Raw genomic sequence first — 72,089 nt, forward strand, 5'->3', positions numbered from 1 at the left:
TGATACATATGAGCTGTGTGACCTGTGTGCTCCTGCTCAAGTCCTCTTAAGAAAGCAGATTGAATCTTATATGAAAGTTAAAGTCTGAGTGAGTTTCCTGTGGCACTGAAAAATAAAATGACAGAAAGACTTACTCAATGTTGTGTGTGTGTAGATGTAAAAAGATATGTATAAACAGGGACTTTAGAAATATTTTATCAAGATTAAAAAATACTTTGTGAAGAGGATCAAGTATATGGTTGCTATGGATTATCTCTCCTCTATTCACCTGTGTAGGTAAGCTAATTACCTTGTTCTTATGAAATATCATATAGCCATGTGGGAGTAAGGTGATGGAAGAGCATTGATGTTTTAGTTAAGTCATTAAAAAAGAAATGTAGCCATGCCAAGAATAGAAAAAAAAATCTGGCATGTTTATTTTTATGAATTATAGAGTTGCTGAAGGTAGCTTTCCAGCTTCCTCTCACTCTCTGAAGTTCTGTAAAAACAATTTGAAACTAGAAGCTATATTGTTTGTCTAAGTTGAAGAGAGAAGAAAAAGTAATAAAAATAGGATTGATACCTGTAAGCAGAATAATATTTGGTCAGCTACTCTGGTGATGAATGGACAAGAAAGTAAATATTTAGCCCTTTGTGCCTATGAAATACAAAGGTTTTTCTTTTCCTTTCCTTTCTTTCCTTGTCCTTTACTTCTTTGTTTTTTTTTTTTTTCTTAATCTCTCCCTTCCTCTCTTCTTCTTTCCTTCCTTTCTTCTTTTACAAGGAAATCTCACAAGTTGAATACTTTTAACATTCCATCTTTTCCCACATCCATAACCCTTCTATTCTGACATCTGCTGGGATCAGGATAACTAGGGATTTGGCTACAGTGAGGAGAGCAGATGGTACAGCTCCAATTTCTTTTCATGCACTAGTGGGAGAGAGAGAAATGGAGGGGGTATACTCAGTCATTTGAAAGATCTTTTTCATCTCTTGTAACAAAAATGAAGTAAACATAAAAATTCTACTTAAATAGGATATTTTCCATCTGCTTCCTCAGTTAATTGTACTAGATAGTCAGATCATTGAAGGCAAGGAAAAGTTGCTTAGTTTTTATTTACCTGACAATCCCTAGCATATTGCCTGGTATATAGAGCTTAGTAATGTTGTTGGAATGAATTCCAACAATTAAAACAGAAAAAGAGAGAGACATAATAGATGCACATGTAGATATCTATACATCAATATTTATATGTGTATATGTGCATATATATATATATATACATATATATATGTACATACCTATATGTAAAAATGTATATATACAATGTCATGTATAGATATGCATACGTATGTATTTATATATATACATACACACACAAACACACACACACACACACACACATATATTCATATATTTGAGGAGGTCCTGAATTACTAGATAGGGTGGGCAGAGAAAACCTAAAATACTGATAAGATTACTCCCTGAGGCAAGCAGGGAAGGATACTGATGGAACTCAGATCCACCTTACAATCTTCCAGGGGAGGTTTTGGGTAATTCCATCTTACTGTATCTAATCAGAAAGCCAAGTTAAGTCAAACTCCATAGGTTTCCCCTGTCCATGATCTTTGCTGAATCCCTTTTGAGTTAGCCTACCATGGTGTTCTGCCTTGTAGTCTTTCTCCTACATCTTTCCTCCCCTTTCCTTTCTCCCCTCCCTTTCCCCCCTGCAATGTCCTATGGTATCTAACTATATACTCTCTCAATTCCATTTCATATTTATCACTCCTGGTGTTTATTTTACCATTTTGTTTTATATGTAATCTCTTCTCATAAATAAACCTATCTTTTGCCAAAGAGAATGGCCATTGTGAAATTTTCACATGACCAAACCCCGATGTTTAGTACCAAGTCCTCTCCTCAATATCATCAGCTGATGCATGAATATGAATCTCATCATTTGGTGCTGAACCACAAACATATCATATCATATCATATCAGCTATCTATCTATCTATCTATCTATCTATCTATCTATCTATCTATCTATCTATCTATCTTTCCAGATAAACTTACATTCCTGCTACATGTTAAGTTCTATATGTGCTAAACTTGTTTCCCAATAGTTTTATGTTGATGTTTAGCTCGCTATAAACTTTTCCTTTAAGAGAAAGTGTCATAGGTTTTTTTATGTTGTTTTGCTTTTTTTTTTTTTTGTTTTATTTTATTTTTTGTCCCTACAACTATATATAACGTGCTGTTGTCTCCAGAAACTGCTGATTGCTCTCTGGTCTAGAGGAGAGACTTCTTCCTCCATAGAGCCGCCTCAAGTCTGGTCCAAACAAGACTCTCTCTATCTCTCTGGAGTGTTGTCGTTTTTTATCCTCCCAGAGAATGGGCATAGGATAACGCAAGGGCTTCTGGGGAAAATTATTTCAACCAAAGAACTTGCTCCTCCTAAGCATGCAAACTCCTCCCCAGGAGGTCACAGAAGTAAAACTCCCAGTAAAGGCCAGAACCAGAGAATTGTTAAGTACTGACTTAGCACTTAGTAAGAACCGAGTATCTCATTATCTCATTAGCACTTAGTAAGAACCTAACACTATGAATAGAAATATTGTGGCAAAAGTGAAATGATTCACATAGAGAGAAAAAATGGTGTGACATTTTACCCACATTAACATCATTCATATGCATTTTCTCATCAAAAGAAGAAATTAAACAAAATATTTGGAGGCAATGTATGGTGTTAAAACATTACATTTTTTCATACACACAGAATAAATTGGGCATTTTCTTTATAAATTGAGTACCTAGGTTCAAATCCTTGATTACTTACTTTTCACAACAGAAAGTAAGACATGTTTTTATTTTGTTTTGGTCAAGATATATTAGTATTATATCATCATAAGTCAATCAATTAATTCAAGCAATAATTGTTTTGGATTCACATGTATATACTAATTTTATTCTCTCAAAGAGGAGAGGCATTGTTGCCACCATAGATAAAAAACCAGCCTTAAAATCACAAAGATCCTCATTCAAGTCATGTGTTTGACACATAATGAGTATGTAACATTCAACAAATTAATTAGCATTTAATCAAAATTCCAAGACTTTAAAAGGCAGATATACTGATTTTCATTAGTTTATGAAGTTTCCCTACATAGGCATTACCTATACTAAAGAAATCCGAGGCTAGTCCCTATCCTATCCTATTCTTATAATTTTTTTAAGTTCAATTTTATTTTTTAATTGTTAAAAATTGAACTTATTTCCTATCATTTATCCCTACCCATAACAAAATTCCAAAAGTAATTATGTACAAAGATATGTTTCCATCTGAATTCTGAGAACAGTTTTTAACACTTGCTGATTTCTGAAGTGTAAATGTTCATAGTGACTCCATCTCTCACCCTGAGTCTTCTGGGAATGAAATTTGCTTATTGCATTGATCAAAATTCTTAAAATTTTCAAAGATGTTCATCTTTACAATATATATTTTTTGTATATAAATAGTTTTCTTAGTTCTGCTCACTTCATTGTGTCTCATTTCATACATGTCTTCTCAAGTGAAAACACTCATTATATTATTTCTTTTAGACAGATATACTCTGATATTTTTTTTAATAAATGTTTCTCAGGGGAAAAAAGTCTGAGATACACTTTGAAACTTAAGCTTAAATTTTTACATTTTCACCTACAACTTTCTTAAACCTAGTTAGTCAACATATCAATAAAAAAGCCCATATTTGTTATGTCTTGAAAATTTAACAAGTGTTGACAGTTTGAGCAGGGTGACTTTAGAACACCAATGCTTCAACACAAAAATGTTATAAGGCTTTCATGCATCATTAATTTGTTCAGCAAGTTCTAGGTTCAAGTGTTTTTATTTTCCCCCACCACCAAAAATATTAATGCGTCTTTTTCTTCTTTCTTAATATATTTGGAGTTTAGCTTTAATAGTGATATCACTGGGTCACATGAACAGTTTAATTAGAGTCTAGTTTCAAATTACTTTCCAAGATGATTCCACCAAATTACAGCTCTACCAGGAGTACATTAATGTACTTGTTTTTTCCACATGACCTTCACCATTAGTAATTTTTCTTTTTTGTCAGCTTTGCCAACCTGATGTATGGGAAATGGAATCCTATATTTTCTTTAATCCATACTTCTCTAATTATTAGTGATTTTCATAAAGCTAATTTGATAGCTTGTATTTCTATCTTATAAATGTCTTCTTTTTACTATTTATCAATTAAGCAATTGCTTTTATTCTTCTGAATTTCAGGTGGTTCCCTTTATGTTTTAGCAAAGATTAAAATTATTTTTTTCAATTTTACCTGCTCCTCTTCTACTTTCAGATACATTGATTTTATCTGCATATAAACAATTTTAAATCTATGTAATTACAATTTCCACTTTACCTTCTGTGATTGTCACTATCAATTAATTGTTCAGTCATGAGCTCTTCTTTATGGAAAAACTTGACTTTTTTTTTTTTTTTTCATTATGGCACTATTATGTCTAAGTCATTTGTGCATTTTGAGTTTATCTTGGTATACATTATGAAATGTTGGTCCAAATGTATTTTTGTCATAATTCTTTCTAGTTTTTCCAATCACCTTTGTTGAAGTTCTTATACCATTATGGGATCTTTGTATTTATCAAATACTAAGATACTACACTTATTTATTTCTATGTGTTACATACCTGATCTGTTCTACTGAGTATCTGTTTATTTCTTAAATAGTGCTACATAGTTTTCATCATTACATCTTTGTATTATAGTTTGAGATTTAGTCCTAATGGTTACCTCTACTTCATACTTCTCACTTTTTTTAACTTATTATTTCACTTGAGAGCACTGATTTTTTATTCTTCAAAATGAATTTTGTTACTATTTATTTTTGATCCATAAAATAAACTTTTAAGAAACAGTAATATGACACTTAATAGCTAAATTAATTTAGATATTATGGCTCTTTTTTATTATATGGGCTCAATCTACTGATGAACAATTAAGATCTCCAATTACTTATTTCCATATAAAGACTATTTCATAGTTGAAGTACCATAGTTCCTATGAGTTTTGAAAGGTAGATATTTAATACTTTGTGAATTATTTTTAAAAGAAATGTCTATATATTTTCCTACAGTTTTATTGGAAATAGTTGATATTTTATTTAATTTATAGCTTGCTATTTTGCTGAAGTTATTAAATATTTTATTTATTTTCTTTTTTCTTTAAGGTTCTTTAAAAAAATATTCTATCATCCCAAAAAAGCAATTAATTTGTTTCATCTTTTCCTGTTTTTTGTCTTTTCTATTTCTATTTCTTTTCTTATTGTTACATACAGAGTAAAGATAAAAGACAGGAGCAGAATCTATTATGCTTCAGGTGAAGTCAACAAAGCATGGGTAGCCATCCTTATCTTAGATCAAGCAAAAGCAAAAATTGATCTAATTAAAAGAGATAAGGAAGGAAACTATATCTCGCTAAAGGGTAACATAGACAGTGAAGCAATATCAATACTAAACATATATGCACCAATTGGCATAGCATCTAAATTCCTAAATGAGAAGTTAAGAGAGTTGCAAGAAGAAATAGACAGCTGTTAGGATTCTTACAAGGTGCTAAGTCACTGGAATAAATAGAGACAATAGTGATCTAATTTATCATGGTTCAGTATGATTGATCTGACCCTACAAGGAGATGTTATGGGCCAGAACTTGAAACAAGGTACTGAGTGGAATCGAGGAGACATTGGTTAAATCTAGTTTAGCATTGATATAATCCTACATCAAATAATGGTTTCCTCTTGATATAATGATTGGTGTAAACTCAGTGTGGAACATATAAGTGAGAATCTCTCAGGGCCAAAGGGGACTTTGGGAGATTCACAATTAGGATTGACTTCCAGGAGATTCACAAATCCACAGAAACTCAAAATCCCTCTCTTGGAGGTAGAGTCAAGATTCATTCCCACTTCCACCTTTGTGTTGGATGGAGACATCTGGAGGACAAGAGGCTGAAGCTGGGAGAGACAAAACATTAGCGACAAGAGCTCTCGGGGAACCAAGGAGAGAGATAGGCCTCTAATAAAGTTAAACAGGCCCAAGGAAGGAGACAAGACTTGAAGGAGAAAATAAATGATCTGCACTATAACTCCTGGCTACATTTGGGGTAATTATTGGAACTGAACTAAAACTAAGTCTGCCTCCAGAAGCTCCCCAAGAAACTTGCTCACAGAGAATGATTATATTTTAAAGAAGAGAACATTACAGACAGCAAACTATAATAGTAGGAGATCTCAACCTTGCACTCTCAGAACCAGATAAATCAAACCACAAAACAAATAAGAAAAAAAAAATTAAAGATGTAAATAGAATATTAGAAAAATTAGGTATGATAGATATTTGGAAAAAAATTGAATGGTGACAGAAAGGAGTATACTTTCTTCTCAGAAGTTCATGGAAACTATACAAAAATTAACCATATATCTCATATGACTATATAAAGACCTCAAAATTAAATGCAGGAAGGCATAAATAGTAAATGATTTCTTTTCAGATCACAATGGAATAAAAACTACATTCAACAAAAAGTTAGGGATAATTAGATCAAAAAGTAATTGGAAACTAAATAATCTCATCTTAAAGAATGATTGGGTGAAACAGCAAATTATAGACACAATTAATAATTTCACCCAAGATAATGACAATGATGAGACATCATACCAATATTTGTGGGATGCAGCCAAAGTGGTAATAAGGGGGAATTTTATATCTTTAGAGGCTTACTTGAATAAAATAGAAAAAGAGAAAATCTGGGATTTGGGTTGCAACTTAAAAAACTAGAAAAAAGACCAAATTAAAAATCCCCAAATACTAAACTTGAAATTTTAAAATTAAAAAGAGACATTAATAATATTGAAAGTAAAAAAAAAAAAAAATAGAGAGAAAACAAAAGCAAAAACAAAAAAAACATTGAATTAATAAATAAAACTAAGAGTTGGTTTATGAAAAAAAAACAATAAAAGAGATAAAACTTTGGTTAATCTGATTAGAAAAAGGAAAGAGGAAAATCAAATTGTTAGTCATAAAAATAAAAAAGGAAAACTTTCAACCAATGAAAAGGAAATTAGAGCAATAATAATGAGTTTCTTTGCCCAACTTTAGGCCAATAAATTTGATCACCTAAGTGAAATGGATGACTACCTCCAAAAATATAGGCTTCCCAGATTAACAGAGAAGGAATTAAATTGTTCAAATAATCCCATTTCAGAAAAAGAAATAGAAAAAGCTATTAATCAACTCCCTAAGAAAAAATTTTCCAGGTCCAGATGGATTTACATGTGAATTCTACCAAACATTTGATGAACGATTAGCCCTAAACCTATATAAACTATCTGAAAAAAATAGGGAATGAAGGAATCCTACCAAATTCCTTTTATGATACAGACATGGTACTGATACCTAAACCATGCAGGTTGAAAACAGAGGAAAAAATTATAGACCAGTCTCCCTAATGAATATTGATGCTAAAATTTTAAATAAGATGTTAGCAAAAAGACTACAGAAAATCATCCCCAGGATAATACACCAGAATCAAGTAGGATTTATATCAGGAATGCAGGTCTGGTTTAATATTAGGAAAACTATTAGTACAATTGAACATATCAATAACCAAATTAACAAATAACAGATGATCATCTCAATAAATACAGACAAAGCATTTGATAAAATCCAATATCCATTCCTATTAAAAACACTTGAGTGTATAGGAATAAATGGACTTTTCTTTAAAATAATCAGTAGTATCTATTTAAAACCTTCAGTAAGTATCATATGTAATGGGGATAAACTGGAACCATGCCAAGTAAGATCAGTAGTGAAACAAGGTTGTCCACTAACAGCATTAGTATACAATATTGTATTAGAAACGCTAGCTTTGATAATAAGAGTTGAGAAAGGGATTAAAGAAATTAGAGTAGGTAATAAGGAAACCAAATTATCACTCTTTGCTGATATGATGGTATTCTTAGAGAAACCCAGAGATTCTGCTAAAAAGCTATTAGAATTAATCCACACCTTTAGCAAAGTTGCAAGATACATAAATCATTAGCATTCTTATATGTCACTAACAAAATCCAACAGTTAGAGTTACAAAGAAAAATTCCATTTAAAATAACTACCAATAGTATAAAATATTTAGGAATCTATCTGCCAAAGGAAAATCAAAAACTAAATGAGCAAAACTACAAAACACTTTTCACACAAAAAAAGTCAGATCTAACCAATTGGAAAAATATTAAATGCTCTTGGATAGGGTTAGCAAATATAAAAAAGATGACAATACCACCTAACCTAATCTAATTATTTAGTGCTATAACAGTCAGACTCACAAGAAACTACTTTAATGACCTAGAAAATAAACAACAACAAACTTCATATGGAAAAACAAAAGGTCAAGTATTCCAAGGGAACTAATGACCAAAAAAATAATAATAATAATTAAATAAAGGTGGCCTATCTGTGCCAGATCAAAATTTATATTATAAAGCAGTGGTTACCAAAACCATTTGGTATTGGCTAAGAAACAGACTAGTTGATCAGTGGAATAGGTTAAGTTCAAAGGACAAAATAGTTAATAACTTTAATAATCTAGTGTTTGACAAACCCAAAGATCCCAGCTTTTGGGATAAGAACTCACTATTTGACAAAAACTGCTGGGAAAATTGGAAATTAGTATGGCAGAAACTAGGCAGTGACCCATACTTAACCCCATACACCAAGATAAAGTCAAAATGGGTTCATGACCTAGGCATAAAGAATGAGATTATAAATAAATTAGAAGAAGACAGTATAGTTTACCTCTCAGATCTCTGGAAGAGGAAGGAATTTATGACCAAAGAAGAACTAGAGATCATTATTGATCATAAAATAAAATTTAAAAAAATTATATCAAATTGAAAAGTTTTTGTACAAACAAAACTAATGCAGACAAGATTAGAAGGGAAGAAATAAATTGGGAAAACATTTTTATAGTCAAAGGTTCTGATAAAGGCCTCATTTCCAAAATATATAGAGAATTGAGTCTAATTTATAAGAAATCAAGCCATTCTCCAATTGATAAATGGTAAAAGGGTATGAACTGACAATTCTTAGATGAAGAAATTGAAACTATTTCTAGCCATATGAAAGGTGATCCAAATCATTATTAATCAGAGAAATGCAAATTAAGACAACTCTGAAATACCACTATACACCTGTCAGATTGGCTAAGATGACAGGAAAAGATAATGCTGAATGTTGGAAGGAATGTGGGAAAACTAGGGACCTGATAACATTGTTTGTGGAATTGTGACTACATCTGGCCATTCTGGAGAGCAATTTGGAACTATGCTCAAAAAGTTATCAGACTGTACATACCCTTTGATCCAGCAGCCGTACTACTTGGCTTATATCCCAAAGAGATCTTAAAGAAGGAAAAGGGATCTGTAAATGCAAAAATGTTTATGGCAGCTCCCTTTGTAGTGGTCAGAAACTGGAAACTGAGTGGATGCCCATCAATTGGAGAATGGCTGAATAAATTATGGTATATGAATATTATGGAATATTATTGTTCTGTAAGAAATGACCAGCAGGATGATTTTGAAAGGCCTGAAGAGACTTACATGAACTAGTGCTGAGTGAAAAGAGCAGGACCAAAAGATCATTATATACTTCAACAACAATACTATATGATGATCAATTCTGATGGACCAGGCCCTCTCCAACAATGAGATGAACCAAATCCATTCCAATAGTGCAGTAATGAATTGAACCACTACACCCAGCAAAAGAACTCTGGGAGATGAATATGAACAACTACATAAAATTCCAATCCCTCTATTTTTTCTGCCTGCATTTTTTATTTCCTTCACAGGCTAATTGTACATTATTTCAAAGTCTGATTCTGTTTGTACAGCAAATTAATTGTATGGACATGTATACATATATTACATTTAACTTATACTTTAATATATTTAACATGTATTGGTCAATTTGCCATCTGGGGAAGGTGGGGGGGGGAAGGAGAGGAAAAATTGGAAAAAAAAATGTTTTATAGTTGTCAATGCTGAAAAATTATCGATGCATATATATTATAAATAAAAAGTCATAATAAAAAATAAAATAAAATAAAATTAGCTCATGGCTTCTTTATTTTATAGTTTAACACCTCCCTAAAAGTTTTTTAAATTTTTTTTTGTATATGTGAATGTGTGAGTAGGTGGTATGTGTAGTTTTATACAACTAAACTAAAACATCTGTATGTATTAGGTTTAGTTTGAATTATCAAATGAAACTAAAGCAGTTTATTTTTCTTTTGGGAGAAGGGAGCTAAATGTTACAGCCTCATTTTTGACATCTTGAATAAAATAATATGTTTTTATGCTTATCTTTGACCCATCTATTTTTTAGGATCAAGTTATTTAAATTTTAATCGATTTTATTCATTTCTTCAAGAGTCTATTGAATATGTCTGTAATTATTTGATCAATTTTTAGAGTAAACAAAAGAGAAAGCCCATTCAATAATATCCAGAGATACATCTTACATAATTTTTCTAATTTTCTATTCTAATCCTTACATGCTTCCTTTTTTGATATTTTTTAGCTCAAAAAAAGAGAACATTTTCCATTATTATAGTTTTACTATTTCTCCATATAACACAATTAATAATTTTCTTTAAGTATTAGGCACTTTGTTATTCAATGGAATAAAGTTATTAGGTACTATGCTATTCAGTTCACTGAAGTGTAGTTTCCTTGTTTATTTTTTCTAATTAAGTTTATTATTATTATTTTATCCTTGTCAGAGATCATGACTTCTATCTAACTTTTTCTTTTAATGTCTTTTTTTCTTGAAGCATTCTCATTTTTATAAGCCACCTATTATTAAATTCTGTTTTATAATTCCCTTTTGTTATTGTTTTACAGTTTATGGGTGAATCATCTCATACCTGTTAGGTTCTTACTAAGTGTACTAGTAAGAACCTAACAATACCCATAGGTACATTTGAATATTAATATTAATTTTTTGTATATTAATTTTGTTTTCTCTTTATTTTATGCTCTTATGTTTTTCTTAGATCTTAATCCCTCTTTAAAAATAAAAAGGGGTGAATATGCTCAATTTGTGTTCTGCTTGATGCAATTTTCATCTGATCCCATGACTCTCTTCTTTATCTCACTCAAATGTTAATCAGATTCTTATCTTTCCTTTTCCTTCTCTTTGATTCCTACCCTCTTTAGTTAATTCTTTCTTCAAAAAAAAAAAAAAAAAACAAAAACAAAAAACGATTAAGCATTCCCTTAATGAACCTTTTAATGTCCTTTTCTCCTTTCTTTTTCCGGTTTCTTTGTTGACTGAAATGCATTTTTGACAATCCATGATAACAGCAATTATGGTGACAAAATACAGGAAAGACCTGATTTCAGATTCAGCCTCTTAGAATAGTTGTGACCTTTGTAAATCACCTAATCTTTCTGCCTCAGTTTCTTCATCTGCAAAATAAGGATGATAATACTTAATTTCTGGAATCATTGTGAAAACAAAATGAGAAAATTTTTTTTGCAATTTATTTTGTAGATCTCATAGGCTTTATAGCAACTAGCTATTATTATTATTTGGAGGCAGGAGATGAATTCAAATCAAACTTATATACTAGTTGTAAAACCTTGAGTAAATCATTTAATCTCAATTTTCTCATTTGCAAAAAGGTATAATAATACCTTGCAGGGGTCTTAATGAGTATCAAATGAAATTTTGTAAACTACTTAATATAACTTCTACCACGTATTAGACATTCTATAAATGTTAGCTAATAATAGTAGTAATAGTAGTGGCGGTGGTAGTAGTAATAGTAGTAGAAGTAGTAGTAGTAGTAGTAGTAGTAGTAGTAGTAGTAGTAGTAGTAGTAGTAATAGTAGTAGTCATAGTAGTTTGGCATTCAAATACAAGAGGGGATTATATGAAAACATTATATTAATCATTTTAAGCCATGTGGATGCCATCATGTCATAAGATTCCAAAACTTTTAATACCTAAATCACTTTGTGAATATTTTCTAAAATGTTTTTTTGGACTTGATAAGTATGAAACTCTTAATGTACACCAAAGAAGAACAAAGAAGAAAAATTCTGGTAATTGAATTTGCAATAGATGAAGGTGATAATTACAAAGATTATTATCTCTTTCAACTAAGAAGCATTCACTACAAAATAAATCTAAGGATGAGTATATTAAGGGACTAAAGTGTATCTTAAAATCAAAATTAAATGGGAATAATACTTTTGGTATAATAAAATTTATACTCAGAGATTGAAAATCATGTGGTAGTGAATAAATCATAGAATTTTGATAGCAATCCTTATTTCTTTTTTTTTTTTTAATTATATATATATATATTTTATAATATTATCCCTTGTATTCATTTTTCCAATTTACCCCCCCTCCCTCTGCAATCCTTATTTCTAAGGAGTTCTTCACAATTCTGACTTCTTTAATACTATTTTTGCTTACAGGTTGAAGTTATCATACATCTATATTTCCCCCTTGAATGGAAAGTAATCAACACTACAATTGCAACAATTTTTAATCAGTATGATTCAATATTAAAATGCATGTTTGTGTCATGGAAGCAAGGGGGAAATAACTAGTTTTTATTTTATTCTGGATCTTAAGTCAAACTGAAACAATGTTCTTAAGACAGCATACATTTCAAAATGCCTGTTGAAAATGTGACTTTTTTAGAAGTAGAGAAAAGTTCATCCAACATCATAAAAGTTATTAATTTATATAGTTGGAGTTCAAAATTACCACATATAAATCTAAAAGGATAATCTCAGGCATGAATCAAAATATATTTGGAGGAAACTTAGTTAATAGTTCATTTTGTATCACAATATTCAAAGACAGAACAATATAGAATTCATTTATATAAGAAATTCTATTTCACTGCATATAATAATACTTTGAAAAATGTAAATAACTTTCCATTTTTGTTTTATAAATGAGTCATTTAATCTTTTTTTTAATTACTGTAACATATGGTTTATTAACATTTTAATTACCACCATTGAAAACATTTTAATTATTAAAACAACCAAATAATAAGCTGTTTTAATGGATATTAAATGAAGTTTTCAGGGAAAAAAAAATAGAGGATGTATTGGAACAGAAAAATAAGTAAATAGTGAATGAATGCATAAAACTATACATACTGGTATATTTATACAAACTCATAACTATTTTAAATGATGTTTTCTTTATGCTTTAAGCTCTTATGCCTTTTCAAAAGTAGTACTATTTTTTTTTCTCAAATGGGTAGAACATGATAATTTTTTTTGTTAAGAATCACAGGTTGATTTGGTATTGGCTAAGAAATAGACCGGAAGAACAGTGGAACAGATTAGATACAAAGGACAAAAAAGGGTACATCTATATCAATCTAATCTTTGATAAACCCAAAGATACCAACATTAGGGATAAAAATTCATTATTTAGAAAAAACTGTTGGGAAAGCTGGAAATTAGTATGGCAGAAATTAGTTATGGATCCACACTTAACACCATATACCAAGATAAGATCAAAATGGGTCCATGACTTAGGCATACAGAATGAGATAATAAATAGATTAGAGGAACAGAGGATAGTCTACATCTCAAACCTGTGGAGGAGGAAAGAATTAATGACCAGAGGAGAACTAGAGATCATTATTGATCACAAAATAGAAGATTTTGATTACATCAAACTAAAAAGTTTCTGTACAAACAATACTAATGCAAACAAGATTAGAAGGGAAGTAACGAATTGGGAAAATATTTTTAAAGTTAAAGGTTCTGACAAAGGTCTCATTTCCAAAATATATAGAGAACTGACCCTAATTTATAAGAAATCAAACCATTCTCCAATTGATAAATGGTCAAAGGATATGAACAGACAATGCTCAGATGATGAAATTGAAACTATATCCACTCATATGAGTGTTCCAAATCACTACTGATCAGAGAAATGCAAATTAAGACAACTCTGAAATACCACTACACACCTGTCAGATTGGCTAAGATGACAGGAACAAACAATGATGAATGTTGGAGGGGATGTGGGAAAACTGGGACACTAATGCATTGTTGGTGGAGTTGTGAAAGAATCCAGCCATTCTGGAGAGCAATTTGGAACTATGCCCAAAAAGTTATCAAACTGTGCAAACCCTTTGACCCAGCATTGCTGCTATTGGGCTTATATCCCAAAGAAATACTAAAGAGCAGAGAGGGACCTGTATGTGCCAAAATGTTTGTGGCAGCTCTTTTTGTTGTAGCTAGAAACTGGAAGATGTATGGATGTCCATCAATTGGAGAATGGTTGGGTAAATTATGGTATATGAAGGTTATGGAATATTATTGCTCTGTAAGAAATGACCAGCAGGAGAAATACAGAGAGTCTTGGAGAGACTTACATCAACTGATGCTGAGTGAAATGAATAGAACCAGAAGATCGCTGTACACTTCAATGCTGTATGAAGATATATTCTGATGGAAGTGGATATCTTCAACATAAAGAAGATCCAATTCACTTCCAGTTGATCAGTGATGGACAGAAATAACTACACCCAGAGAAGGAACACTGGGAAGTGAATGTAAATTGTTAGCACTATTGTCTATCTACCCAGGTATACCTTCAGAATCTAATACTTAATGTGCAACAAGAAAATGGTATTTACACACATATATTTTATCTAGGTTATATTGTAACAAATATAAAATGTATGGGATTGCCTGTCATTGGGGGGAGGAAGTGGAGGGAGGGGAGGGTTAATTTGGAAAAATGAATACAAGGGATAATATTATTTTTAAAATTACTCATGCATATATACTGTGGGGAAAAAAATTCTAAATTAAAAAAAAAAATCACAGGTTGGGAGATAATTTTGAGAAGATGAGTAAATCAGTAAATTTCAAACTTGGCAGATTTCCCCCAAAACAAAACAAGATTTAACTCAAGGTAAACACAGACTGGTGGGGGAAAAAGATTTGGGGCAGAATGGGAGTCCTCCTGTGACAAACCAAGAAGACAAGAAGAAAAACCTTCAAACAGGGATTAATCACCATGAAGTGCAAACATCTTCAAGCTAGCTCTATAGATACAGCAAGTAAGGAACCCTGGGGCTACCTGAGTTTGGTTGAAGCCTCACCCAGAACCACAGGAACGTTCACCTCCTGGACAGTGTGATGAATGGAGTCGAGTCCAGGAAGACTGATGGAACCTCTGCTTAAGAATCCCAGCCCCAGCTGTGCTGCAGACACTTGCAAATGGGTGGAGCTTTTGGTTTGGAGTTCCAGATCAAAAGGAAGAGCTGAAGTGAAGTTAGAAACACCATCCCTCCCACCCCAGTATTTGAAGTGGTTACACTAATACTTTTCATTTAAAAAAAAAAAAAAGAAAGAAAGAAAAGAAAAGATGAAAGTATCCAACCATAGGAATTTACTGTGGGAATATTGAAGTCCCAGGTTCATCTTTAGAGGAGAAGGAAGTAAAAAAAAAAATTTACCCCAAAAGTAATGATGAATGTTTATCTGACCAGAGAGAATTCCTAGAACTCAAAAAAGATTTCAAAAAGCCATTGATACAGAATGAGGAAAAACTTTTTAAAAGGTAAATAAAAACACCTAAGAAAAATAAAATTATGAAAAAAATGTTAACGAATTTGAAAAGGAGATAGTGTCCTACAGTCTAAAGAGTCTTAAAGAAGAAAATAATTATTTGAAGATTATAATTGGGCAAGGGAATGTCAGTGAAGTTATGAGAAAAAGTTAAGTTGCAATTTTAAAGTAAAAGAGTTTGCAGGGGATAGGAAATAAGAGATGTATACAATAAGGATCAGTTATAGAATTATTAGGGGGAAAAAAGTAGAGCTAGTAATCATGGGTTTTAGACAAAGTCAAACTGAAACATTCAGTTAAGAGAAAAATCTACATTATATGTCAGCCATATTAATATTGTTTTAGATGCATGTTTGCTTATGGGTAAATGAATATGTTTATGTGTATATGTATGTGAGTATATGTGGGCATGTATGTAGATGTAGGTATGTATGAAGATAGATAGATGGATAGATAGATGGGGGTATAAGTGGATATAATTCAATACAGATTTAAAATACATAATATTTTAAAGCATATTTCCAAATTTCTCATACTGTACAAGAAAAAAAATCTAACCAAAAAGGAGAAAAAAGGGAAAAAAGAATAAGTATACTATGGTTTGATTCATATACAATTTTCAAGGTTCTCTCTCTGGATATGGATGTCATTTTCTGTCACAAGGAATTGTATTTGATTACTCCATTGCGAAGAAAGGGTAAGTCTATAATAATTCATTATCATATAATTTTGTCTTAGGTACAATATTCACTTAGTTCTGCTCATTTCACTCAGCATTAGTTCATGAAAGTCTTTCTAGCCTTTTCTGAAATCAGCCTGATCATTTCTTATAGAATAATGATATTATATTACTTTCATATGTCATAAGTTATTCAGTTATAACCCAGTTGAATGTCCTCAATTTCCACTTTCTTACCACAAGAAAAAGATCTGAAAAACAAACAAACAAACAAAACAAACAAACAAACAAAAAACTACAAAATAAAACAGTTTTGTACATATGGGGCTTTTTCTCTTTTTTTTGAACTTATTGGGATATAGACTCACAGTAGTGAAACTGTGGGATCAAACTGTGCTTTTAGGGCCTAGTTCCAAATTGTTCTTCAGAATGGTTGGATCAGTTCATTACTCCATCAACAATGCATTAGTGAACCAGTTTGCTCACATTGCCTGCAACATTTATTATTCTTTTTTCTGTCATCTTAGTCTATCTGATAGGTTTGAAGTGGTACCACAGAATCGTCTCAATTTGCATTTCTCTAATCAACAGTGATTTAGAGTATTTATTTATATAATTATAGATGGCTTTAATTTCTTTGTCTTAAAATTGTGTGTTGATATCCTTTGATGATTCAATTGAGAATGATTTGTACTCTTATAAATTTGACAATATAGAGACCTGAAGCCTTTAGGCTATAATACACTGGCTATAAAAATGTTTTGCCAGCTTTCTGCTTCTCTTCTAATATTGATTGCATTGGTTTTGAATGTACTTTTTAATTTAATGTAATTAAATTAAATGTAAATTAATGAAAACTTTTTTTAATTTAATGTAATTAAAGTTGTTCATTTTGCCTTTCATAAGGTTCTCTAATTCTTTAGTCATAGATACTTCCCTACTCCAAAGCTAGACTATCTCTTGCTTTCCTGATGTGCTTCTAGTATCATCTTTTAATCTAAATCATGAACACATTTCAACTTTATCTTAGTATGGGTTGTAAAGTGGTTTATAGCTAGTTTTTGCCATACTATATTCCAATTTTCCTAGCAATTTTTCTCAGATACTAAGTTCTTATCCCAGAAGCTAGAATCTTTGGGTTTACCAAACACTAGAATATTATAGTCATTGGTTTTTGTATCTTGTGTACCTAATCTATTCCAATGATCCACTTTCCTATTTATTAGTACCAAATGCTTTGATTACTGTCACTTTATAATATGGTTTTAGGTCTGATACTACTAGGCCCACTTTCCAGATTTTTTTTTTCATTAATTCCCTTAATATTTTTGACCTTTTGTTCTTGCAAATGAATTGTATTACTATTTTTTCCATCTCAATCATCTTTGGCTGTATGATTGTTGTGACACTGAATAAGTAGATTAATTTAGGATCCATATATGTATATATCTATATATTACCTCAGCATACTCATTGGCAATTGATATTTTTTCTAATTGTTTAGATATGACTTTGTGCAAAATTTGTTTTTGTTCTAATTATTTATTTATTTATTTATTTATTTTTGCTGTAAATGTATTTTTAATACACATTGCAATTAGAAGTTACTTTGCCCAACTTTACGTCAATAAATTTGACAATCTAAGTGAAATGGAGGAATAACTACAAAAATGTAGGTTGACAAGATTAACAGAGGAGAAAGTAAATTGCTTAATTTTTTATAAAAAAAGAAATAAAACAAGCTATTAGTCAACTCCCTAGGAAAAAAATACCCAGGACCAGATGGATTTACATGTGAATTCTACCAAACATTTAAAGAAAAATTAACCACAGTACTATATAAACTATTTGAAAAAATAGGGAGTGAAGGACACCTGCAAAATTCCTTTATGATACAGACATGGGACTGATACCTAAATTAGGTAAGACGAAAACAGAGAAAGAAAATTTTAGACCAATCTCCCTAATGAAGATTGATGCAAAAATCTTAAATAAAATATTAGCAAAGAGATTACAGAAAATCATCTCCTATATAATCTACCAGGACCAAGTAGGAATTATATCAGGAATGCAGGGCTGATTTAATATTAGGAAAACTATTAGCATGATTAACTATACCAATAGCCAAATTAGAAAAAAAAAAATTATATATATACATATATATATATATATATATAATCATCTGAATAGATGCAGAAAAAGCATTTGATAACAATCCAATACCCATTTCTGCTAAAAACACTATAGTGTTGTGATATGGAAGCCACCTGCCAGTGGCTGCTAAGTATCCAATCCAGCAGAATGGATCCCTTCATCTGAGAGGTTAATGATGATGATACAAGGAGACTGAAAGACAGTTGCTGTTCTCTGACCTCCCTACTGAGAAGCAGTTGCATTGCCTGACCTCTCTTCTCTTGTCTCTGCCTCCAATTTATTTCACTCCCAGTCCAGAATCAACACCTATGTCAGTAAAGGCTGCTTTGCAACTCCTTCAGATGTTATTATTCACAGCTGTGGAGGCTCTTGGAGAATTGACCTGCCCCTTCACTTAGGCATGGTTCTTAACACTAGAGAGTATTGGAATAAATGGAATTTTCCTTAAAATAGTCAGTAGCAACTATTTAAAACCATTAGCAAGCATCATATTAATGGAGAATAAATTGGAACCATTCCAAATAAGATCAGGTATGAAACAAAGTTGTCCACTATCACTGTTACTATTCAATATTGTATTGGAAATGCTAGCTTTGCCAATAAGAGATGAAAGGAATTAGAATAGGTAATGAGGAAACTAAATTATGATTCTTTGTAGATGATATGATGGTATACTTAGAGAACCCCAGAGAATCAACTAAAAAGCTATTAGAAATAATCCACAACTTTAGCAAAGTTGCAGGATACAAAATACAGCCACATAAATCATTAGCATTTATATACATCACTAACAAAATCCAGCAAGAGATACCAAGAGAAATTGCATTTAAAATACCTGTTAATAACATAAAATATTTGGGAATCTATCTGCCAAGGGAAAGTCAGGAACTATATGAGCAAAGCTACAAAACACTTTCCACACAAATAAAGTCATATGTAAATAATTGGAAAAATAGTAAGTGCTCTTGGATAAATTGAACAAATATAATAAAAATGACAATATTATTTAAAGTAATCTATTTATTTAGTGCTATACCAATCAAACTTCCAAGAAACTATTTTGCTGACCTAGAAAAAATAACAACAAAATTCATCTGGAAGAAAAAAAGGTCAAGAATTTCAAGGAAACTAATGAAAAAAGAAATCAAATGAAGGTAGCCTAAGTATACCAGATCTAAAACTATATTGTAAAGCAGCAGTCATCAAAACCATTTGATACTGGCTAAGACATAGACTAGTTGAGCAGTGGAATAGGTTGGGTTCACAGAACAAAATAGTCAGTAACTATAGCAATCTAGTATTTGACAAACCCAAAGACCCCAGCATTTGGGATAAGAATTCACTATTTGACAAAAACTGCTGGGAACTGGGAATTGGAAACTAAAATGGCAGAAACTAGATAATGATCCACACTTAACAACATATACCAAGATAAGGACAAAATAGGTTTATGATCTAGACATAAAGAAGAGATTATAAATAAATTAGAAGAACATAGGATAGTTTACCTCTTAGACCTGTGGAAGAGGAAGTAGTTTGTGGCCAAAGAAAGAAGAAATAGAGATCAGCATTGATCACAAAATAGAATAATTAGATTATATTAAATTAAAAAGTTTTGTACAAACAAAACTAATGCAGACACAATTGTAAGGGAAGCAATAAACTGGGAAAACATTTTACAGTTAAAGATTCTGATAAAGGCCTCATTTCCAAAATATATAGAGAATTGACTAAAATTTAAAAGAAATCAAACCATTCTCCAATTGATCAAAGGATATGAAGAGACAATTCTGAGATGAAGAAATTGAAACTATTTCTAATCACATGAAAAGTACTCCAAATCATTATTGATCAGAAAAATGCAAATTAAGACAAATTTGAGATAACACTACATACTTCTCAGATTGGCTAAGATGAGAGGAAAAGATAATGACAAATGTTGAAGAGGATGTGGGAAAACTGGGAAACTGATACATTGTGGAATTGGTGAACGAATCCAAACATTCTGAAGAACAATTTGGAATTATAATCAAAAAGTTGTCAAACTTTGCATACCCTTTGATCCAGCTGTGTTACTATTGGGCTTATATCCCAAAGAGATCTTAGAGAAGGGAAAGAGACCTATATGTGCAAAAAGGTTTGTGGCAGCCCTCTTTTTAGTGGCAAGAAACTGGAAATTGAATGGATGCCCATCAATTGGAGAATTGCTGAATAAATGGTAGTATATGAATGTTATGGAATATTATTGTTCTGTAAGAAATGACCAACAGGAAGACTTCAGAGAGGTCTGGAGAGACTTATATGAATTGATACTTAGTGAAATAATCAGAATCAGGATCTCATTATACACTGCAACAACAAGATTATATTATGATCAACTCTAATTGGTATGGCTCTCTTAAAAATTGAAATGATTTAAACCAGTTCCAACTGCTCAGTAAAAAAGAGAATCAGCTACACCCAGAGAGAGAACTATGGGAAATGAGTGTGGACCACAACATAGCATTTCCATTCTTTCCGTTATTGTTTGTTTGTATTTTTGTTTTCCTTCTCAGGTTTTTTTCTTTTTTTCTAGATCCAATTTTTCCTGTACATCAAGATAACTGTATAAATATGTATACATATATTGTATTTAATATATTTAACATTTATTGGACTACCTGACATCTAGGGGAGTGGTGGGAGGAAGGAGGGGAAAAGTTGGAACAGAAGGTTTTGCAAGAGTCAATGTTGAAAATTTATTCATGCATATGTTTTGTAAATAAAATGATATAATTTAAAAATATATATAAATAAATAAAAGTCATTGGGTATTTTTTTTTCTGTTTATGTTGGATATGAGAAGTGAAACTCAAAGAAAAGATGGAGGTTTTATATGGGTGAATGGGATGATAAGTGTTCATAGTGAGAAGGATCAAATACTCATCACTTATTTTACTCATTTTCTCTGTCAGGGGGAATAATCTTTAGATTGTAAAGGATAAAAAGTAGGGGCAGTAAAACTCATGATGAGGGGAGAAAGAATAAGAAAGTATCTAATTATTCTCAATGATTTCAAGTCACAAGATCTGAACAAAGTTTCAGGGTATTAAAACAATTGGGAGTTGGTATTAATGAGCTGCTACTGGAAATCCTTGATATTTTGTTACAGAATAAGAGCATGCTCTGGGAAAGGGCAAATGCATTATTTGCAAAATAAATAAATAAATGTAATTTATAATAATAAATACATAATGATGTAAAATGTAAAATAAATACTAAATGTATTATAAAAATACACATTGCTTTATGAATCTTGTTAGCAGAAAAAAAAAATTAGAGTAAAAGGGAAAAACCATGGGAGAGATTTAAAAATAATAATAAGTGAGCATAGTATGTGTTCATTTTCATTTGGTCATCTTAATTTTTTTTTTGTATGCAGATGGTATTTCCTGTCCTAAGTCTTTGAGATTGCTTTTATTTTTACTGAGAAAAACCAAATCTTTCATAGTTGATCACTGTACAGTCTGCTGTTATTGTGTATAATATATTCCTGATTTTGATTGTTTTGCTCAGCTCAGTTCGTGTAAATCTTTTCAGGACATTCTAAATGAGCATGGACTCATTTTCCAATTCTTTTTACCACAAAAAAAAGGGATGCTATAAAATTTTTTGAATATGTGGGTCTTTTTCCCTCCTTTATGGTTTTCTTGGGATGCAGACCCAGTAATGGCATTGTTGGGTCAAAGAATATGGACAATTTTATAGCCCTTCAGCCATAGTTCCCATAGTTCTACAATGGTTGGATCTTCTCACAACTCCACCAGTAATGCATTAGAATTCCAGTTTTTGTACATCACCTCCAATATTTATTTTTATCTTTTTCTGTCATTGTAGACAATCTGAGAGTTGTGAGGTGGTACCTCAGAGTTGTTTTAATGTGTATTTCTCTAATTAATAGTGATTTAGAGTATCTTTTCATATAACTGTAGATGGTTTTAATTTCATCACCTGAAAATTGTCTGTTCATATCCTTTGACTATTTTTGGGTGAAATTTCTAACTCTATTCATAAAGTTCCTATGCTTGTCTTGGCAGGTAAATTCCCAAATATTTTATATTATTTATGGTTATTTTAAATAGACTTTCTCTTTCTATCTTTTAGTAAATTACTTGTTGTTGATGTTCATTCTAGCTTTGAAATTTTCTGATTCTGTAAGGTTTTATAGACTCTCATTTGTCATCATTTTAAAATCAGGGTTTTTTTTTTTTTGTTTGTTTGTTTTATTTAAAAGGAATCACTGATGCTTTACACCTTTTTGGCAAAATATTTCCCACAGAAATTCTCATATGATGACAGAAGATACTCTTCCAAAATCTAATGGAATACTTGCCCACTGAAATTTTTAATCAGTAATAAATATTAAAGAACAATCATTCTTTATCTTGCCAAGACAATAATTCTTCACTAGCTAGATGCTAACAAATTATCTTTAGAGCTAATAGTCAACAAAAATCATACCTCCATCCTGAAATTAAGTTCTTTATAAATTTTTGCACAAAACACACACACACATATACCCCATAATTATAAAAAATGTTTAACAAAGAATTCTCCATAAAACATGACATAACCATAATTCACTTAAGATATTGTTTATAGATGTTATTACATATCATTGTTATTTCCAATTCCCCAAATATAACTAAAATGATCTTTCAAATTTTAAAAACTAGCAAGTATATCACATTAAATAAGGCTCCCTCTTCTGAATTTCCCATTCCACCAGCTCCCTCCATTAACATATCCATAGGCTTGTGGCAAGAGTACAGGATATTATTGGGAAATATAGTGGGGGGAAAAAGAAAGTGAAGTTTCTATTAGGTCTGGAAAAGGGAAGGATTTTTGGGTTTTTTTATTTGTTTGTTTTTTTTTTTGTTTTGTTTTTTAATTTCATGCTCATGTTGGACCTAGTTAATAAAATGACACTTTCATCTCATTCTTGTTGTGGCAGCTACCACAAATGTAGAATGTGACCAGAAACATGAAAATTTTTTCTGCCATTAGTCAATTATATAGCACCCTGGATTTTACCTCCCCAGTGAAAAGAATCCAGATAATCTCTCCAGTATGATATTATTATGTCAACAAGTAAAGTTCAAACTTCTAGGGGGCAGCTAGGTTGAGAAGTGGATAGAGCACAAGCCTTGAATTCAGGAGGACCAGAGTTCAAATCTGGTCTCAGACACTTAACACTTCCTAGCTGTGTGATCCTGGGCACATCACTTAACCCCAGCCTCAGGGGGAAAAAAAAAAAGTTCAAATTTCTGAGGTTTTTTTTTTTTTTTAAATAAGAAATTCTATTGGAACAAACAATAGCCTTATACCAAAAAAAAATCTATAAATATAAAAAGGCTAGACTATTAAGTGTCATATACTGAACAAAGGAAGGATTCAAATTCATTAAAAAAAATACCTAGGATTCAGAATTATTTTTTAAGTATAATCAAAATGAGCAGATAATTACAAGACAAATCAGGGAAATGTTTTATTGTTTGTAACTGATAAATAGTTTCCAACTCTTCATTACTTCATTTAGGATTTTCTTTTTTTTTTTTTAATTCTTTTCAAAGATTAAGATACAAAGCAAATTTTTAAAAATTTGTTTTCAGCTTTTTGCTAATTTTTAAAATACACATTTCTCTATGTATTATGTTGGGAGAGGAAAATTAGAATAATAGGGAAAACCATGACAGAGATAAAAAACAGAAAAAAATTAGTGAACATAGTATGTTTTGATTTATATTCAGTCTCCATAGTTCTTTTTATGGATGCAGAAAACATTTTCTATCCAAAGTTTATTGGGATTGCTTTAGATCACTGAAACACTGAGAAGAAATAAGTCTTTTGTAGTTGATCATTGCACATTCTTGTTTAACTATATACAATGTATTCCTCATTCTGCTTGTTTCATTCAGCATCAGTTAATTTTCAGGAGTAGTAACACCTCACCTGTAAAACTAGACTGCAATGTCCTTATAGCTCAAGGTCCCAACTTCACTCCCTGCACATGGAAATGAATTTTAAAAATGTACAAGTGAAAAAACTAAAACTCTAAGTCTATTTCTAAGTGTCACAGGGACTGAAGTGAGGGAGAAATTGCTATGTGAGTGAATGAGTTCTTCATCCTTGGATGCTAGCATGTCTTAATCAGGTAGATTTAAGGATGCAAGCAGATCAAGTTACAGAACTAGTGGAAGAGACTGCTTCCAACCACATGGTATGTCAATTAAGAAAACTGTCTTCTCACAGAATCAGATCTCCAGTGATATCTTTACTTTTTAGAGGCAAATATTCAATTTTCAGTGCATTTATACTTCAAAAAGCCCCAAATGTTACAAATCCAAGCTTGATTTATTGTTTTGTTGATTTTATAGACTTAAGCTGATGGAGAATGTATTAATAATGCAAAATAAGCCGGAAAATATATCTTGTGCAGATTTATTTTGAAAGCTGGTCATAAAACACATACAAAGCACACCTTTCTTCTTCCAGTTCCAAAGTGGGTGTCTTCATCTTAGGTAATCTGGGCATACATCAAAACCAGGCTAAATATTAATGGTTATTAGATGCTTTTGTTGCTTGATTTTTGCCAGCTTAGCTGTTTTTCAAAAATATAATTTTATGGCCTAACTATAATATACCTTGTAAATCCTGTGTGTAACCCCATGGCACTTAAATATCTCTTTTCTGAATCACATTCATTATCAAACATCTGTTACAGATCATGGAACAAGAAAATTTTTACATAAACAACAAATTTCATATTGTTGATCCCTTTCCTTATAACTTTTATTTCTTGGGACTATTTTATCATTTTCTAGTATTTTTTAGAGTTTTAATTTGTTTTATTTAGTGTTAAATATCAACATAGACTTTAATCCATATTGTTAGCATAAAGTATAAGAATCAGGGGCAAAATATTGGAACTTTTTTCAATTACTATATTTTTGTGGTAGGTTTTAATAATCGTTAGGATTTCTAGAATATACTTTTGTTTCTGGTACCTATGGAATGATCAGTGGAGTCTCTTTTTCCAACAATATAGATACAACATAGATGGAGCTTTTTAATCATAGCAATACTGATTTAAGTAGCAGAGCCAGGATTTGAACCTGACTCCAAATCCAGTACAGTTTATACTGTGCCACTACTTCATGCCTCAACTCCAGATTTCAAGAATAAAAAATTCAGAAAATATGACTCAGTAACTTCTTTATTTAACTTATAAAACATAAATACTTGACTAGCAAGGTTATATATAGCAAAGTTATATATATATATATATATATATATATAAAATAATAGAATGGAAGTTATTTCATTGAGGTTTAAAAATAAGATGTTTTAACTGTACAATATCTATTGAATTGAGGGGAAAGAAAGAAAAACAACTTATAACTTCAAAAGATGTTAAGTGTTCCTACCTTTGAATATATACTTAACATTTTTTCCAGCTTTTCAATTGCTCCAGACATTTTGATACCATTTTTAGCCAATGCATAAAGTGCCAGTGTTTAGAAAAGATGTTTATGTAACTTTGAAATAGCTCTTGGATAGAGTCAAGAAGATTTGAGTTCAAATGTGACTTTAGACAATTACTCACTTTGTGACCCTGAGAAAGTAATTTAACTCTAAGTTTCCTTATCTTTAAAATGAGCTGGAAAAGGAAATTGCAACACACTCAAATACCTTCACCAAGAAAACCCCTAATGGAGTCAGTAATAAGAGATTAGTACCCAACTGAACAACAAGAAAATATTAATGCTTCTAAGCAGCGGTTAACTAATTATTTTAAATTTATCTGATATACATATTTTTTCTTTGGTCTCTCAGAGTTTTCTTGCCTTGGACATAATATATTATCTTTGTTACACTTCTATTGAAGGAGAGATGAGAATGAGGAAGATAAGGAAATGGGGACAGGAGATTGAGGTTGCCACTTGTCCTCTTACTGGAGAGGCAGAATGACAGAATCAATAGAGGTCTGATCTTATAATTAGGAATATGTGGAATCCAATACTGACTTTGACAAATACTTATGGAGAACTGGTAAATATTTTGACTCATATACCTTCTTGGGATAATTTTATAAGACAGAGGAGTTATCTCATCCACATTGGTAAAGATAATGGTAGTCATTCTCTTCCTTATCTCCATCCATATTCCAAATAAATTGAAACAAAGAATAGATTCCTTCTAAATGAAGGAAACTCTGAGATGCAAAAGGAAAAAGATTTAGATCACTTAAATTTAGAAATACATATACCACACATAAACAGAGATATACACACACACAGAAACCTAGTCTTTTCAGGTTTTTCCCTTCTTATTTTGGTGAAGACATTTTATGCTACTGTTTTCTTACAGCCTGCTTCTGAATGAATGCTTCATCAGTTTCATTTCCTTTTTTTCCCCATGAATGAGCCAGATTGTAACAATACATCCAGTATGCTGAACAAAATGAGTATTCATGAAGCATAGTGAATAGAGTGCTGGACTGAGTTATGGGATATATTAAAATTAAATCTTATCTTAAACATTAAATATAATCCTGAATAAATGATTTAACCTCTTATGGTCTCAATGTCCTCCTCTATAAAATGGGAATTATAATACCAGGAATCTCATAGAGTTGTTGGTAGTATTAAACAATATAACATAAGCAAAAGTGCTTTGCAGAACTTAAAATGTTACATAAAGATTAGCTACTATTATTAGATATCATATATTGCAGACAGATTTCTTCATAAGCTGTGCTGTGTTTAGTAAAATTTTAACTAAATATTTCAGAATGTTTCACCATTTCTGTATAGATCATATTTGTCAGAATTGTTAGAAGCCTGAATGTATCTTATCCAGCTCACTGTGCTGCAATTTTATATTGTCAAATGTCCCTGCATCCCTGTTAATTATTTAAGAATGTTCTTTCAATAGGTTTATAAAACAGGGTTATCATACAGTCAGTGAGAATAATCTTTGGATGCAAATTTTTATTTATAGAGCAATCTTTTCCTAAATTTCTATTAATTGTCTGTACCAATGTCTACATTGAAGTGGACCTAAGCCTTGGTAGAAGATAATGCAATACCCAATTTAGTACCTCATAATTATAAGTTGTAATTTTGTTGGAGGATGAATATTCCAGACTTAAGGAACTATTCATGGGTCTGCAGTGGTATATTTAACTCTTCCCTAGTTAGCTAAAGGAAATGAGAAAAATGGTTATTAATACAAATGATTTGGAAAGATCTGGAATGTCCCTCCTCTCTTCTAAAGTCTTGATTTTAAGTTCAGTTTCTTGAAAGATTATTGCTGCAAATGAGATTTGTGTGGTACTGAAATGGTGAGGGATCACCATTTAACAAAGAAAAGCTGGAGAGATCTCTAGAGTAAAGCAAAGTTTATTGTACATTCTCTAGAGAAAGGCTTCCCACCCCTCCAGTAGAATAATCAAAGAGAGGAAGCCCTCCCATGGGCAGGATTAGCACCTTTAATCCCTAACACAAATACCCCTTCCTACCACTGACCCTCACCCTCATTGGCTGAGAGTCCTACATTCTAAATGGGAGATCTAACCAAAAAATTCAACTTGACCAATAAGTACATAGTTGCCCATATTTGACTGAAATGGGGAGGAAATAGTGTCATGGGAGGATGGCAGGAAGGGGACTCAGTTATGCCCTTGACTCAATCCTCAAAGTCCTTCAGGCCTACTCAAACTCTGAAGTAGATGAAACCTTATTGGATTTTCACAACTGTCTTGAAAGATCTCACCTCATCTTATTCAGATTGGTGAACAAGAAAAAACTTTCTTGTTCAGACTCAAGTAGGGTAACTTTTGCTCAGGCTTGGGTGAAACATAAATTCATTGAATAGATTGGGCAAAGTGGGGGGTATGTAAGAACTAAATTACATAATCAAATTTCAGGTCAAATCCCTGATTGTATTGTTCATTCTTTCATTGATTGTTAAACAGTCAAGGCTGATTTCCATTGTGGGGAATATTTATTCTTCAAAAGATATATAAACCATGAGACTGTTCCTAAAATTGCCTATAGTCTAAGAGAGAGACAGCTAAGTGACCATGGTTTTATTAAAATGCTGGCATTATTAATAAAATGATCAAATTACCCAGAAATTATTTCTCTCAAACCTTTTTAAATGCTGCAGGTGTAATTACCTTGAAGCAAAGATATTTCCTGAAATATCATAGAAAGAATAGTAGCAATATTTTCTATACAAGGGATAACCCTCAAAATGTACACAGCATCAATGGGAAGATAGCTACATAAGAAATATTTGTGTCCAAGATGACTGGCAGAGAGGGGAGGGAGGTTGGTCAGTCACATTTCATTCTCTCAGGCAGTTTTCTGATGCTCCAGACTTTACTTTCTTGCCTTATTTGTTTTACTATGGTAAAACTTTCCTCAGTTCTTGGGGTCTTATTACATGAGAACATTCCTCTATCTCTCAGGTACCTTTTTGCCATTGATGAGCTCCTCCTAGAGACTCCATTTTGAGAAATGTAGCAGGGTGCAATCACTTCCTGATTCTTCTTCTTTAAATATTGTCATTTCTTTTGTAAGTTGTCTTTCCCACTTGGAATGGCATCTCTCTAAAGTCAGGGATTGCCTTCCTTTTTGTTAGATTTTGAGTTATCAACACAGTGACTCTTACATATAGGCATTTAATAAAGCTTCTTTACTGACTTCCTAGCTCTTTTCCCAATCCTGGTAATTCAAAGAAAGAGAAAAAAAAAAACATGCATGGAAAATTATATTTATGTCACTTTTTTTCCCTTTATATCAAACAATTGGAAACAAGAGGTTGCCTGTCATTTAAAGAATTGTAGTACATGAAGGTAATAAATATCATTATGCTATATATGATGAAACTGTTTCAGAGACATATAAACTAATTCTGAGCAACCTAAGTAGAATCATTAAAAAAAATTATTTTTGATTCATTGTTTTTCTGTTCATTTTAAATATTTAACGATCTTCTTATTATCTTCCTTTAGTTAGTAGTATTGCTAATTCCCTTCTCTTTCTTAAGCCCCTCTCCCCTGCCCATGAAAAAGAATAAAAACAATACTTTCAAGGCAGTTAGACTGAAAAACTAACAGACTTTTAAATAATATCTACACATTGGACAATTAGTGGTCTGATATTTGTAAAGAAGTTATAGGTTAACACAAATGATCGATTCTTCCTTGCATGTTGGAAGGGTTTTTTAAACATGTCCACTGAAAGGGGGGAAAAAAAAAAGAGCCTTAAATTCATTTGCCAAATGTATTTTGGGTAGAAAACAGGGTGTGGATCTTATGATGAGTCAAGATAATGAAATGATTATTATACCAATATGTTATGACTAATAAATAAATTTGAATCTATTCATTTCTGTATGGAGAACTTGTTTCCTATATTCATAATTTATAATTTAGATATTGTTTTTCAACATCTGCCTTTTAAAAATGTCTTTCATATTGACCTGAAAGTTCCCATTTTTTGCTTTGTAAATGAAATCCTTTTTAGTTAAGAAGGCTAAGTATTTCAAGAAAGTCTTTTTGGCAATAAGAACAAATTACCATTCTAAGTTACAAATTATTTTGCTATATGAGAATGCCAAATTGCATTAGAAACACTGTTAAAAATCTTTTGAAAAGGTTCCAATTTTAAATGTAATTTTAGGTCTCCTGCAAAAATAGAAAGTTATCTGGATTGTTTAGTTCTCTGGGTTGAATGACAACCTTTCAGAATAACAAAATAAGGGGGGAAATAAAGCAAAAAACCTCTTATAGAAGTATGATGAAGCTAAAATATACTTGCTGCTCTCAAAATACTTACAATCATTGGAAAGAGGCAGTTATTTTCATCTAAATAATTCTTCCCTTTCACTCCCATTTACTTAAGATTTAGGTATAGCCATTCTGTGAGTTATGGCATGGATTATCTGGATTAGAGCTTTATCTCCTGCCATTTGCATTATTTTTGGCAAATACAGATCTATTTTAGTGTAATCCTACAAAAAACAAATAACAACAACAACAACAACAACAAAACATTAAGTCAGTTTGGAACCTTCTAGCTTCTATTGCTTAGAAAAGGCAGAGATGAGAGAGGCTCAACAGGCTTTATTTATGAGAAACATAGTGTGGAGCCTGACCCTCTGTGTAATGTTTTATATTCCCTGGGACTAAGAAAACTTTCTTTAAGGTTAAGATCAGCATCCAGTGCTGGCCTTTTTGAAATATGTGAGTTGATTCACCCAGACAGGCAAATCATTTGGGGGTACTTTGGACATAAGTTTGCACTAAAAATATGGACTATTTTTTTTTTTCTCATTCAGTTCTTGTTCTCTTTTCCTGCTGACTCATGGGGCTCCACTGGCCCTTAACCTACCCTCTCAAATTCCATTCCTGCTGGCTCTGCAGAAGTGCATTGTTCACTGATATCAGATTTAGTATCTGATAGCTAGCTTGAAATAAATCTCAATGGTGGGTGGACACTACTAATAACTTTCTTGTCAGCAGACCTGCAAAAGAATAGTTTACTCTTCAGTGGATATCCATGAACATCACAAGATCACTTCTTACTATTTTGCTCTGTTTTTCAGGGAAAGGTTAGCTAGCCTTTTCATGTTTTCTATAATATGGAGTGGGGCACAATAGAAATAACAGTGGCTTTGGAGTTAGAAGTGTGGGTACATCTCTGATGGGCACTAACAGAGTCTCAGTTTTCTCATCTATAAAATAAAGGATTTGGACTTGGAGAGTTCCATAAGCTCTAAATTTATGACTCACTTTCTGTGAACATGATTATCTGGGATAATTGTATTACTAAGACTTAGAAATGTTAGTTTTTCTCTGACGCCCTAGTTATGTAACTATTCAACTGGAAATAAGATTCAAAGGATCTAAAGGAAAGTTAGTTGAGTAAATATGAAGTGCTGGAGTATTATTTTAAAAAAATTCTCAATTTCTTTTCTTTCTTTTTTTTCAGCTGGATTCCTGAGGCTACTCTAGGAAAATGTACTTTTTTTTTTTTTTATGACTCATTTATACTCATTTTTTTTTTTTTTGAAATCTTTGCAACATTTTTTTTTTTCATAATCTTTAAGAACAGGAAGGTGAGGTGGGAAGGAAAAAAATAAAATAAACAGTGCAAAGCAGAGAAAAAAAAGAATATATAAGGAAGCAAAAAAAAAAAGATGGACACATGAACACAATGTATAATTTTTATTATATAGGCTTTCTTGAAATGGAAATTTATTGCTTTATATTTTGAATCCTCTCTTCTCTTCTGCTATACACAATTTATTTTCCTTTCTTCTACTTTGCATTTGAGTTTAAAAGTTAGAAAAAAACCCAGAAAGCTCTACTTTACCAAGTGTGAATTAAGCAATATGCCAAACTATTCAAATCATGTTTTCAAATGTTAATATATTATTTTAAAACAGGCATGGGTAACACTATTGAAGAAAAGTCTATATTTTGCTCTACTAAAACAAAGAAAAAATAGTCAAAGCACAATTAATACAATATATTTTTTTTAATTTCCTGGAAAGTTTTAGTCAATTTTATGACTATAGAAATATGGTCTTCTGCAAAATATCATTTTACAAAGCTTATTTCCTTCTCCTACATTTTTTTGAGAATATCCTTGGCTAGTTAGTATGCTAATGAAAGTTTATTGATATGGGAAGGTAGACAAATAGGTCAATAGTTAAAACACACACACACACACACACACACACACATATGTATATATTGTTGTTTGTGCTGTTGTTACTTGTTTTCCCCTAATATTACAAGTGTCAACTTGTAAATCAGCTAGATAGTAGGCTAAGACTAAAAGTCTCTGTTGAAGTTTACTCTGAAAGTTAAAAAAAAAATAAAAAATGAGGCGCATTTCTATGTACAATTCCAACCCCTGCAAAAATTATAACTGAAACAGAGTTTTGAATAGAGTAACACAGCTAGAGTCAAGAAGATTGCTCAGATACCTACTATTATGTGATTGAATCCTGGGAATTGTCAACAGAGATGCCAGTTCAAAGCTATTCTCTTTTCCCTCCCAAAACACTGCTCTCTTTCCCTGTATCCCACTGTAACCACAATATATTGCTGCAGATTATATAATATGCTATGAAACTAATATCCATTTAATAAAATGACATCATTTTACAGCCTTGTTGAAAACACCTCAGGCAAGCAATCTCGGCATTTTATAAATTACTGAAGATTTAGATGAATCAATCAGAGAGGACTGAGATTGTGAAGAGATAGAAAAGACTATGAGAAAGGATAATAAAGAAGAAATGATGGATTTAATTTTTTAAACAAAAATGATAAATTTTTCAACATTCATTTATTAAGATCTGAATACATACATCATCTTATGCTAGCTATAAAGCTACAGAAAATATAGTCTCTTTAGGTAGCTTACAGCATAATAGAGGATATGTATAAACTACATAAATAAAATAAAAATGATTTAAAGAGAGTCATGATAGGACAAAAAAAAAAAAAAAAAAAAAAAAAAAAAAACAGAATCTGAATATTCTGAAAGGTTCCATGAAAGACAAAAGTATTCAAGCTGCCTGAATTCAGGAACAATCTCTTTTACTTTCTTTCTCCCTTTCTCATGCCCCTATCTCAATTGTGTCTCTTTGTCTCTTTCATATCTGTTTTTCTTTTTGTGTCTTCCTCAGCACATTACTTTGAACATAGTAAGTGATTAATTAATCTTGCAAGGGTATTCAGTGATAGAATTATTGTGAGCCTAGTTTGATTCCTTCCCCATGTATTACATGCTTATACGTCTTGACATTCACCTCCCATGGACTTATTGCACCTAACTTTTTTTTCTAAAAATAGTGTATAAAGTACTGAATTTTAAAAAAGAAAGATAGATTGGGAGAGCCAATATGGTAGAGAAGATAAACACAAATTTATAAGCTCCCTTCTTTCCTCATTACCAATTAGTTAAATCAGCCTCAAAAATAACACTGGAATGACACAAACCACAAGGATTAGAAGCACAACTTACCAGCTGAAGAGAATCTGGAATTTCAACAGAAAAAGGTTGGTTCTGAGGCAAGGAAAAAAAGATCAGCACAGACAGAGTTAAGTGCTAGCACACTGTGCCAGTGGGGCTGGGGAGATCTCTGGGATCAGAGAAGGCACTGAGATAGTGGAATCTGGCACAGACTGATAGCCCTTCTCTGCTTATAAAACAGCAGATCAGAAGAGAAATCAAGCTACTTTAAAATATAAAGTCTGATCCTAAATCCACCCCAATCTGGAAGTGACCTAACACCAATCTTGGCACTGCTATGCAGCCACCTTCTGCAGCCCAGGGCTTCTCCTTGGGGTAGTTGAGAGTCTGAGCAAATGGGGAAACAGCCCGAGGCAGCCTCTAATCCACATAGTGTGGGGCTCAGCATGAGGCAGTGGAATTCTAGCAGCAATGTCAGACACTTCCGGTTTGAGCACAGGGGCTTTTCACATCAGCTGCTAATATCCATGACCCCATGAGAGGCTTTTCACTGTTCAGCCTTAAACTTCAGGGCAGTCACTAGGCCACCGAACTGGGTCCTTCACTGGGCACTCCTAGAAGCTGGAGCAGTGCTAACTACCTCTAAGGCATTTCCAGGGAGGGGGAAGGGGAACTATCTCCCAGCTCTCTCTTAGCTCAGGCAAAGGACTGCTGCATCCATCCAGTCTGGGAGGAAGCTGGTAAGTAAATTTCTTACCCGAAGGGCAGACTCCCACAGATCTTTAACAATGAGTGAGAAGCTGAAGAGAATGATTGACACCTTCTCTACAGAGAAAGAACGGGTATCCAACCCCTAGGAGGCTAACAACAGAGAGTCTCCAGATAACACTCTAAAGGGGAATGATATCTGCCCCCCATCACATAACTCTCTTCTAGAAGAGACTATTAAAAAGTTAAGAGAGTTTGAAGAAAAATGGGGAAAGGAAAGAGAAGCTATGATAGAGAATAACAATGTCATGAAATTTAAGTTGGAAAAAATAAAGAATTCACAAGAGGTGCAGGGAAACAAAATTTGTGTTTTAGAAAAGTTAAAAAGTCACAGGAAAGTAGGATTTCTGAATTGGAAAAAGAAAATAACTCGCTAAAAAAAAAAATTAGTGAAATGGAAAAAAATTCAACAGAGCAAAATAATTCATTAAAAACTCAATTGGGCATATGCAAAAAAAAAAAAAAAACTAAAAAATGTGAATGAAGAAAATAACTCATTAAAAATCAGGACTGAACAAATAGAAATGAGTGACTCATTGAGAAACCAAGAATCAGTCAAAGAAAACAATAAAAAAAAATAAAAATAAAAAATGAAAAGCTGAAGAATAACATCAAATACTTACTGGGAAAAACTATAGACCTGGAAAATAGATCTAGGAGAGATAATCTGAGGATCATTGGACTTCTGGAAAACTATGATCAAAAAAGAGCCTATATTCTATTTACAGGAAATCATCAAAGAGAACTTTCCAGAGATATTGGAAACAGAAGGGAAAATACGCATTGAAAGAATTCATCAAACACCTTCTGAAAAAATCCTTAAAAAAATAATTCCAAGGAACATTGTGGCTAAGCTGCAGAAGGACCAAACCTAAGGGAAAAATACTGCAAGCAGCTAGGGAAAAAAAAACAAAAAACAAATAAAATATCAAGGTGCCACAGTAAGGTTCAAGCAAGATCTGGCTGCCTCCACATTAAAGGATCGAAGGCCTGGAACCTGATATTCTGAAAGGCAAAAAAGCAAGGATTGCAACCAAGAATAAACAACCCAGCTCAGTTTAGCATTTTCTTCCATGGAAAAAGATGGTCATTTAATAAAACAGAGGAATTCCATTTGTTTCTAAGAAAAAACCAGACTTAAACAAAAAATTTGATCTACATCCATAAGATTGAAGAGAAACACAAAAACATAAAAAGAACTCTTGAGAACTGTATCTCTGTTGTGGATATACAGAAAGTCTGCATGGATAATTTGATTTTACTGATATATGTAGCGAGCTGTCATCTCCAGAAGCTGCCGGATCGCTCTCTGGGAAGAGATCTGCTGTGTCAACTCAAATCTTTCAGACAGATTCTTCTTCCTGTAGTGAACCGTTGTCTCCAGGCAGTTGTTGTTAACTCTTGTCCAGAGAAGTGACTTCCCTTCCTGCAGAGAGCCCCGTCAAGCCTGATGTAATACAGAGTCTTCTCCTTGAATCCTGGCTCTGAATCTCCTCCAGCTCTTATCCTTCTCCAGGCAGACTGACTTTCCAGGCCCACTGTTGTCTCTTTTATCCTCCCAGAGAATGGGCGTGGGATAATGCAAGGGTTTCTGGGAAGAACCACTTCAGCCAATGAGCTTGCTCCTTCTATCAAGTCAACCTGAGTTCTCACCTTGTAATTGTCCAGACAACCTGAATTCTCACCTTGTCACTGTCCAGACAACTTGAGTTCTCACCTAGTAATCCTAATAGATATAGTATTAAAAAAAGGGAAGTAGTAAAGGGAAGGGGATAGTATCAGAAAAAAGGCAGGGAGTGATAAAAAGAGGGCAACTACATCCCAGGAAGAGGTTTAGACAATCTACCACATCTGAGGGAATTTAGAGAGGGGGAGAATCATTGTGTTAATGTTACTCTCATCAGAGTAGGCTCAAAGAGTAAATAATTGACATATTTGTTTTTCAGAGAATTCTCTCTCACCTCATTAAAAGGGGGGAGTGGAAAAGGGAAAAGGAAAAGGGTAATAAGGGAAGGGTACAAGAAAGGAGAAGGGACTTAAAAGGAGGGGGGAGGGATACTAAAAAGGGAGGGCTGTGTGTCACAAGTGGGGTCTATAAATTAAATATTGGGGAAAGGGTTCATGGGGGTAAAGTGGGAAAAAAAAGCATAAGTTGGGGATAATATAATGGCAGGCAATACAGAATTAGTAATTTTAACTGTAAATGTGAATGTGATGAAATCTCCCATTAAATGGAGGCAGATAGCAGACTGGAACAAAAGTCAGAACCCTACAATATGTTGTTTACAGGAAACACACTTAAAGCAGGGAGAGTAAAGGTAAAATGTTGGAGCAGAATCTATTATGCTTCAAGTAAAGCCAAAATAGCAGGGGTTGCCATCCTTATCTCAGATCAAGCAAAAGAAGAAATTGATCTAATTAAAAGAGATAAGGAAGGAAACTATATCCTGCTAAAAGGTAGCATAACCAATGAAGCCATATCAATACTAAATATATATGCACCAAGTGGTATAGCATCTAAGTTCCTAAAGGAAAAGTTAAGAGAGTTGCAAGAAGAAATAGACAGCAAAACTATAATCGTGGGAAATCTCAAACTTGCACTCTCAGAATTAGACAAATCAAACCACAAAACAAATAAGAAAGAAATTAAAAAGGTAAATAGAACATTAGAAAAACGAGGTATGATAGACCTTTGGAGAAAATTGAATGGTGATAGAAAGGAGTATACTTTCTTCTCAACAGTTCATGGAACCTATACAAAAATTGACCATATATTAGGACATAAAGATCTCAAAATTAAATGCAGGAAGGCAGAAATAGTAAATACCTTCTTCTCAGATCACAATGCAATAAAAAACTACATTCAATAAGAAGTTAGGGGTAAATAGACCAAAAAGTAATTGGAAACTGAATAATCTCATCTTAAAGAATGACTTGTTGAAACAGCAAATTATAGAAAGAATTAATAATTTCACCCAAGATAACGACTACGATGGGACATCATACCAAAATTTGTGTGATGCAGTTAAAGCTGTAATAAGGGGGAATTTTATATCTTTAGAGGCTTATTTGAACAAAATAGAGAAAGAGAAGATTAATGAATTGGGCCTGCAACTTAAAAAGCTAGAAAAAGGGGGGGCGGAGCCAAGATGGCGGAGAAGAAACACACGACTCAGTGAACGTCCTCACTCCCTCACAACCAATTAGATAAATTAAGTCTCAAAATTAGCTCAGGACTGATAGATACCACAAGGACTGGAAGCACGACTTACCAGCTGAAGAGAATCTGGAGTTTCAACAGGAAAGGTCAGTTCTCAGGGGAGGAATAAGAAAGACCAGCACAGACGGTGGGGTAGGGGCACACTGCGCCCATTGCGCTGGGAAGGGCTCTGGGATCAGAGAAGCCACTGAGGTAAAGGAATCTGGCACAGGCTGTTAGCTCTTCTCTGCTAATTATTTAGCAGTTCAGAAGAGAAAGCCAAAATATTTTAAAACTCAGATTAGATTTTCCCCAGACCCTGGGGGTGACTCAGGCACAGATCTCAGCACCAGGGGGTGTGGCCTCAGCTACCTCCTGAGAATAGTTAAGAGACTGACAAGTGGGTGGATACGGCCCAAGGCAACACACACTGCCTAGCTTAGCTGGAGGGAGTGGAACTCAGCTCCAGGAAGTCCCAGAGAAGCGGAACCTTTGAACTAGGCACCGCGGTTTCTGGCAGACACTTCCAGTTTGAGCGCAGGGGCTTCTCACGTCACCTGCTGCAGACACCCACTCCCCACCCGGACACATAGGCTGGGCTTCTTGCTGTCTTCACTATTCTACGCCCTTGAAGCACAGTAGTGCTAATCACCTCTGAGGCACTTCCAGGGAGGGGGTGGGGAACTCTCTCCCAGAGCTCTCTCTTAGCTCAGGCTCAGGAGCCGCTGCATCCATCCGGTCTGGGAGGAAGCTGGTAAAGAAGTAAATAATTTCCTACCCCAGAGACAGACCCCAAAAGATTTTTTTTAAGTATGAGCAAAAAAGCTAGAAAAACCATAGATTCCTTCTATACAGAGAAAGAGCGGGTGTCCAACCCCGAGGAAGTTGACAGCAGAGAATCAGATAACAACCTAAAGGGGAACGATTCCTGCCCCCCATCACATAACTCTCTCCTAGAAGAAGCTCTTAAAAAATTGAGGGAGATCGAAGAAAAATGGGGAAAAGAAAGGGAAGTTATGATAGAGAATAACAACGTCCTGAAATTGGAGTTGGAAAAAATAAAGAATTCACAGGAGATGCAGGGAAACAAAATTAGTGAATTAGAAAAGGTTAAAAAAACACAGGAAAGTAGGATTTCTGAATTGGAAAAGATAAAAAAGTCTCAAGAAAATAGAATTTCTGAATTGGAAAAAGAAAATAATTCTCAAAAAAAAAATTAGGGAAATGGAAAAAAACTCAATAGAGCAAAATAATTCATTTAAAAACGAAATTGGGCATTTACAAAAAGAACTAAAAACTGTGAAAGAAGAAAATAACTCCTTAAAAGTCAGGATGGAACAAATAGAAATGAATGATTCACAGAGAACCCAAGAATCAGTCAAACAAAACAAAAAAAATGAGAAGCTGGAGAACAACGTCAAATACTTACTGGGAAAATCTATAGACCTGGAAAATAGATCTAGGAGAGATAATCTGCGGATTATTGGACTTCCAGAAAACTATGACCAAAAAAAGAGCCTAGATTCTATTTTACAGGAAATTATCAAAGAGAACTGTCCAGAGATAATAGAAACAGAAGGGAAAGTAGATGTGGAAAGAATTCATCGAACTCCTTCTGAAATAGACCCTAAAAAAAGAACACCACGGAATATTGTGGCTAAGCTGCAGAATTACCACACAAAGGAGAAAATCCTGCAAGCAGCTAGAAAAAAACAATTTAAATACCAAGGTGCCACAATAAGGGTCACCCAAGATCTGGCTGCCTCCACATTAAAAGATAGAAGGGCCTGGAACCTGATATTCCGAAAGGCAAAAGATCAAGGACTGCAACCAAGAATGAACTACCCAGCTAAGTTTAGCATCTTTTTCCATGGAAGAAGATGGTCATTCAATGAAACAGAGGAATTCTATATGTTTCTAAGAAAAAAACCAGACTTAAACAAAAAATTTGATCTACATCCACAAGACTGAAGAGAAACAGAAAAAGGTACACAGAACCCTTGAGAACTGTAACTCTGTTGTGGGTATATAAAAAATACTCAAGGATAATTTGATTTTACTGATATAAAAGAAAAAAAGGGGGGTGTGGTAAAGGGAAGGAGGTCGGTTCAGAAAAAGGGGAAGGAGTGATAAAAAGAGGGAAACTACATCCCAGGAAGAGACATAGAAAATACACCATATCTGAGGGAACTTAGTGAGGGGGAGAATCATTGTGTGAATCTTACTCTCATCAGAAGAGGCTCAAAGAGTAAATAATTAACATATTTGTTTTTCAGAGAATTTTCTCTCACCTCATTAAAAGGGGGGAGAGGAAAAAGGGAAAGGAAAAGGAGAATAAGTGAAGGGACTTGGAGGGAGGGGGGAGGGATCCTAAAAAAAAAAAAAAAAAAAGAGGGAGGGTTGCGCATCACAAGGTGGGTCTGTAAATTAAATATCGGGGAGGGGGATCAGGGGGGTCAAGGGAAAAAAGTATAATCTGGGGATAATACGATGGCAGGAAATACAGAATTAGTAATTTTAACTGTAAATGTAAATGGGATGAACGATCCCATCAAACGGAGACGGATAGCAGATTGGATCAAAAAGCAGAACCCTACAATATGTTGTCTACAGGAAACACACTTAAAGCAGGGAGATACATACAGAGTAAAGGTAAAAGGTTGGAACAGAGCTTATTATGCTTCAGGTAAAGCCAAAAAAGCAGGGGTAGCTATCCTTATCTCAGATCAAGCAAAAGCAGAAGTAGATCTCGTTAAAAAAGATAAGGAAGGAAACTATATCCTGCTGAAAGGTAGCATAAATAATGAAGCCATATCAATACTAAACATATATGCACCAAGTGGTATAGCATCTAACTTTCTAAAGGAAAAGTTAAGAGAACTGCAAGAAGAAATAGACAGTAAAACTATAATAGTGGGAGATCTCAACCTTGCACTCTCAGATTTAGACAAATCAAACCACAAAACAAACAAGAAAGAAATTAAAAAAGTAAATAGAACATTAGAAAAACTAGGTATGATAGACCTTTGGAGAAAACTGAATGGCAATAGGAAGGAATATACTTTCTTCTCAGCAGTTCATGGATCCTATACAAAAATTGACCATATATTAGGACATAAAGATCTCAAAATTAAATGTAGGAAGGCAGAAATAATAAATGCCTTCTTCTCAGATCACAATGCAATAAAAGCTACATTCAGTAAAAAGGTAGGGGTAAATAGACCAAAAAGTAATTGGAAACTGAATAATCTCATCTTAAAGAATGACTGGGTGAAAGAGCAAATTATAGAAACAATTAACAATTTCACCCAAGATAATGATAATGATGAGACATCATATCAAAATCTTTGGGATGCAGCTAAAGCAGTAATAAGGGGAAATTTTATATCTTTAGAGGCTTATTTGAAGAAAATTGAGAAAGAGAAGATTAACGAATTGGGCTTACAACTTAAAAGGCTAGAAAAAGACCAAATTATAAACCCCCAACCAAAAATTAAACTCGAAATACAAAAATTAAAAGGAGAAATCAATAAAATTGAAAGTAAAAAAACTATTGAATTAATAAATAAAACCAAGAGTTGGTTTTATGAAAAAGCCAATAAAATAGATAAACCTTTGGTAAATTTGATCAAAAAAAAGAAAGAGGAAAATCAAATTGATAGTCTTACAAATGAAAAGGGGGATCTTTCCACCAATGAAGAGGAAATTAGAGAAATAATAAGGAGTTACTTTGCCCAACTTTATGCCAATAAATTTGATAACTTAAGTGAAATGGATGACTTTCTCCAAAAATATAGGCTCCCTAGATTAACAGAGGAGGAGATAAATTGCTTAAATAGTCCCATTTCAGAAAAAGAAATAGAACAAGCTATTAATCAACTCCCCAGGAAAAAATCCCCAGGGCCAGATGGATTCACATGTGAATTCTACCAAACATTTAAAGAACAATTAGCCCCAATGTTATATAAATTATTTGAAAAAATAGGGGATGAAGGAGTCCTACCAAACTCCTTTTATGACACAGACATGGTACTGATACCTAAACCAGGTAGATCGAAAACTGAGAAAGAAAATTATAGACCAATCTCCTTAATGAATATTGATGCTAAAATCTTAAATAAGATATTAGCAAAAAGACTTCAGAAAATCATCTCCAAGATAATACACTATGATCAAGTAGGATTTATTCCAGGAATGCAGGGCTGGTTTAATATTAGGAAAACTATTAATATAATTGACCATATTAATAATCAAATTAATAAGAACCATATGATCATCTCAATAGATGCAGAAAAAGCATTTGACAAAATCCAACATCCATTCCTACTAAAAACTCTTGAGAGTATAGGAATAAATGGATTATTCCTTAGAATAATCAGGAGTATATATTTAAGACCGTCAGTAAGCATAATATGCAATAGAAATAAACTGCAACCTTTCCCAGTAAGATCAGGAGTGAAACAAGGTTGCCCACTATCACCATTACTATTCAATATAGTACTAGAAACGCTAGCCTCGGCAATAAGAGCCGAGAAAGAGATTCAAGGAATTAGAGTAGGAAATGAGGAAATCAAACTATCACTTTTTGCAGATGACATGATGGTATACTTAGAGAACCCCAAAGACTCTGCTAAAAAGCTACTAGAAATAATTCAAAATTTCAGCAAAGTGGCAGGATACAAAATAAATCCACATAAATCCTCGGCATTTTTATATATCACTAACAAAATGCAACAGCAAGAGATACAAAGAGAAATTCCATTCCAAACAAATGTTGAGAGTATAAAATATTTGGGAATCCATCTACCAAAGAAAAGTCAGGAATTATATGAGAAAAATTACAAAACACTTGCCACAAAAATAAAATCAGATTTAAATAATTGGAAAGACATTCAGTGCTCTTGGATAGGCCGAGCGAATATAATAAAGATGACAATACTCCCCAAACTAATCTATTTATTTAGTGCTATACCAATCAGAGTCCCAAGAAACTATTTCAATGACCTAGAAAAAATAACAACAAAATTCATATGGAAGAATAAAAGGTCAAGAATTGCAAGGGAACTAATGAAAAAAAACTCAGAGGAAGGTGGTCTAAGTGTACCTGATCTAAAGCTATATTATATAGCAGCAGTCACCAAAACCATTTGGTATTGGCTACGAAATAGACCGGTAGATCAGTGGAACAGATTAGATACAAAGGACAAAAAAGGGTACATCTATAGCAATCTAATCTTTGACAAACCCAAAGATTCCAACATTAGGGATAAAAATTCATTATTCGGAAAAAACTGTTGGGAAAACTGGAAATTAGTATGGCAGAAATTAGATATGGATCCACACTTAACACCATATACCAAGATAAGATCAAAATGGGTCCATGATTTAGGCATAAAGAGGGAGATAATAAATAGATTAGAGGAACAGAGGATAATCTACCTCTCAGACTTGTGGAGGAGGAAGGAATTTATGACCAGAGGAGAACTAGAGATCATTATTGATCACAAAATAGAAGATTTTGATTACATCAAACTAAAAAGTTTCTGTACAAATAATACTAATGCAAACAAGATTAGAAGGGAAGTAACAAATTGGGAAAATATTTTTAAAAACAAAGGTTCTGACAAAGGTCTCATTTCCAAAATATATAGAGAACTGACCCTAATTTATAAGAAACCGAACCATTCTCCAATTGATAAATGGTCAAAGGATATGAACAGACAATTCTCAGAGGAAGAAATTGAAACTATATCCACTCACATGAAAGAGTGTTCCAAATCACTACTGATCAGAGAAAAGCAAAGTAAGACCACTCTGAGATACCACTACACACCTGTCAGATTGGCTAAGATGACAGGAACAAATAATGACAAATGTTGGAGGGGATGTGGGGAAACTGGGACACTAATACATTGCTGGTGGAGTTGTGAAAGAATCCAGCCATTCTGGAGAGCAATCTGGAATTATGCCCAAAAAGTTATCAAACTGTGCATACCCTTTGACCCAGCAGCGCTACTACTGGGATTATATCCCAAAGAAATACTAAAGAGCGGAAAGAGACATATATGTGCCAAAATGTTTGTGGCAGCTCTTTTTGTTGTAGCTAGAAACTGGAGGATGAATGGATGTCCATCAGTTGGAGAATGGTTGGGTAAATTGTGGTATATGAAGGTTATGGAATATTATTGCTCGGTAAGAAATGACCAGCAGGAGGAATACAGAGAGGGTTGGAGAGACTTAAATCAACTGATGCTGAGTGAAATGAGCAGAACCAGAAGATCACTGTACACTTCAACAACAATACTGTATGAGGATGTATTCTGATGGAAGTGGAAATCTTCAACATAAAGAAGATCCAACTCACTTCCAGTTGATCAATGATGGACAGAGGTAGCTGCACCCAGAGAAGAAACACTGGGAGGGGAATGAAAATTGTTAGCACTAATATCTGTCTGCCCAGGTTGCATGTACCTTCGGATTCTAATGTTTATTGTGCAACAAGAAAATGATATTCGCACACATGTATTGTACCTAGACTATATTGTAACACATGTAAAATGTATGGTATTGCCTGGCGTCGGGGGGAGGGAATAGAGGGAGGGGGGGTAAATTGGAAAAATGAATACAAGGGATAATATTATAAAATATATATATATATATATATATATATATATATATATATATATATATAATAAAAAAAAAAAAAAAAGCTAGAAAAAGACCAAATTAAAAACCCAAACCAAAAACCAAACGTGTAATACTAAAACTAAAAGGAGAAAACAATAATGTTAAAAAAAAAAAAAGAAAAAAACTATTGAATTAATAAATAAACCCAGAGTTGGTTTTATGAAAAAGCCAATAAAATAGATAAACCTTTGGTAACTCTGATCAGAAAAAGGAAAGAGGAAAACCAAATAGTTAATCTTACAAATGAAAAGGGGGATCTTCCCACCAATGAAGAGGAAATTGATGAAATAACATAGAGTTACTTTACCCAACTTTATGTTAATAAATTTGATAACTTAAGTGAAATGGATGACTTCCTCCAAAAATATAGGCTTCCTAGATTAACAGAGGAGGAGATAAATTGCTTAAATAGTCCCATTTCAGAAAAAGAAATAGAACAAGCTATTAATCAACTCCCCAGGAAAAAATCCCCAGGACCAGATGGATTTACATGTGAATTCTACAAAACATTTAAAGAACAATTAGCCCCAATGTTATATAAACTATTTGAAAAAATAGGGGATGAAGGAGTCCTACCAAACTCCTTTTATGACACAGACATGGTACTGATACCTAAACCAGGTAGATCGAAAACTGAGAAAGAAAATTATAGACCAATTTCCTTAATGAATATTGATGCTGAAATCTTAAATAAGATATTAGCAAACAGATTTCAGAAAATCATCCCCAAGATAATACATTATGATCAAGTAGTATTTATACCAGGAATGCAGAGCTGGTTTAATATTAGGAAAACTATTAGTATAATTGACCATATTAATAAACAAATTAACAAAAACCATATGATCATCTCAATATTTGCAGAAAAAGCATTTGATAAAATCCAACATCCATTCTTACTAAAAACCTTTGAGAGTATAGGAATAAATGGACTATTCCTTAAAATAGTCAGTAGCATATATTTAAGACTGTCAGTAAGCATACTATGTAATTAAGATAAACTGCAACCTTTCCCAGTAAGATCAAGAGTGAAACAAGGTTGCCTACTATCACCATTACTATTCAATATTGTATTAGAAATGCTAGCCTCGGCAATAAGAGTCCAGAAAGAGATTAAAGGAATAAGAGTAGGTAATGAGGAAATCAAATTGTCACTCTTTGCAGATGATATGATGGCATATTTAGAAAACCCCAGAGATTCTAATAAAAAGTTATTAGAAATAATTCACAACTTTAGCAAAGTTGCTGGATACAAAATAAATCCACATAAATCCTTAGCAATTTTATACATCATCAACAAAATGCACCAAGAGATACAAATAGAAATTCCATTCCAAACAAATGTTGAGAGTATAAAGTATTTGGGAATCCATCTACCAAAGAAAAGTCAGGAATTATATGAGCAAAATGATAAAATGCTTGCTACAAAAATAAAGTTAGATTTAAATAATTGGAAAGACATTTAGTGCTTGTGGATAGGCTGAGCAAATTCAATAAAGATGACAATACTCCCCAAACTAATCTATTTATTAAGTGCTATACCAATCAGACTCCCAAGAAACTATTTTAATGACCTAGAAAAATAACAAAATTCATATGGAAGAATAAAAGGTCGAGAATTGCAAGGGAACTAATGAAAATAAAGTCAGATGAAGGTGGTCTAGGTGTACCTGTCTAAAGCTATATTACATAGCAACTGTCACCAAAACCATTTGGTATTGGCAAAGAAATAGACTAGTTGATCACTGGAACAGATTAGGTACAAAGGACAAAAAAGGGTACAACTATAGCAATTTAGTGTTTGACAAACCCCAAGATGCCAACATTTGGGATGAAAATTCATTATTAAAAAAAAAAAAAACTGTTCGGAAAATTGGAAATTAGTATGGCATAAATTAGATATGGACCCACACTTAACACCATATACCAAGATAAGATCAAAATGGGTCCATGATTTAGGCATAAAGAATGAGAAGATAAATAAATAGATTAGAGGAACAGAGGATAATCTACCTCTCAGAACTGTGGAGGAAGAAGGAATTTATTACCAGAGGAGAACTAGAGATTATTGATCATAACATAGAAGATTTTGATTACATTAAACTAAAAATTTTCTGTACAAACAAAACTAATACAAACAAGATTAAAAGGGAAGTAACAAATTGGGAAAATGTTTTTAAAGTTAAAGGTTCTTATAAAGGTCTCATTTCCAAAATATATAGAGAACTCACCCTAATTCATAAGAAATCAAACCATTCTCCAATTGATAAATGGTCAAAGGATATGAACAGACAATTCTCAGATGATGACATTGAAACTATATCCACTCATATGAAAGTGTTCCAAATCACTACTGATCAGAGAAATGCAAATTAAGACAACTCTGAGATATCTCTACATACCTGTCAGATTGGCTAAGATGACAGGAACAAATAATGATGAATGGTGGAGGGTTGTGGGAAACTGGGACACTAATAAATTGTTGGTGGAGTTGTGAAAGAATCCGTGCTTTCTGGAGAGAAATTTTGAACTATGCCCAAAAAGTTATCAAACTGTGCATACCCTTTGATCCAGCAGTGCTACTTTTGGGCTTATATCCCAAAGAAATAATAAAAAGGGGAAAGAGACCTGTATGTTACAAAATGTTTGTGGCAGCTCTTTCTGTAGTGGCTAGAAACTGGAAGATGAATGGATGTCCATCAATTGGAGAATGGTTGGGTAAATTATGATATATGAAGGTTATGGAATATTATTGCTTTGTAAGAAATGACCAGCAGGATGAATTCAGAAAGGTTTGGAGAGACTTACATGAACTGATGCTGAGTGAAATGAGCAGAACGAGAAGATCACTATATACTTCAACAACAATATTGTATGAAAATATATTCTGATGAAAGTGAATATCTTCAACATAAAGAACATCCAACTCACATGCAGTTGATCAGTGATGGACAGAAACCACTACACCCAGAGAAGGAACACAGGGAGTTGAATGTAAACTGTTAGCACTACTGTCTATCTACCCAGGTTACTTATACATTCAGATACTTAACGTGCAACAAGAAAAATTGAATTTACACACATATATTGTATCTAGGTTATACTGTAACACATGTAAAATGTATGGGATTGCCTGTCATCTAGGAGAGGGAAAGGGAGGGAGGGGAAAATTTGGAAAAATGAATTCAAGGGATAATGTTATAAAAAAATACTCATGCATATATACTGTCAAAAATTTTATAACTATAAAATTAACAAAAAAAAAAATAAAATTAAACAGGAAGATAAAGGATGTACATGCCATATACTTAGAAGCTATATTATTCTGGGCAAGTCACTAACCCTCTCTAGGAATGAGTTTTTCTGCCTGATAAAGAAGTTATACTTGGTGACATCTCTTCAGATATAAATCTTTAATCCTTTGATTTTATAATCCAATTGATGTCATACAATCTGATTTTTGAGGAGAAATAGCAGGTAGTTATATGGAGGTATAACTTCCAAGCGGCTTGCAGGTAAGGAAGCCATGATGGGACAGAACATATGACATGTAAGTATTTATGGTATTTAAGGGCCAGGAAGATTTGCTAACAATAAATATCTATTTAAGTGGTATTATATAGTTACTCTTTATAATAAAATTAAGTAGGAACTATCTAAAGAAAAAAGATGGGGGAGGGGCTCAGGTTACTAAATTGCTTCTCAATTTGCTCTCATTTTCATGATTTCTTTTAAGCAAGTGCTCAGAATGTTGACTATTCTAGTTTGTTAAAAATTAGAATTTTAGCACTAAGAATAGTTGAAATATCACTACTTTGATACTGAAGACTTTGTAAAATTTGGTGCCACCCAAATTTGTTATAGAAGATTATTCCCCTCTATATAGTTTAGCTAAGTTGCACTTTTTTTTTTATCTAAAGTCCTCCTCATGTCTTGCTCTTTCCTTTCCTCATACTTTTTTTTCCCAATTCTGGAGCATATATCTTTCATGATTTTGCTTATAACATTTCTAAATATTTCTTAGAACCCTACTCAATATCACATCCTTCAGAAAAAAGTATTTTTCCTTATTCACCCATTAATATATTCCTCCTCAAACTTTGGAAAGCAGAACTTCTCTATTCTGAATCTTTTTAGTATCATGTATTGATTTCAGAGGTGTACATATTACTTAGGATAAGAAATAATTTTAATATGCTTTTGAATTTGCCTTTTTTTGTATCTCCAGCTCTTAATACAATGCCTGGGCACCTAATAAATATTTACTGAGTAACTGACTGCCTTTAAATTTGTTAAAGCAATGAATATTGGGCTGAACTGAAATATTTGACATTCATCTGACGAAATCAGAATAATCTGGTTTCTCCATCTTAGTGTTCTGTCAGTAGAATTGTTGGTTTTCTATACATAAATATTTTATTACTCTCTTGTTGTCTTTTTAACTTTCTGATTAAAAATTCAGATGAACATTACTACAGGGAAAGATGCAAAAGTTGAAGTTTTAATGAGCATTTTGGTGTTTGTTTACAAATGTTTTGGTCAAACTTTTCAAAAATCATTTAAACCAAGAAGAAACAGGAAAATGTGGTGAGGAGAAAGGGTAATACACATCATTTGTTTTTTGTTTGTTTGTTTGTTTTTTGTTTTTTCTGAGGCTGGGGTTAAGTGACTTGCCCAGGGTCACACAGCTAGGAAGTATTAAGTGTCTGAGACCATATTTGAACTCGGGTCCTCCTGAATTCAAGGCTGGTGCTCTATCTACTATGACACCTAGCTGCCCCCAGGCAATACACATCAATAATTGACAAACAATTGCTGCCAAATAGTCTAATACTAATACATAATTTTAAAAATTCTTCTTTAAGAATCCATATATCACATTAGCTATTAAGTATACTTTTGAGCTGTGTGTCCCTGGGCAAGTCACTTAACCCTAGCCTCAAAAAAAAAAAAAAAAAAAAAAAAAAAAAAAAAAAAAAGGATACTTTTGACAATCATCACTTTTTTTTTCCTATATCCAGCCTTAGTGATAACTCATAGATTTTAGATGAAATTTAAATCCATTGATAACTCATAAATTTTAAATGAGACTTAAATCAATTGAGTTTCCAGGCCTTTGAGTGTTTATATTTTCTTGGATATATTTCTTATATTTTTATACCATACACCCTGGTACATAGCCATTTACAATATTCCCTATTGATTCTATAAGAATTCTTCTTCTTAGTAAATAAATACATTTACCATATTTCATCAATCATTCCCTCAATAAGGACAATACCTTCATTCATACTGAAAAAAAAATACTTCTCCTTTTTTGTGCAGTATATTGTACAATCTGATGAACATGGTCTAATTGTGCATGATTGTTTGAAGATCTTCTGACAATGATTTGTAGTAGTATTTAATGAAAAATGAAGTTTTAAAATTTATAATATTTTTTTCTTAATCTTCACTATACTGCCTTGCCTCTAATGTTTATTTTTTTTTAATTTTCATTCATAGCAACTGTTATTAACTGTTTATTTTTTAAATGGATTCTTAATAAATCCAAGAAGCCTTTGATAACCTTTAGAGGACTTAAAAACTCTTGTACCTGTCAAGTCTTTCTGAATATATAAATTATGATATCTGATTTATCAATATCAGTTTACATCTTGCAAAGTAATTTGTATACATTACCTCATTTTATCCTTGGAAGTATCTTGTGAATTATGTATTATAAGTATTGTGGATAAGGAAACTGAGAGAGTAATGTTCAGGTTCTATGAATCCCTTGAAAGAATTTCCCCCCATTTTCTAAAGAGCCTTGGTAATCCCGTGGTGTCTTATTTGAATGCATATATTTACTGCATTGAAGAAGACTTTTCCAATATCTGACAACTTAGGTCACTTTCTACTTTCCTTCAACCAACTCAGATAGATCGTGTCATGCTATCTTTAAACATACCCCTAAATTATATTCCAAACTCATAGTAACTGTAAGGACTAATAATAGTCTTTATATCCTCAATTTCCCATGAACTACAGGATAAGTTCTTTCTTTTTGTTTCCTCAATAGATATGAAGAACAAAACACACACACACACACACACACATACACACACACATATCCCACTCAGAATTTTCATTTGACGAATCCATATTTCTCTTTTTATAACAAAAAAATTACATACATTAAGTTTCCTATAGAGATATATCTCTATGATATCTTAAAAATAAATAAATTTTAATAAAAATGCAAGGACCTGTTGCTCAAACATTTTAGCTGTACTTTAAGCATGATCAAAAATGTGTAATTCTAATAACCAGATATTATGGAATACATTAGGAATTCTTTCAAAATTTTGAACATGTAACTTATGATTAAAAAAGTGCTGGAGAGTAGAATACTAAATTTCTCACAATATCTTTATTTACAACAGACTCAAAAACTTCTTGACGACTCAATTTCCCATAAGATGCTCTGTTTTACTTTGACTTTAGGGAACAATATGTCCACCCAATCAGTTTTGCCTTTCCTTTTCTTCATTTCTGCTATTCAGAGTCCTTTTGTGTGTTGCCTTCCCTTACTAAAAGGTAAGCTCCTTGAAGGCAGAAACTGGCTCTTTTTGTTTTAAACTTGTATTACCAACACTTAGCACAGTGTTAATACACAGTAGATGCTTAATATTTATTGATTTTAATTTTTAAAACATATTTATAAGGCAAGTTGTATATTTCTATTAATTTGTCTTGGTAAAAATGTCTGATAAGCAAAAGGCATTTGTTTTGTTTTTAAACATGTCAATAATCTCCAGTAAAGTAAATAAAAAAATAAAATAAATTTTTGCTTTGTTTTTATTAATATTATTGTAATATGAGGGGGAAATAATCACTATTTTAGTTTATGAAAAGAAAGTTCCTACATATTGACAAATATATTTCATTTTTAAAATTTTCATAAGCTTTCCTATCTAGAAGATTCTGAATTGGCTAATCAACATTAATGTAAGTTATTTAAGAAAAAAAGACAATTTCTTTGTATACTCATGTACTATTTTAACATATATCAGGTACAACAGTTTCAACATTCATTCATTAGGCATAAAGACCTACCAAGAACTATGCTTGCTAATGAGAATATAAAGAAAAAAAAAAAGATAAAATAATCACCCTTGTAATTTCATTGAGTCAACCTCTATAGAAATAGGCAAGAGAAAAACTTGATCTTCACATATTTGGAGGACTTGAAGCAGAAAAATGATAAAATGCTTTTAAATTAAGAATGAAAAAAAAATAGCTTAACTTAAAGCAAATGAGGGAGCCTTGGAAACAAGAAAGAATATATTTCTGAGTTAGCCTGTGAAATAGCATATCTTCCTAAAATAACTTAATAAAAATAGTCTAGACATGAGCTTTCTTATACTCGTAAGAACACTCATGATAATGAAAAAAATCTAGAAAATAAATTTTTATGAGAATAGAGCTATGCATTCAAATAGTTTATTATGAGCTTTAATTTGAGTTTCAATTCTACTCTGATTAAACAACAAGGTCATTGGTAATTTAATACTAAATAAATGCAAAATGGTTTGGGAGTAATATCCTAGGGATATTAGGGGGAAAAGCCTCATACACTGTTACTTACACTGAGCCTTAAGGAGAGCTAGGGTTCCAAGCAGGCAAAGTTGATGATGTTGAACTTTAGGCATGGAAACAGCCTGTATAAATGTGAAAATGTGGGAGACAGAATGCCACTTACAAGGTTCAGCATGTATGCCAGTTAATTGGAATGTAAAGTGCAAAGAAGGTAATAATGTGAATTCCATCTTGAAAGGCTGGAGCCAAAAGGTGAAGTATTTGAAATGCCAAATTAATTATACTGAGTTTTTTTCCATAGAGTTCGTTGAAGGCAACAAGTCTTCTAGATCACTAAGATGATATGATCTGATTTATACTTGTGAATATAAATTTGTTAAATACATGTAGAATAGTTACAGTAAGTAATTGGGTGCAGAGTCCAGTAGTGAGGCAATTACAACATTTAAGTAAGATTTTCTGAAAGACTAAATTAGGGTGGCATCTATGAGTGGTAAGAATGGAATAGATGTAAAGGATATTACAGAAGTAAAAATTAACAAAATTTTGTAATTTATTGCTTACAAGGATAGAGATAGGGGTGAGTCAGAGTGAATAATTGTGATTTCTAGGTCATAAATTTGAATGGTGTTCTTCACTGAAATAGGAAAGTTAGAGGGATGTATAAATTTAGGGGAAAGTACAATTAATCAGGTTCTAGACCTATAAGTTTAAGCTGCCTGTGAAATATTTCATTGGAAATGTCTAATAAGTAATTGGTGATGGCTAACCTGAGTGAATTGAGAGATGAAAGCAGAGAAGAGAGAGGTAGATTAAGTTCTAGCAGATGGCTGTATAACTGAGTTCTCCATCAATATATTATGTTTTTGTTTTTGTTTTTGTTTTTTTTTAAGTCAGAACTGTGATATTTCCAAAGCTTTTTATTTATTTCTGTTGAAGTTGTTTATAGTATATTCCAATAATAAAATCATTTCTTTTTCTATTTTTGACCAGAATACTTAAATGCTTTCCATTGTTTTTCCTTCCTAATTTCTTGATTTCCTCATATGAACATACTGTCTTAATATCTGATATAATGGCACCTCCCTCCCATTCAAAGAATTTGTCTAATCATGGGTTTATTCCCCAAAGTATCAGGACATCTATTTCCTTTTTATTTGTTACCTAATTTTGTATGTAAATATTTAAGGCCATGGTTTTACATTTTTTTCTTCCATTTTTACAACTTTTTTTTCTTCCTGTGAACTGAACATTTTAATGTCTATTTTCCTGTTCTTCGTCCCTTTTAAAAGTTACTTCTTAATGATATTTAACTTATGAGAAATTTGTCTAGATAGGTAGATATCTAGTATTTATCTTTTTCTAGTCCTGTCACCCATTCTCTTCAGTTTAAAGTTCTTGTGATTAGGTGTGCAAGATACATGACAAACGGGAAAAAAGAAAAGAAAGAATAAGCATTTATATAGGTTCTGTGCTAAGCTCTTACTATATCTCTGCCCAGGAATCTGTAACTTTTTTATTTTATGTCATGGTACAAAGTCTATATTCCAAACCTAGATATTATACTCTTAACCAACTTTTCATTGTTCAAATTCTTTGTGCCCTTTCCATCCTTTGTATTCAATAATTAACATGGAATAAAACAGAATTTATACACCTATGGTAGTTATATCTTGAAAAAAAAAACATTTCCTTAATGTTCCTTATAAGATTGTTCATTATTAATATTACAATTTCAAAAGAGTAAAAATAAAAAAAAATATATAGCAATGGAAAATGAAAAAAATACATAGCAAACATCAAGAAGGCTGCAACATACAGTCAATAATAACTTGCCTGGAATAAATAGTGGCAAAGATAATAAGGTTATATACTAACAAGATGGGAGATGATAGACAGTATATAAAACAACACAGATAATACCATAGGAAAATAACAGGCTCACCAATCTATCAAAACAAGTAATTGAGCTTCTTTAAAATGAAACAACATCTACAAATGAGGGAAGTGTATTTAGTAGAAAGAGTGTTGTATTTGTTAGAAGATTTAGGTTTGCTATAGGTGGAATTCAGAGACATTTTAGTAATGCGTTTAACAAATCCTCTCATGCTAATTTTTTGGGGGAAAAGATGAAAGAAGTTGGAATAAGGAATAGTGCATTGGTGTGGAATCAAAATTGATTAGTAGTTTGATAGTAGCTTAGAAGATGATCTAACAGGCTGGTCCCCAAGTGATTTAAAAATAGTTTTATCTATGATTTAGATAAAGGAGTAGATGGCATACTTATAAAAAATGCAAATGCCACAGAGATAAGAGAAATAGCTATCATATTGGATAACATATTAAAAGTTCCAGAACTTGACAGTCAGAATGTTGGATCACATTTAGTGAGATAAAATTAGGAAGGATAAAAGTAAAATCTGTGAGGGTTTTTCAAATCATATTATATAAATAATGAGAAAATATGGCTAAACAATAGTCATGATAGTTTCACTATATTGTAAAGTCAACATGATTCCATACTGTGATAACTGCAGACAAGAAAGCGAATGTAATTTTAGGATATATTAAAAGAGGTAAAAATTGTAGAAGTAAAAAGTTAATATTCTTTCATCCAAAAAAATAAATAAAAAGAGGAGTATTGTGGTCACTTCTGAGAACCAAAGCTAGGGAAAGACTTTGACAAGTTGTAGGTTATCACCAGGGAAGGCAACTTTATTTGCCAGAATCTTAACGTGTATATATAAAGAGATATACCCATTAGAATGGGTTGAAGGACATTGAACCTTTTATCTAGGAGAAAAGGGGATAAGGGAAAAATATGACAGACTTGATCAAGTATTTAAAGGGCTGTAATGAGGAGCAGGAAATTAGCTTTATTCTGTTTGGCTACCAAAAAAAAAAAAAAAAAGATATCGTAGCAACAGGTGGAAGGTATGAAAAGATAGATTCATTGAAAAGATCTGATGTTAGGGGGAAAGCCTTCTAATAATTACAGCAGTCTCAAAGTATGATATACTACCTCAATAGTATGAGATCTATAAAAACAGTTAGGTGACTACTTGAGAGGTATGATGCAAAAGGACTTCAAATAGTGATAGCTAATATTTATGAAGTACTTATATGTCAGGTATTATGTTACATGTTTTAAAATTAATCTCATTTGAGCTTCACAAGACTTAAAAATAGATGCTATTACTATCCCAGTTTTTCAGATGAGGAAACTGAGACAGAGGTTAAGTAACCTGCCAAAGGTTACACAGCTAGTCAGTTCTTGAAGCCCAATTTAAACTAAAATCATCTATCTACATTCCAATTCCAGTATTCTGTCCACCTCACTTGCCCATATTCTTAATGTGTACATATGCTTTGTAGTTATGTTTTAAAGTGACTTACAACTCAAACTTATACTGTGCCTGAATTCTACCTGGAATTCAGTAGGCATGTGATCTCAGAGACAAGATATCTGAGCTGCAGTTTTTTAATCTATAAATTTGGTTCAATAAAAATCTATGCATTATCTCCTGTGGTTCAGAGAATAAAAAGATTTAATATGCATCAAGTTCTTTATATTGGAAATGCTATTCCTATGCCAAAAGTTAACAATACTAGTGTTTAATTATAAATTATTTAGATTTTAAAATATTAAAAAATTATTCAGAATTTACAACATATTTTCAGACATTCAAGTAGTGGAGTAACATTTCAGGTGTTACTGTGAATAATTCTAACATTTATGTGTTTATATTTTTAATGTTCAAGCTTTTCTAACATTAAGTCATTAACATTAAAAGAAACAAGTCAACTTTGTCATTCAAGTTTAGAGACAAAGGAAGGCTTTTGCAAAACTATTTGACAAAAGAGGATCTTTTGAGTTAATGTGATGTAACTAAATTTCATTACTAGAAAGGATATACTTTAATTCATTTTCTTTCTTTTCTTCTTTCTAGTTTTCCTTTTTTTCTTCCTTCCCTCCCTTCTTCCTTCTTTCTATCTGTGTTTCTGTCTCAATCTCTCTCTCTCTCTCTCTCTCTCTCTCTCTCTCTCTCTCTCTCTCTCTCTCTCTCTCTCTCTCTATTATTTTACTATTGTCTTACATGAAGCAAAATATTGCTAAAGCTATTCAGTTAGAATTTTAATTGAGGCAGGGCAATTTTTTTGCTAACTAATAGTATTCTTACATATAAAACTCTAATGAAAATAATAAAAAATTATGTAAGTTTAGTGCTTTGAGACAGAAATTGATCACCTGTGTTGCTAAGGAATTCCCTTTTACCAGCCTACATAAAATATAATAGACGTATGCTACAGATAGAACATGTGCCAGATATAGTCTAACTGATGTAATGATCCACATTAACTTAATTATATCCTAGCTGTTTGACTTAACATTAGTTATAATTTTAAAATATTTGTATGATTTTTTTTTCTTCTTTCCAATCGAGGGAAAGAGATTACTATCAGATTTTATTTCAGTGTTTGGAGAAAGGACATAGTAAGCAACCACCCCATTTCTCATCCTATAATGATTTTGAAACTCAAGAACAATCAGATATATGAATTGCAAGTGACATTTTTCTTATACTTTGCAATACAAATTTCAAATAGCATTTTTCTTACTCTGCCACAACTATTTTAATCTGAGATATCTTACTGAAATAGAAAACATTTAGAATTTATAGAATATTTAGTCATTGCTTTTGTGCCAATATCTTAAAAATATTTAAGGACTGATAATTTGGATTTTGTTTTAATTAAAATTTAAATGGTTACATGTATATGAAAGTATTCCACAAGGTTGTACCATCTGAATCATCATGGCTTAGTAAAGAGGGCATTGGACTTGAAGCCAAGAAGACCTAGATTCAAATGCCACTTCAGAAATGTATTAGTGTGAAATTGGGTAAGTTTTTTAGTATCTCGATGCCTTAATTTACTCATATTATGTGCCAGACACTGTGCTAAGTTCTGGGGATACAAACAAACAAATAAAAAAAAGGTAAAAGGCATTCTCTGGACAGGAGTTTATAATGCAATGGAGAAATAATATGTAAACAAATATAGATAAAACAAACTATAAACAAAATAAATAGGACTTCATTAACAAAGAGAAGTCACTGGAATTGAGGGGTTAGGAACAGTTCTCTATAAATGATAAAATTTTAGTTGGGAAAGGAAGCCAGAAAGGTTATTAGTCAGAGTAGATAAGGGAGAGTGTTCCACCTGGGAGACAACCAGAGGAAATACCCAGAGCCTAGAAAAAAGTGTCTTGCTTATTGTCAGAGGTCAACATCCCTGGATCAAAGTGTATACTTAGGATGTGGCAAAGAAAGACATAAGAAGTATTGTATAACTGTATAATCATATAATTATATCATATATAAGTATATAAGTGTAGATATATATATATATATACATATACATATATATATATATGTGTGTGTATACATATATGTGTATATGTGTGTATATATATATATATATATATATATATATATATATATATATATATATATATATATATATATATATATGTTATGAAGGGCTTTGTATGACAAACAGAAGATTTTGTATTTGTTCCTTCAGGTAATTGGAAGCCAATGGAGTAGGAAGGTGGGAAGAAGGCAACATGAAAGGGCCTGCATTTTAGGAAAATCACTTTAATGGTTGAATCAAGGATACATATGAGTGGGAAGAGTTTGAGGCAGGTACACCCACCAGAAAGTTACTGCAATAATCTAAGGTGATGAGGGCCTATAATATTAGAGGACTGAGTGTCCCTCCCAGTTCAAGAACTATGATCCTATGAAAGGAAAGACTGAAGGCAAAATGATATATGAAGGTATACCAGTATTTAAAACTTTTGTGATTCTTATTTTTGGTAACATTGTTCCCTAGTTCGTATCTTGATGCAAAATTAGTTCCAGTGCTTTCATGTTCCCCATATAAACCAAGGAAATCCCAGGATCAACACCAAGACATTTAAATGAGTATGTGTAAGAAATTATACTCAGCATTCTGAGATATTTACTGAATATTGAATCAAAAGTTATGGAGAGATCCAGAAATCCTAGGAATTCCCCCAGATGGCTCACAATCTGTCATTTTCCATAGGTAAAATGGCTCTTGAGAGTTAGTATTTTAGGAGTTCTAAAGTCTTCCACAGGGATATTAAAGAAAAAGAATAAAAACAACTTAGTTTTTTTTTTTTTTAGGCGTCTTCAGAACTAAACTACATGTATGACAGAGTACTAATATTTAAAATACAAATTTCAATGAAACAACTATTAGCTGACAAGGAACCCTACAACTTATGCTCATTCTTGAAATGTGGGACAGCTTGCAAATTAAAGAGTCCCCAACTAAATGAAACAGCATCAATGATTCTCCCCACACTTCCCCTAGGACTACCTTCCTCACTTCTTCCCCACCCTAAAAGAGTGCATGTGGAGGACTTCAACATAGCAGCTTTTAGCTACGTTGGAAATTAAATTTGCTGACCCAATACCCTCTATGCAATTTGTCAAACCCTGAAAATAAATGACCAAAGAGTCAGAAGTTATGCTACCTCTGCTTATTCTGAAAAATACCAAAAAACTCGCAGAGGTAATTCCCTAACTATTAATTATGAACAGTAAAATAAAGTAAAGTCAAAGTGTTAACAGTGATTGTAAACAAAAAGCATTCTTTATTCCATTGGATGAGGGAAACTAGTTATGTGTGCTGGTGTCTCCTTTGGAACTACTATAGCATGGTTGAGTCTTGAAACATACACCCGTGGCTAGACAAAGAAAAATGCAGTGAGTTCTAGCTGTGGCTGTGAGGGGCTAACAGCAACAATAAGGAAAGTCTGGCCCATAGCAAGACTTCATGACCAGAACATGGTTCCTGCAAATACTTGCTCAAGCTCAGAGACCTCCTGAGGCTAACAGTTCTGGGATTTTGCTACAGTAGAGTTCAGTCTGTTGTTGTTATGCCAAGATCAGGGCACAGCTTACATGCTGAACCTTAGCTCTGGAAAACAAGGTGTCTCCTAATAGTAAAAAGAGAGAGGTAGTCCTCTCACAGGAATCCTTACAAACTGCATTTTTAGTTTAATATATTGTACTGGAAAAAAAAAATTCATTTTAAAAGCATCATGAATCTGCTGCATACTTTGGAAACAAATAAGATACTAAATGAAAGATTTTATACTAAAATCTCCCCTGACTCATAGACTGAGTGCAGTGGGGACATATCTTTATTCTAGAACACCATTATTTGTAAAAACAATGATTACAAAATAAATAGGTTTTCATTAGGCTTTTGTTGTTAACTATTGCTTTTGTTATTGTTTTCCACCATTTAAAACTCAGTCTGAAGGAACTGAGATATAAAATTGGTATGGCTATATTTCTGTGGATTGTAGCCTGAGACTCAGAAAACACACAATCTTAATTGAGTCAGTTGCATAGTTGCAAATTATAATTGGATTGGAGGAAATTATTTTTCACCTCTGCATGAGCTGAAGTATTTGTTTCTTTCTCAGTTCCTTTCTTTTTAAATATTACTCAAAAAGAAAACTGGTTTCCAAAATGTTTACATCCAAACTTTACCAATTCAGCAGAAAGTCTTAGGTAAATAAGAGAATAGCCCAAGAGATCAGGATGAATCAATAAAGATTGAAGCTCCTTCATAAACTCTGTTCAAAGCTTAACAAAAATCCACTTGCAACTTTTGGAAGGGTCAAATATTTAATAAAAAGCAAATCACAAATGATGCATTTAAATTTCTATTATTAAGTAGAAAATCTGTCCTTGATTATGTTTCTACTAATTTTAATACAAAATAGACCAAACCAAATTTCAGTATTTCATCTAGGAAATTTTTAGGTACAGGGTAAAAATTGTACTTTTAGTACTGAAATATGCTAGAGAAAGTTGTGTAGTTTTAAATATTATAATAATTAAATCCTCATCTATGTTCAACATTAGAAATTTTTTTAAGGTTTCTATTACAAATGCTATGTTATATTTTAAAATCTAAACTCCACATGAAAATCTTTTCAGTGTCATTGAGAGAGCACCATTTTTCAAAGCTAGAAGTATACTGTTTCTAATTTTGAACTACATTAAATTAAAATATATCTTTAAAATATTGTATTATATCACTATCTTGCTATACAAACCAGCATGCTCTAGAATGAGTTTAAATAAACCCTCAAGACTTTATTAATTGGAATGAGCTGTAGCCTTAGAAATCTGGAATGAGGATAGTAATTTGTACTCTCTATTGGTTTTATATCTATTTAAAAACCACACCATGTTATCTGTTATCTTGATGAGATAAACACTTAGATTGACTTTGCTAGGGGGGAAAAATGATATAAGGGTAAAGTCTACCTTGGTGAGGGAGGGGGGAAAGGAGAAAAAAGTATATATAGACATATATATTTAATTAAACAATGCAAGCTTTATTTTTCCTCCATTCCAAAAGCAACCCTAACCTGTGGCTTACATTGTAGTTAATTAAATGTCAGATATATTTACATTCATAAGTCACCAAATATACCATGAAATCCTTATATCTAAAATTTTCAAACACTCAAAGATTCATTTGAATAAAACAATAGTGATTCATTAGAGAAATTAAATTTAAATCTTACTTCCAAAATAACTGAGCAAATCAGATAAACTCACCCTATGAAGCAGATACAAGTTCAAACACATACATAAAGACCCAGAGATCCAAAGATATGTCTAACTAAGCAGCTGGGTGGTGGGTGACAAATCCTTCTGGGATCTAAAGTTTAATATTGTTGAGCAATTTCGAAAACAAATAACATTCTAAAAATATTAGGACATTTAGCTGATGGAAATTGATGTTTGTTGCACAAAAATTATGATGAAGTAATTGTGGCACTGCCTTGTAGAAGAAAGATTAGATTTATTTTGTTTGGGCTAAAAGAGGGAAATGTTATTAATATCTAAACCTTTATTTAATGCTTTAAGTTTATATATAGAAAGAATTTGTGTGTAGCATGTGATAAAAGTATTATTAATTCCCATTTTACATTTTACAGGTGACAAGACTTAGGCAAAATGAGGTAGAAAGAGTACAGATTTGGACTCTGAAGGACATGAGTGAATCTCAGTTCTAAAAGTGACTTTAAGTTTTTCAACACTAGTTTTTACCTGTGAAATGAACAGCTGGTCTCAGCGGCCTCTATGGTCCTTTCTAGCTCCACCTTAATCATCTTATGACCAGGGTCACAATCTGAAAAATAAAAGCTAGGTTTGGAAATCAATTCTTCTCTTATTTTGAATCTGACATTCCAATGGCTAGAAACTGCTGAGCTGAATAGTTCATATTAATTCTTTTTTTTTAATAGTTTTTATTTCCCAGATATTTGCATGGGTAATTTTACAACATTGACAATTGTCAAGCCATTTGTTCCAATTTTTCCCCTCCTTCCCCCCACCCCAAATGGCAGGTCAACCAATATATGTTAAATATGTTAGAGTATATAAATTAAATACAATAAATATATGAATACATGACCAAACAGTTGTTTTGCTGAACAAAAAGAATAGGACTTTGAAATAGTGTACATTTAGCCTGTGAAGGAAATCCAAAATGCAGGGGGACAAAATTAGAGGGAATGGAAATTCTATGTAGTAGTTCATAGTCATCTCCCAGAGTTCTTTTGCTGAGTGTAGCTGGTTCAGTTCATTACTGCTCTATTGGAACTAATTTGGTTCATCTCATTGTTTGAGAGGACCACGTCCATCAGAATTGATCATCATACAGTATTGTTGTTGAAGTATATAATGATCTCCTGGTCCTACTTATTTCACTCAGCATCAGTTCTTGTAAGTCTCTCCAGACCTTTCTGAAATCATCCTGTTGTACATTTCTTACAGAACAATACTACTATTAGCTTGCTGTGTGACTGAATAAAACATAATTTTGCTGGGCTTCAGTTTTTTCATCTAGAAAAATAATGAAGTTAAACTAGATTTCTTCTAATGTACCGTGTAACTCCAGTATCACAGAGACAAACTGGAATTCACTCTCTCCTCACTTATGCCTCTTGGAAAGGCTAACTACTAGAGAGATCAGTTCAAGAGCTATCTTCCCTACTTAGTGGTTGAATACTTAGCACCTAAACATTTTTTAATAATATAAGATGTCTAAAAATTCTACTTTTATAACTATGAGCTTAGTACTATTATTATTGGTGGTGGTACTAAAATTCATCTTTTAAAGAACAATTCAAATGTGCCATTGTTTATGAAGCCATTACTGACATTCTTATTCTCAATAATGATCTTTGCCTTCTATTATCACACAGCTCTTTGTTTTACAACCCCCTAATTCACTTACATTTAAATTCACTGTGCTTGCTACATTTAGTTCATTTCACTAATGTCTAGTGTAGGAGGGTCCATGACTCATCTAAATATAGTAATTCTGCCAAATTCCTAGACCAGTAGTCAATACACAGTGTGGACTTAATAAACATTTATTGAATAAATAAAGTCATTTAGTCTAACTCATCTGTGAGCAAGTTTCCTCACCACAACCTTCATGATAAGTGGTCATCTAACCTTCTAATGTGTGATATTAACAGATTTTAAAATGCTTGTTAAATTATTTGTTGGTTAATTAGAAAATGCCACCCCTCCTCACTTCTTATAATACAGTATTGCTGGGAAACTTTATAGTTTCCAGTTATTTTACTACCACAATAAAAAGTTATTCCAAATTTTTAAATGCATAAAGGACTTTTCCCTCATTATTTGTTTTTTGGGGGATATAAGTCTAACTTTGGTATAACTGTGTGAAAGGATATGCTCTGCTTAACAAATTTCCAGAATTTGTAGACCTATTTACATTTCCACTAACTGATATAATTGTGGAATGAATGTGGAATCAATGTGGAAATAAAATATCTTTACAGCTATCATCTGAGTTCTCTTAAGAACAGCAGTTCTTACCACTGTTCTATGTGATAATTGAATAAGTCTCCTAAAACTCTTCTAAATTCTCCAGATGTTTGAATACAAAAATCTTTTCTTTAGCTCAGGTATCTACAATCTCTTCACTCAATCCTTATGAAATCATCTCAAAGACTGTTCATCATCCTTTTTAATCCTTGTAAAGATACATTCCATTATTATCAGTGCCCTTAAAAACATGATATCCAGACATCCATAGGTAAATATTTAACTCTAAACTATTACATATTGATAATAAAACCTATCTCATAATAAGTTGCAAACATATTGTATTTTAAGGTCATAAATTTTTGTCATGCCTGAAACAAATATTGTATGATTATCTCTGTTTTATAAAAAAGAAAAAAATATATAAATATATATGTACATATATATATATATTCAGCTTTCTATATCATACTATGTTTTTAGAGGCTATACTCCTATTAATGCACGTTAAGTTTGTCCTTTTTTCCCTTTCTACATCCAATTAAGTTGTAATGATCTTTCAACCTACCAAACCCCTCAGATTTCCCTCATTCACACAAATGAACTGCTATATAGTTATATATCCCTTTCTTCCATATGTGTTAAGTAGAATTTTTTTTAATTTTTAAATCAAAAGTGTTTTAAAATCTATTTTGTTCTTATTATTTTTTGAATCTCAGTTTTGTCACCCATTGTATTAGCTGTCCCTGCCATCTACAACTGTGTCATGAAAAAAATAGACCATCCTACTGAATTTTTAAAGAATCAAACTGTAATGTCTCTGAGAAATATGCGAATTTTATTTGATAATGAGAAAATTGTAAATATATTATGGAAATATCTTTTTATGGTTAAAAAACACTTGTGAGAATATATAAGTTTTTTAAAGCATTCATAGCAAGTTGTCTTTATTAAAAGCCAAAGTTTTTATTTCTTACAACTGTATTCAGTTGACAAAATGGTCCAGAAATATGCTCATAAGTGAGATTATGGAAGTAATCATCTCATTCTTAATGAAAACAAGAACTTTAGTTAGAAATATATAGCATATATGACATGTAAATTGTAGCTTAATTGGATTGCATAGTTGTGTTTCTCCAAAGAGGGCTTTCTAAAACTTTATTCTATGAACTACTTTATAAATTGGAGACAACTGTATTAATGTCTGTGTAACTCAGCTTCTTCATACATGAACTGTAGGCCAGATGAATGACACATTTCCCAATATTGTTGTAGTGGGTTATTAAGTGAAATGCATTTTTATGTATATTTTATAAAAACGAGTGTCAAATATCTTCATAAATAAGGGTGAGAATTCAGTGAAACTGAATGTTGTTTGATTATGGTATTTTAAATAATTTTGAATATTTGAAAAATCTCCACTTATAGGAAGTCATCATTAGTAACAATAATAAATAGTTACATAATACCTTATGGTTACCAAATGTCTTACATATATTGTTTCTTTTGCACAAATATAAATGACCCTATTTTAATATCTTAAATTTTCTCTTTTTTAGTTAACAGAATTAATCTCACTCTTCTACCTCATTAGAAAAAGAAAAAAAGAAAATATGTGCGATAAATATGAAACCATCCTTTCAAATTCCTTGTTTAGCCATGCCTCTTTTTGAAATTGAGTTTCTATTACCTCTCTGACAAGAAGTGGATTACATGCTGCTTTAAAAATTTTCTGAAATCATATATGGTCATTTTACATTTTTAAATTTGATGTTGTTTTTAAATTATGTTTTTATTATTATATTAATTATTTTCCTGATTCTGATTTAATTCTTTTTTATCAGTTTATAAAAGAGTCACTTCTTTTCAGTCATTCTTAATGAAAAATGATTCCTCAGATCCTATGCATTTCACTATGAACCATTTTTAACAGCTATTTACATGTCTCTTTAAAAATATTTTATCTCAGCATGAGTTCAAATCTGCCCTCAGGCAATTAACACTGTATAACCCTGGGCAAGTCACTTAATCCCAATTGCTTCAAGAAAAAAAAAAAAAAAAAAAAAAAAAATATATATATATATATATATATATATATATATATATATATATATATATGTATTTCCCATCCTCCCTCACTTCTTATAATACAGTATTGCTGGCAAACTTTATAGTTTCCAGTTATTTTACCACCATAATAAAAAAGCTACTCCAAATTTTTAAATACATAAAGGGCTTTTCCCTAATTCTTTCTTCTTTTTGGGATATAGGTCTAACGTTGGTATAACAGTGTAAAAGGATATGCTCTGCTTAACAAATTTTCCAGAATTTGTAGACCTATTTACATTTCCACTAACTGACATTTTTGTTTCTCTTTTCCTCCAACTCCTCTAATTTATTATTTCCTTTTTTTAAAATTTTTTTTTAATTATATATATATATATATATTTTTTATAGTATTATCCCTTGTATTCATTTTTCCAAATTACCCACCCTCCCTCTATTCCCTCCCACCGATGACAGGCAATCCCATACATTTTATATGTGTTACAATATCGTTTAGGTACAATACATGTGTGTGAATATCATTTTCTTGTTGCACAATAAACATTAGAATCCTAAGGTACATGCAACCTGGGCAGACAGATATTAGTGCTAACAATTTACATTCACTTCCCAGTGTTTCTTCTCTGGGTGTAGCTACCTCTGTCCATCATTGATCAACTGGAAGTGAGTTGGATCTTCTTTATGTTGAAGATTTCCACTTCCATCAGAATACATCCTCATACAGTATTGTTGTTGAAGTGTACAGTGATCTTCCGGTTCTGCTCATTTCATTCAGCATCAGTTGATTTAAGTCTCTCCAGGCCTCTCTGTATTCCTCCTGCTGGTCATTTCTTACCGAGCAATAATATTCCATAACCTTCATATGCCACAATTTACCCAACCATTCTCCAACTGATGGACATCCATTCATCTTCCAGTCTCTAGCTACTACAAAAAGAGCTGCCACAAACATTTTGGCACATATATGTCTCTTTCCGCTCTTTAGTATTTCTTTGGGATATAATCCCAGTAGTAGCGCTGCTGGGTCAAAGGGTATGCACAGTTTGATAACTTTTTGGGCATAATTCCAGATTGCTCTCCAGAATGGCTGGATTCTTTCGCAACTCCACCAGCAATGTATTAGTGTCCCAATTTCCCCACATCCCCTCCAACATTTATCATTATTTGTTCCTGTCATCTTAGCCAATCTGACAGGTGTGTAGTGGTATCTCAGAGTGGTCTTAATTTGCATTTCTCTGATCAGTAGTGATTTGGAACACTCTTTCATGTGAATGGATATAGTTTCAATTTCTTCCTCTGAGAATTGTCTGTTCATATCCTTGGACCATTTATCAATTGGAGAATGGTTCGGTTTCTTATAAATTATGGTCAGTTCTCTATATATTTTGGAAATGAGACCTTTGTCAGAACCTTTGTTTTTAAAAATATTTTCCCAATTTGTTACTTCCCTTCTAATCTTGTTTGCATTAGTATTATTTGTACAGAAACTTTTTATTTTGATGTAATCAAAATCTTCTATTTTGTGATCAATAATGATCTCTAGTTCTCCTCTGGTCATAAATTCCTTCCCCCTCCACAAGTCTGAGAGGTAGATTATCCTCTGTTCCTCTAATCTATTTATTATCTCCCTCTTTATGCCTAAATCATGGACCAATTTTGATCTTATCTTGGTATATGGTGTTAAGTGTGGATCCATATCTAATTTCTGCCATACTAATTTCCAGTTTTCCCAACAGTTTTTTCCGAATAATGAATTTTTATCCCTAATGTTGGAATCTTTGGGTTTGTCAAAGATTAGATTGCTATAGATGTACCCTTTTTTGTCCTTTGTATCTAATCTGTTCCACTGATCTACCGGCCTATTTCTTAGCCAATACCAAATGGTTTTGGTGACTGCTGCTATATAATATAGCTTTAGATCAGGTACACTTAGACCACCTTCCTCTGAGTTTTTTTTCATTAGTTCCCTTGCAATTCTCGACCTTTTATTCTTCCATATGAATTTTGTTGTTATTTTTTCTAGGTCATTGAAATAGTTTCTTGAGAGTCTGATTGGTATAGCACTAAATAAATAGATTAGTTTGGGGAGTATTGTCATCTTTATTATATTTGCTCGGCCTATCCAAGAGCACTGAATGTCTTTCCAATTATTTAAATCTGATTTTATTTTTGTGGCAAGTGTTTTGTAATTTTTCTCATATAATTCCTGACTTTTCTTTGGTAGATGGATTCCCAAATATTTTATACTCTCAACATTTGTTTGCAATGGAATTTCTCTTTGTATCTCTTGCTGTTGCATTTTGTTAGTGATATATAAAAATGCCGAGGATTTATGTGGATTTATTTTGTATCCTGCCACTTGGCTGAAATTTTGAATTATTTCTAGTAGCTTTTTAGCAGAGTCTTTGGGGTTCTCTAAGTATACCATCATGTCATCTGCAAAAAGTGATAGTTTAATTTCCTCATTTTCTACTCTAATTCCTTGAATCTCTTTCTCGGCTCTTATTGCCGAGGCTAGCGTTTCTAGTACTATATTGAATAGTAATGGTGATAGTGGGCAACCTTGTTTCACTCCTGATCTTACTGGGAAAGGTTGCAGTTTATTTCTATTGCATATTATGCATACTGAAGGTCTTAAATATATGCTCCTGATTATTCTAAGGAATAGTCCATTTATTCCTATACTCTCAAGAGTTTTTAGTAGGAATGGATGTTGGATTTTGTCAAATGCTTTTTCTGCATCTATTGAGATGATCATATGGTTCTTATTAATTTGATTATTAATATGGTCAATTATATTAATAGTTTTCCTAATATTAAACCAGCCCTGCATTCCTGGAATAAATCCTACTTGATCATAGTGTATTATCTTGGAGATGATTTTCTGAAGTCTTTTTGCTAATATCTTATTTAAGATTTTAGCATCAATATTCATTAAGGAGATTGGTCTATAATTTTCTTTCTCAGTTTTCGATCTACCTGGTTTAGGTATCAGTACCATGTCTGTGTCATAAAAGGAGTTTGGTAGGACTCCTTCATCCCCTATTTTTTCAAATAATTTATATAATATTGGGGCTAATTGTTCTTTAAATGTTTGGTAGAATTCACATGTGAATCCATCTGGCCCTGGGGATTTTTTCCTGGGGAGTTGATTAATAGCTTGTTCTATTTCTTTTTCTGAAATGGGACTATTTAAGCAATTTATCTCCTCCTCTGTTAATCTAGGGAGTCTATATTTTTGGAGGAAGTCATCCATTTCATTTAAGTTATCAAATTTATTGGCATAAAGTTGGGCAAAGTAACTCCTTATTATTTCTCTAATTTCCTCTTCATTGGTGGAAAGATCCCCCTTTTCATTTGTAAGACTATCAATTTGATTTTCCTCTTTTTTTTTTTTTGATCAAATTTACCAAAGGTTTATCTATTTTATTGGCTTTTTCATAAAACCAACTCTTGGTTTTATTTATTAATTCAATAGTTTTTTTACTTTCAATTTTATTGATTTCTCCTTTTAATTTTTGTATTTCAAGTTTAATTTTTGGTTGGGGGTTTATAATTTGGTCTTTTTCTAGCCTTTTAAGTTGTAAGCCCAATTCGTTAATCTTCTCTTTCTCAATTTTCTTCAAATAAGCCTCTAAAGATATAAAATTTCCCTTTATTACTGCTTTAGCTGCATCCCAAAGATTTTGATATGATGTCTCATCATTGTCATTATCTTGGGTGAAATTGTTAATTGTTTCTATAATTTGCTCTTTCACCCAGTCATTCTTTAAGATGAGATTATTCAGTTTCCAATTACTTTTTGGTCTATTTACCCCTAACTTTTTACTGAATGTAGCTTTTATTGCATTGTGATCTGAGAAGAAGGCATTTATTATTTCTGCCTTCCTACATTTAATTTTGAGATCTTTATGTCCTAATATATGGTCAATTTTTGTATAGGATCCATGAACTGCTGAGAAGAAAGTATATTCCTTTCTATTGCCATTCAGTTTTCTCCAAAGGTCTATCATACCTAGTTTTTCTAATATTCTATTTACTTTTTAAATTTCTTTCTTGTTTGTTTTGTGGTTTGATTTGTCTAAATCTGAGAGTGCAAGGTTGAGATCTCCCACTATTATAGTTTTACTGTCTATTTCTTCTTGCAGTTCTCTTAACTTTTCCTTTAGAAAGTTAGATGCTATACCACTTGGTGCATATATGTTTAGTATTGATATGGCTTCATTATTTATGCTACCTTTCAGCAGGATATAGTTTCCTTCCTTATCTTTTTTAACGAGATCTACTTCTGCTTTTGCTTGATCTGAGATAAGGATAGCTACCCCTGCTTTTTTGGCTTTACCTGAAGCATAATAGGCTCTGTTCCAACCTTTTACCTTTATTCTGTATGTATCTCCCTGCTTTAAGTGTGTTTCCTGTAGGCAACATATTGTAGGGTTCTGCTTTTTGATCCAATCTGCTATCCGTCTCCGTTTGATGGGATCGTTCATCCCATTTACATTTACAGTTAAAATTACTAATTCTGTATTTCCTGCCATCGTATTATCCCCAGATTATGCTTTTTTCCCTTGACCCCCCTGATCCCCCTCCCCGATATTTAATTTACAGACCCCCCTTGTGACGGGCAACCCTCCCTCTTTTTTTTTTTTTTTAGGATCCCTCCCCCCTCCCTCCAAGTCCCTTCACTTATTTTCCTTTTCCTTTTCCCTTTTCCTCTCCCCCCTTTTAATGAGGTGAGAGAAAATTCTTTGAAAAACAAATATGTTAATTATTTACTCTTTGAGCCTCTCCTGATGAGAGTAAGATTCACACAATGATTCTCCCCCTCACTAAGTTCCCTCAGATATGGTGTATTTTCTATGTCTCTTCCTGGGATGTAGTTTCCCTCTTTTTATCACTCCTTCCCCTTTTTCTGAACCGACCTCCTTCCCTTTACTACATCCCCCTTTTTTTCTTTTATATCAGTAAAATCAAATTATCTTTGAGTATTTTTTATATACCCACAACAGAGTTACAGTTCTCAAGGCTTCTGTGTACCTTTTTCTGTTTCTCTTCAGTCTTGTGGATGTAGATCAAATTTTTTGTTTAAGTCTGGTTTTTTTCTTAGAAACATATAGAATTCCTCTGTTTCATTGAATGACCATTATTATTTCCTTTTTTTAAAAAAATAAATAATTTTTAACACTTGAGAGTATAGGAACAAATGGACTATTCCTTAAAATAGTCAGGAACATATGTTTAAAACCGTCAGTAAGTATCATATGTAATGGGGATAAACTGGAATCTTTTCCAGTAAGATCAGGAGTGAAATAAGGTTGCCCACTATCACCATTACTATTCAATATTGCATTAGAAAAGGTAGCCTAGGCTATAAGAAACAAGAAAGAGATTAAAGGAATTAGAGTAGGTAATGAGAAAACCAAACTATCACTCTTTGCAGATCATATGATGGTATACTTAGAGAACCCCAGAATTCTAATAAAAAGTTATTAGAAATAATTCACAACTTTGGCAAAGTTGCAGGATACAAAATAGATCCACATAAATCCTCAGCATTTTTATATATCACCAACAAAAAACAACAAGATAAAATGAGAAATTCCATTCAAAATAACTGTTAATAGCATAATATATTTGGGCATCTACCTACCAAAGGAAAGTCAGGAATTATATGATCAAAATTACAAAACACTTGCCACAAAAATAAAGTCAGATTTAAATAATTGGAAAGACATTCAGTGCTCTTGGATAGGCTGAGTGAATATAATAAAGATGACATTACTCCCTAAATAATCTATTTATTTAGTGCTGTACCAATCAGACTCCCAAGAAACTATTTTAATGACCTAGAAAAAATAAAAACAAAATTCATATGGAAGAACAAAAGGTCGAGAATTTCAAAAGAATTAATGAAAAAAAAAATCAAATGAAGGTGGCCTAGCTGTACCTGATCTAAAGCTATATTATAAAGCAGCAGTCACCAAAACCATTTGGTATTGGCTAAGAAATAGACCGGTAGATCAGTGGAACAGATTAGATACAAAGGACAAAAAAGGGTACATCTATAGCAATCTAATCTTTGACAAACCCAAAGATACCAACATTAGGGACAAAAATTCATTATTTGGAAGAAACTGTTGGGAAAACTGGAAATTAGTATGGCAGAAATTAGATATGGACCCACACAACACCATATACCAAGATAAGATCAAAATGGGTCCATGATTTAGGCATAAAGAATGAGATCATAAATAGATTGGAGGAACATAGGATAGTTTGCCTCTCAGACTTGTGGAAGAGGAAGGAATTTGTGACCAAAGGAGCAGTAGAGATCATTATTGATCACAAAATAAAAGATTTTTATTACAAATTAAAAAGCTTTTGTACAAACAAAAGTAATGCAAACAAGATTAGAGGGAAAGTAACAAACTGGGAAAATATTTTTACAGTTAAAGGTTCTGATAAAGGCCTCATTTCCAAATATATAGAGAACTGACTCTAATTTAAAAGAAATAAAACCATTTTCCAATCAATAAATGGTCAAAAGATATGAACAGACAATTTTCAGAAGATGAAATTAAAACTATTTCCACTCATATGAAAAAGTGTTCCAAATCACTATTGATAAGAGAAATGCAAATTAAGACAACTCTGAGATACCACTACACACCTGTCAGATTAGCTAAGATGACAGGAACAAATAATGATGAATGTTGGAGGGAATGCAGGAAAATTGGGACATGATGCAGTGTTGATGGAGTTGTGAAAGAATCCAATCATTGTGGAGAGCAATCAGGAATTATGCCCAAAAAGTTATCAAAATGTACATACCTTTTGATCCAGCTACTACTGGGCTTATATCCCAAAGAAATACTAAAGAAGGGAAAGGAAATGTATGTGCCAAAATGTTTGTGGCAGTCCTTTTTGTAGTGGCTAGAAACTGGAAAATGAATGGATGCTCATCAATTGGAGATGTCTGGGTAAATTATAATATACGAATGTTATGGAATATTATTGTTCTGTAAGAAATGACCAGCAGGATGAATACAGAGAGACTTAGAGAGACTTGAAGAGACTTACATCAACTGATGCTGAGTGAAATGAGCAGAAACAGGAGATCATTATACACTTCAACAACGATACTGTATTCTAATGGAAGTGGATATCTTCAACAAAAAGAAGATCTAATTCAGTTCCAATTGATGGACAAAATCAGCTACACCCAGAGAAGGAACACTGGGAAATGAATGTAAACTGTTTGCATTTTTGTTTTTTGTCCCAGGTTATTTTTAC

This window comes from Sminthopsis crassicaudata, chromosome 1 (genome assembly GCF_048593235.1).
Source record: "Sminthopsis crassicaudata isolate SCR6 chromosome 1, ASM4859323v1, whole genome shotgun sequence".
NCBI classification, from domain to species: Eukaryota; Metazoa; Chordata; class Mammalia; order Dasyuromorphia; family Dasyuridae; genus Sminthopsis; species Sminthopsis crassicaudata.